A 72,089-nucleotide genomic window follows, 5' to 3' on the forward strand; every position below is an offset into this window, starting at 1 on the left:
TCCTGATCCACTTCCACTGAAGCCACTTCCTTCTGTGGGTTCCGGTGAAGTCAAATAATGGCTGGCAGTTGTTTCAGTGTGTCTTGTTGTTCTAAACCCTGATGGAAAGGTGTAACATAGAAAATGCATTAGAATTTGCCATTTTTTAAAGTCACATTAAAGGTTTCAATCAAGCTTTTTATGACATAATATCTGACATATCAATAAGCGCTTGGAAGCTTAATACATTTTCAAATTTAAAAACAAATACTTTTGCGCTTTTGAAGGAAGCACAATAAAACTAAGTGTTTTTTGAGTTTTTTAAATTAACCACTGGATACCTGTTGCAGTTGCTGGAGTAGTTGTTGTAAAGTCAGTTTCGCCTGAGCCACTTCCACTGAAACCACTTCCTTCTGTGGGTTCTGGTGAAGTCAAATAATGGCTTGCAGTTGTTTCAGTGAGTCTTGTTGTTCTAAACCCTGATGGAAAGGTATAGCATAAAAAAATGCCTCAGAATTAGCCAATTTTGAAAGACACATTAAAGGTTTCAATCAAGGTTTTTATATACATAATAGGAATCTCGGATATATCAAGAATCACTTTCAAGTTTAACACATTTTCAAATTTAAAAATAAACACTTTTGCGCCGTTTAAGGAAGCACATTAAACTAAGTATTTTTTGAGTTTTTGTAATTAAGCACTGGATACCTGTTGTAGTTGTTGGAGTTGTTGTAAAGTCAGTTTCTCCCGATCCACTTCCACTGAAGCCACTTCCTTCTGTGGGTTCTGGTGAAGTCAAATAATGGCTTGCAGTTGTTTCAGTGAGTCTTGTTGTTCTAAACCCTGATGGAAAGGTATAGCATAAAAAATGCCTCAGAATTAGCCAATTTTGAAAGACACATTAAAGGTTTCAATCAAGGTTTTTATATACATAATAGGAATCTCGGATATATCAAAAATCACTTTCAAGTTTAACACATTTTCAAATTTAAAAATAAACACTTTTGTGCCTTTTAAGGAAGCACGTTAAACTAAGTATTTTTTGAGTTTTTGTAATTAAGCACTGGATACCTGTTGTAGTTGTTGGAGTTGTTGTAAAGTCAGTTTCTCCTGATCCACTTCCACTGAAGCCACTTCCTTCTGTGGGTTCCGGTGAAGTCAAATAATGGGTTGCAGTTGTTTCAGTGTGTCTTTTTGTTCTAAACCCTGATGGAAAGGTGTAGCATAGAAAATGCATTAGAATTTGCCATTTTTTGAAAGTCACATTAAAGGTTTCAATCAAGCTTTTTATGACATAATATCTGACATATCAAGAATCGCTTGGCAGCTTAATACATTTTCAAATTTAAAAACAAATCCTTTTGCGCTTTTGAAGGAAGCACGTTAAACAAAGTATTTTTTGAGTTTTTGTAATTAAGCACTGTATACCTATTGTAGTTGTTGGAGTTGTTGTAAAGTCAGTTTCTCCTGAGCCACTTCCACTGAAGCCACTTCCTTCTGTGGGTTCTGGTGAAGTCAAATAATGGGTTGCAGTTGTTTCAGTGTGTCTTGTTGTTTTAAACCCTGTTGGAAAGGTATAGCATAGAAAATGCCTCAGAATTAGCAAATTTTGAAAGACACATTAAAGGTTTCAATCAAGGTTTTTATATACATAATAGGAATCTCGGATATATCAAGAATCACTTTCAAGTTTAACACATTTTCAAATTTAAAAACAAACACTTTTGCGCCTTTTAAGGAAGCACGTTAAACTAAGTATTTTTTTAGTTTTTGTAATTAAGCACTGGATACCTGTTGTAGTTGTTGGAGTTGTTGTAAAGTCAGTTCCTCCTGATCCACTTCCACTGAAGCAACTTCCTTCTGTGGGTTCCGGTGAAGTCAAATAATGGGTTGCAGTTGTTTCAGTGTGTCTTGTTGTTCTAAACCCTGATGGAAAGGTGTAGCATAGAAAAGGCATTAGAATTTGCCATTTTTGAAAGTCACATTAAAGGTTTCAATCAAGCTTTTTATGACATAATATCTGACATATCAAGAATCGCTTGGCAGCTTAATACATTTTCAAATTTAAAAACAAATCCTTTTGCGCTTTTGAAGGAAGCACATTAAACTAAGTATATTTTGAGTTTTTGTAATTAAGCACTGTATACCTATTGTAGTTGTTGGAGTTGTTGTAAAGTCAGTTTCTCCTGAGCCACTTCCACTGAAGCCACTTCCTTCTGTGGGTTCCGGTGAAGTCAAATAATGGGTTGCAGTTGTTTCAGTGTGTCTTGTTGTTTTAAACCCTGTTGGAAAGGTATAGCATAGAAAATGCCTCAGAATTAGCCAATTTTGAAAGACTCATTAAAGGTTTCAATCAAGGTTTTTATATACATAATAGGTATCTCGGATATATCAAGAATCGCTTTCAAGTTTAACACATTTTCAAATTTAAAAACAAACACTTTTGCGCCTTTTAAGGAAGCACGTTAAACTAAGTATTTTTTTAGGTTTTGTAATTAAGCACTGGATACCTGTTGTAGTTGTTGGAGTTGTTGTAAAGTCAGTTTCTCCTGATCCACTTCCACTGAAGCCACTTCCTTCTGTGGGTTCCGGTGAAGTCAAATAATGGCTGGCAGTTGTTTCAGTGTGTCTTGTTGTTCTAAACCCTGATGGAAAGGTGTAACATAGAAAATGCATTAGAATTTGCCATTTTTTAAAGTCACATCAAAGGTTTCAATCAAGCTTTTCATGACATAATATCTGACATATCAATAATCGCTTGGAAGCTTAACACATTTTCAAATTTAAAAACAAATACTTTTGCGCTTTTGAAGGAAGCACAGTAAAACAAAGTGTTTTTTTAGTTTTTTAAATTAACCACTGGATACCTGTTGCAGTTGCTGGAGTAGTTGTTGTAAAGTCAGTTTCGCCTGAGCCACTTCCACTGAAGCCACTTCCTTCTGTGGGTTCTGGTGAAGTCAAATAATGGCTTGCAGTTGTTTCAGTGAGTCTTGTTGTTCTAAACCCTGATGGAAAGGTATAGCATAAAAAATGCCTCAGAATTAGCCAATTTTGAAAGACACATTAAAGGTTTCAATCAAGGTTTTTATATACATAATAGGAATCTCGGATATATCAAAAATCACTTTCAAGTTTAACACATTTTCAAATTTAAAAATAAACACTTTTGTGCCTTTTAAGGAAGCACGTTAAACTAAGTATTTTTTGAGTTTTTGTAATTAAGCACTGGATACCTGTTGTAGTTGTTGGAGTTGTTGTAAAGTCAGTTTCTCCTGATCCACTTCCACTGAAGCCACTTCCTTCTGTGGGTTCCGGTGAAGTCAAATAATGGGTTGCAGTTGTTTCAGTGTGTCTTGTTGTTCTAAACCCTGATGGAAAGGTGTAGCATAGAAAATGCATTAGAATTTGCCATTTTTTGAAAGTCACATTAAAGGTTTCAATCAAGCTTTTTATGACATAATATCTGACATATCAAGAATCGCTTGGCAGCTTAATACATTTTCAAATTTAAAAACAAATCCTTTTGCGCTTTTGAAGGAAGCACGTTAAACAAAGTATTTTTTGAGTTTTTGTAATTAAGCACTGTATACCTATTGTAGTTGTTGGAGTTGTTGTAAAGTCAGTTTCTCCTGAGCCACTTCCACTGAAGCCACTTCCTTCTGTGGGTTCTGGTGAAGTCAAATAATGGGTTGCAGTTGTTTCAGTGTGTCTTGTTGTTTTAAACCCTGTTGGAAAGGTATAGCATAGAAAATGCCTCAGAATTAGCAAATTTTGAAAGACACATTAAAGGTTTCAATCAAGGTTTTTATATACATAATAGGAATCTCGGATATATCAAGAATCACTTTCAAGTTTAACACATTTTCAAATTTAAAAACAAACACTTTTGCGCCTTTTAAGGAAGCACGTTAAACTAAGTATTTTTTTAGTTTTTGTAATTAAGCACTGGATACCTGTTGTAGTTGTTGGAGTTGTTGTAAAGTCAGTTCCTCCTGATCCACTTCCACTGAAGCAACTTCCTTCTGTGGGTTCCGGTGAAGTCAAATAATGGGTTGCAGTTGTTTCAGTGTGTCTTGTTGTTCTAAACCCTGATGGAAAGGTGTAGCATAGAAAAGGCATTAGAATTTGCCATTTTTGAAAGTCACATTAAAGGTTTCAATCAAGCTTTTTATGACATAATATCTGACATATCAAGAATCGCTTGGCAGCTTAATACATTTTCAAATTTAAAAACAAATCCTTTTGCGCTTTTGAAGGAAGCACATTAAACTAAGTATATTTTGAGTTTTTGTAATTAAGCACTGTATACCTATTGTAGTTGTTGGAGTTGTTGTAAAGTCAGTTTCTCCTGAGCCACTTCCACTGAAGCCACTTCCTTCTGTGGGTTCCGGTGAAGTCAAATAATGGGTTGCAGTTGTTTCAGTGTGTCTTGTTGTTTTAAACCCTGTTGGAAAGGTATAGCATAGAAAATGCCTCAGAATTAGCCAATTTTGAAAGACTCATTAAAGGTTTCAATCAAGGTTTTTATATACATAATAGGTATCTCGGATATATCAAGAATCGCTTTCAAGTTTAACACATTTTCAAATTTAAAAACAAACACTTTTGCGCCTTTTAAGGAAGCACGTTAAACTAAGTATTTTTTTAGGTTTTGTAATTAAGCACTGGATACCTGTTGTAGTTGTTGGAGTTGTTGTAAAGTCAGTTTCTCCTGATCCACTTCCACTGAAGCCACTTCCTTCTGTGGGTTCCGGTGAAGTCAAATAATGGCTGGCAGTTGTTTCAGTGTGTTTTGTTGTTCTAAACCCTGATGGAAAGGTGTAACATAGAAAATGCATTAGAATTTGCCATTTTTTAAAGTCACATCAAAGGTTTCAATCAAGCTTTTTATGACATAATATCTGACATATCAATAATCGCTTGGAAGCTTAACACATTTTCAAATTTAAAAACAAATACTTTTGCGCTTTTGAAGGAAGCACAGTAAAACAAAGTGTTTTTTTAGTTTTTTAAATTAACCACTGGATACCTGTTGCAGTTGCTGGAGTAGTTGTTGTAAAGTCAGTTTCGCCTGAGCCACTTCCACTGAAACCACTTCCTTCTGTGGGTTCTGGTGAAGTCAAATAATGGCTTGCAGTTGTTTCAGTGAGTCTTGTTGTTCTAAACCCTGATGGAAAGGTATTGCATAAAAAATGCCTCAGAATTAGCCAATTTTGAAAGACACATTAAAGGTTTCAATCAAGGTTTTTATATACATAATAGGAATCTCGGATATATCAAGAATCACTTTCAAGTTTAACACTTTTTCAAATTTAAAAATAAACACTTTTGCGCCGTTTAAGGAAGCACGTTAAACTAAGTATTTTTTGAGTTTTTGTAATTAAGCACTGGATACCTGTTGTAGTTGTTGGAGTGGTTGTAAAGTCAGTTTCTCCCGATCCACTTCCACTGAAGCCACTTCCTTCTGTGGGTTCTGGTGAAGTCAAATAATGGCTTGCAGTTGTTTCAGTGAGTCTTGTTGTTCTAAACCCTGATGGAAAGGTATAGCATAAAAAATGCCTCAGAATTAGCCAATTTTGAAAGACACATTAAAGGTTTCAATCAAGGTTTTTATATACATAATAGGAATCTCGGATATATCAAAAATCACTTTCAAGTTTAACACATTTTCAAATTTAAAAATAAACACTTTTGTGCCTTTTAAGGAAGCACGTTAAACTAAGTATTTTTTTAGTGTTTGTAATTAAGCACTGGATACCTGTTGTAGTTGTTGTAGTTGTTGTAAAGTCAGTTTCTCCTGATCCACTTCCACTGAAGCCACTTCCTTCTGTGGGTTCCGGTGAAGTCAAATAATGGGTTGCAGTTGTTTCAGTGTGTCTTGTTGTTCTAAACCCTGATGGAAAGGTGTAGCATAGAAAATGCATTAGAATTTGCCATTTTTGAAAGTCACATTAAAGGTTTCAATCAAGCTTTTTATGACATAATATCTGACATATCAAGAATCGCTTGGCAGCTTAATACATTTTCAAATTTAAAAACAAATCCTTTTGCGCTTTTGAAGGAAGCACGTTAAACTAAGTATTTTTTGAGTTTTTGTAATTAAGCACTCTATACCTATTGTAGTTGTTGGAGTTGTTGTAAAGTCCGTTTCTCCTGAGCCACTTCCACTGAAGCCACTTCCTTCTGTGGGTTCCGGTGAAGTCAAATAATGGGTTGCAGTTGTTTCAGTGTGTCTTGTTGTTTTAAACCCTGTTGGAAAGGTATAGCATAGAAAATGCCTCAGAATTAGCAAATTTTGAAAGACACATTAAAGGTTTCAATCAAGGTTTTTATATACATAATAGGAATCTCAGATATATCAAGAATCACTTTCAAGTTTAACACATTTTCAAATTTAAAAACAAACACTTTTGCGCCTTTTAAGGAAGCACGTTAAACTAAGTATTTTTTTAGTTTTTGTAATTAAGCACTGGATACCTGTTGTAGTTGTTGGAGTTGTTGTAAAGTCAGTTCCTCCTGATCCACTTCCACTGAAGCCACTTCCTTCTGTGGGTTCCGGTGAAGTCAAATAATGGGTTGCAGTTGTTTCAGTGTGTCTTGTTGTTCTAAACCCTGATGGAAAGGTGTAGCATAGAAAAGGCATTAGAATTTGCCATTTTTGAAAGTCACATTAAAGGTTATAATCAAGCTTTTTATGACATAATATCTGACATATCAAGAATCGCTTGGCAGCTTAATACATTTTCAAATTTAAAAACAAATCCTTTTGCGCTTTTGAAGGAAGCACGTTAAACTAAGTATATTTTGAGTTTTTGTAATTAAGCACTGTATACCTATTGTAGTTGTTGGAGTTGTTGTAAAGTCAGTTTCTCCTGAGCCACTTCCACTGAAGCCACTTCCTTCTGTGGGTTCCGGTGAAGTCAAATAATGGCTTGCAGTTGTTTCAGTGTGTCTTGTTGTTCTAAACCCTGATGGAAAGGTGTGGCATAGAAAATGCATTAGAATTTTCCATTTTTGAAAGAACCATTAAAGGTTTCAATCAAGCTTTTTATGACATAATATCTGACATATCAAGAATCGCTTGGCAGCTTAATACATTTTCAAATTTAAAAAAAATACTTTTGCGCTTTTGAAGAAAGCACAGTAAAACGAAGTGTTTTTGTAGTTTTTTAAATTAACCACTGGATACCTGTTGCAGTTGCTGGAGTAGTTGTTGTAAAGTCAGTTTCGCCTGAGCCACTTCCACTGAAACCACTTCCTTCTGTGGGTTCTGGTGAAGTCAAATAATGGCTTGCAGTTATTTCAGTGAGTCTTGTTGTTCTAAACCCTGATGGAAAGGTATAGCATAAAAAATGCCTCAGAATTAGCCAATTTTGAAAGACACATTAAAGGTTTCAATCAAGGTTTTTATATACATAATAGGAATCTCGGATATATCAAGAATCACTTTCAAGTTTAACACATTTTCAAATTTAAAAATAAACACTTTTGCGCCTTTTAAGGAAGCACGTTAAACTAAGTATTTTTTGAGTTTGTGTAATTAAGCACTGGATACCTGTTGTAGTTGTTGGAGTTGTTGTAAAGTCAGTTTCTCCTGATCCACTTCCACTGAAGCCACTTCCTTCTGTGGGTTCCGGTGAAGTCAAATAATGGGTTGCAGTTGTTTCAGTGTGTCTTGTTGTTCTAAACCCTGATGGAAAGGTGTAGCATAGAAAATGCATTAGAATTTTCCATTTTTGAAAGAACCATTAAAGGTTTCAATCAAGCTTTTTATGACATAATATCTGACATATCAAGAATCGCTTGGCAGCTTAATACATTTTCAAATTTAAAAACAAATACTTTTGCGCTTTTGAAGGAAGCACAGTAAAACTTAGTGTTTTTTGAGTTTTTTAAATTAACCACTGGATACCTGTTGCAGTTGCTGGAGTAGTTGTTGTAAAGTCAGTTTCGCCTGAGCCACTTCCACTGAAACCACTTCCTTCTGTGGGTTCTGGTGAAGTCAAATAATGGCTTGCAGTTGTTTCAGTGAGTCTTGTTGTTCTAAACCCTGATGGAAAGGTATTGCATAAAAAATGCCTCAGAATTAGCCAATTTTGAAAGACACATTAAAGGTTTCGATCAAGGTTTTTATATACATAATAGGAATCTCGGATATATCAAGAATCACTTTCAAGTTTAACACATTTTCAAATTTAAAAATAAACACTTTTGCGCCTTTTAAGGAAGCACGTTAAACTAATTATTTTTTGAGTTTTTGTAATTAAGCACTAGATACCTGTTGTAGTTGTTGGAGTTGTTGTAAAGTCAGTTTCTCCTGATCCACTTCCACTGAAGCCACTTCCTTCTGTGGGTTCCGGTGAAGTCAAATAATGGGTTGCAGTTGTTTCAGTGTGTCTTGTTGTTCTAAACCCTGATGGAAAGGTGTAGCATAGAAAAGGCATTAGAATTTGCCATTTTTGAAAGTCACATTAAAGGTTTCAATCAAGCTTTTTATGACATAATATCTGACATATCAAGAATCGCTTGGCAGCTTAATACATTTTCAAATTTAAAAACAAATCATTTTGCGCTTTTGAAGGAAGCACGTTAAACTAAGTATATTTTGAGTTTTTGTAATTAAGCACTGTATACCTATTGTAGTTGTTGGAGTTGTTGTAAAGTCAGTTTCTCCTGAGCCACTTCCACTGAAGCCACTTCCTTCTGTGGGTTCCGGTGAAGTCAAATAATGGGTTGCAGTTGTTTCAGTGTGTCTTGTTGTTTTAAACCCTGTTGGAAAGGTATAGCATAGAAAATGCCTCAGAATTAGCCAATTTTGAAAGACTCATTAAAGGTTTCAATCAAGGTTTTTATATACATAATAGGTATCTCGGATATATCAAGAATCGCTTTCAAGTTTAACACATTTTCAAATTTAAAAACAAACACTTTTGCGCCTTTTAAAGAAGCACGTTAAACTAAGTATTTTTTTAGTTTTTGTAATTAAGCACTGGATACCTGTTGTAGTTGTTGGAGTTGTTGTAAAGTCAGTTTCTCCTGATCCACTTCCACTGAAGCCACTTCCTTCTGTGGGTTCCGGTGAAGTCAAATAATGGCTGGCAGTTGTTTCAGTGTGTCTTGTTGTTCTAAACCCTGATGGAAAGGTGTAGCATAGAAAATGCATTAGAATTTGCCATTTTTTAAAGTCACATTAAAGGTTTCAATCAAGCTTTTTATGACATAATATCTGACATATCAAGAATCGCTTGGCAGCTTAATACATTTTCAAATTTAAAAACAAATACTTTTGCGCTTTTGAAGGAAGCACAGTAAAACTAAGTGTTTTTTGAGTTTTTTAAATTAACCACTGGTTACCTGTTGCAGTTGCTGGAGTAGTTGTTGTAAAGTCAGTTTCGCCTGAGCCACTTCCACTGAAACCACTTCCTTCTGTGGGTTCTGGTGAAGTCAAATAATGGCTTGCAGTTGTTTCAGTGAGTCTTGTTGTTCTAAACCCTGATGGAAAGGTATAGCATAAAAAATGCCTCAGAATTAGCCAATTTTGAAAGACACATTAAAGGTTTCAATCAAGGTTTTTATATATATAATAGGAATCTCGGATATATCAAGAATCACTTTCAAGTTTAACACATTTTCAAATTTAAAAATAAACACTTTTGCGCCTTTTAAGGAAGCACGTAAAACTAAGTATTTTTTGAGTTTTTGTAATTAAGCACTGGATACCTGTTGTAGTTGTTGGAGTTGTTGTAAAGTCAGTTTCTCCTGATCCACTTCCACTGAAGCCACTTCCTTCTGTGGGTTCCGGTGAAGTCAAATAATGGGTTGCAGTTGTTTCATTGTGTCTTGTTGTTCTAAACCCTGATGGAAAGGTGTAGCATAGAAAATGCATTAGAATTTGCCATTTTTTAAAGTCACATTAAAGGTTTCAATCAAGCTTTTTATGACATAATATCTGACATATCAAGAATCGCTTGGCAGCTTAATACATTTTCAAATTTAAAAACAAATCCTTTTGCGCTTTTGAAGGAAGCACGATAAACTAAGTATTTTTTGAGTTTTTGTAATTAAGCACTGTATACCTATTGTAGTTGTTGGAGTTGTTGTAAAGTCAGTTTCTCCTGAGCCACTTCCACTGAAGCCACTTCCTTCTGTGGGTTCCGGTGAAGTCAAATAATGGGTTGCAGTTGTTTCAGTGTGTCTTGTTGTTTTAAACCCTGTTGGAAAGGTATAGCATAGAAAATGCCTCAGAATTAGCCAATTTTGAAAGACACATTAAAGGTTTCAATCAAGGTTTTTATATACATAATAGGAATCTCGGATATATCAAGAATCACTTTCAAGTTTAACACATTTTCAAATTTAAAAACAAGCACTTTTGCGCCTTTAAGGAAGCACGTTAAACTAAGTATTTTTTTAGTTTTTGTAATTAAGCACTGGATACCTGTTGTAGTTGTTGGAGTTGTTGTAAATTCAGTTTCTCCTGATCCACTTCCACTGAAGCGACTTCCTTCTGTGGGTTCCGGTGAAGTCAAATAATGGGTTGCAGTTGTTTCAGTGTGTCTTGTTGTTCTAAACCCTGATGGAAAGGTGTAGCATAGAAAATGCATTAGAATATGCCATTTTTGAAAGTCACATTAAAGGTTTCAATCAAGCTTTTTATGACATAATATCTGACATATCAAGAATCGCTTGGCAGCTTAATACATTTTCAAATTTAAAAACAAATCCTTTGGCGCTTTTGAAGGAAGCATGTTAAACTAAGTATTTTTTGAGTTTTTGTAATTAAGCACTGTATACCTATTGTAGTTGTTGGAGTTGTTGTAAAGTCAGTTTCTCCTGAGCCACTTCCACTGAAGCCACTTCCTTCTGTGGGTTCCGGTGAAGTCAAATAATGGGTTGCAGTTGTTTCAGTGTGTCTTGTTGTTTTAAACCCTGTTGGAAAGGTATAGCATAGAAAATGCCTCAGAATTAGCAAATTTTGAAAGACACATTAAAGGTTTCAATCAAGGTTTTTATATACATAATAGGAATCTCGGATATATCAAGAATCACTTTCAAGTTTAACACATTTTCAAATTTAAAAATAAACACTTTTGCGCCTTTTAAGGAAGCACATTAAACTAAGTATTTTTTGAGTTTTTGTAATTAAGCACTGGATACCTGTTGTAGTTGTTGGAGTTGTTGTAAAGTCAGTTTCTCCTGATCCACTTCCACTGAAGCCACTTCCTTCTGTGGGTTCCGGTGAAGTCAAATAATGGGTTGCAGTTGTTTCAGTGTGTCTTGTTGTTCTAAACCCTGATGGAAAGGTGTAGCATAGAAAATGCATTAGAATTTGCCATTTTTGAAAGAACCATTAAAGGTATCAATCAAGCTTTTTATGATATAATTTCTAACATATCAAGAATCGCTTGGCAGCTTAATATATTTTCAAATTTAAAAACAAATACTTTTGCGCTTTTGAAGGAAGCACAGTAAAACTAAGTGTTTTTTGAGTTTTTTAAATTAACCACTGGATACCTTTTGCGGTTGCTGGAGTAGTTGTTGTAAAGTGAGTTTCGCCTGAGCCACTTCCACTGAAACCACTTCCTTCTGTGGGTTCTGGTGAAGTTAAATAATGGCTTGCAGTTGTTTCAGTGAGTCTTGTTGTTCTAAACCCTGATGGAAAGGTATTGCATAAAAAATGCCTCAGAATTAGCCAATTTTGAAAGACACATTAAAGGTTTCGATCAAGGTTTTTATATACATAATAGGAATCTCGGATATATCAAGAATCACTTTCAAGTTTAACACATTTTCAAATTTAAAAATAAACACTTTTGCGCCTTTAAAGGAAGCACGTTAAACTAAGTATTTTTTGAGTTTTTGTAATTACGTACTAGATACCTGTTGTAGTTGTTGGAGTTGTTGTAAAGTCAGTTTCTCCTGATCCACTTCCACTGAAGCCACTTCCTTCTGTGGGTTTCGGTGAAGTCAAATAATGGGTTGCAGTTGTTTCAGTGTGTCTTGTTGTTCTAAACCCTGATGGAAAGGTGTAGCATAGAAAATGCATTAGAATTTGCCATTTTTGAAAGAACCATTAAAGGTTTCAATCAAGCTTTTTATGACATTATATCTGACATATCAAGAATTGCTTGGCAGCTTAATACATTTTCAAATTTAAAAACAAATACTTTTGCGCTTTTGAAGGAAGCACAGTAAAACTAAGTGTTTTTTTAGTTTTTTAAATTAACCACTGGATACCTGTTGCGGTTGCTGGAGTAGTTGTTGTAAAGTCAGTTTCGCCTGAGCCACTTCCACTGAAGCCACTTCCTTCTGTGGGTTCCGGTGAAGTCAAATAATGGGTTGCAGTTGTTTCATTGTGTCTTGTTGTTCTAAACCCTGATGGAAAGGTGTAGCATAGAAAATGCATTAGAATTTGCCATTTTTGAAAGTCACATTAAAGGTTTCAATCAAGCTTTTTATGACATAATATCTGACATATCAAGAATCGCTTGGCAGCTTAATACATTTTCAAATTTAAAAACAAAGGGGCCGATTTAAGATAACTGGCGCATCCCCAGGGATGCGGCAGTTATTTTGCGCCGCTGCTCCGCCACCCATGGTGCGCCGCATTTACAATGTGGCGCACCATGGGGCAAAAACGGCACAGATGCCTGACGCATCTGTGCCGTAAAGGTGGCGCATTGCTGGAGTTGCGTCGCAGCTCCAGCAAGGCTCCGGGGTGCCCCATCTTTACAATGCTGCGTCAAGACCTACGCCTGCTTCAAGCAGGCGCAGGGTTTTGACACAGCATTGGCCTGAAAGTGACTTAGTGAAATCTTATAGATTTCACTCAGCCACTTTTGCGCTGCGCACCTGCCCCGGAACGCCCACCCTGCGCCGGAACCTCCACAAGTGGCTCAGTGCTTTACAATGTGACGCATCTGCCTAAATGCATCACGTTGTAAATGGGTCGTAGGGATGCGCCACGTTTACGCCCCAGTTGCGTGACGCAAACGTGGCGCATTCCCGACATAAATCTGCCCCAAAAAACCCTGATGGAAAGGTATAGCATAAAAAATGCCTCAGAATTAGCCAATTTTGAAAGACACATTAAAGGTTTCAATCAAGGTTTTTATATACATAATAGGAATCTCGGATATATCAAGAATCACTTTCAAGTTTAACACATTTTCAAATTTAAAAATAAACACTTTTGCGCCTTTTAAGGAAGCACGTTAAACTAAGTATTTTTTGAGTTTGTGTAACTAAGCTCTGGATACCTGTTGTAGTTGTTGGAGTTGTTGTAAAGTCAGTTTCTCCTGATCCACTTCCACTGAAGCCACTTCCTTCTGTGGGTTCCGGTGAAGTCAAATAATGGGTTGCAGTTGTTTCATTGTGTCTTGTTGTTCTAAACCCTGATGGAAAGGTGTAGCATAGAAAATGCATTAGAATTTGCCATTTTTTAAAGTCACATTAAAGGTCTCAATCAAGCTTTTTATGACATAATATCTGACATATAAAGAATCGCTTGGCAGCTTAATACATTTTCAAATTGAAAAACAAATCCTTTTGCACTTTTGAAGGAAGCACGTTAAACTAAGTATTTTTTGAGTTTTTGTAATTAAGCACTGTATACCTATTGTAGTTGTTGGAGTTGTTGTAAAGTCAGTTTCTCCTGAGCCACTTCCACTGAAGCCACTTCCTTCTGTGGGTTCCGGTGAAGTCAAATAATGGGTTGCAGTTGTTTCAGTGTGTCTTGTTGTTTTAAACCCTGATGGAAAGGTATAGCATAAAAAATGCCTCAGAATTAGCCAATTTTGAAAGACACATTAAAGGTTTCAATCAAGGTTTTTATATACATAATAGGAATCTCGGATATATCAAGAATCACTTTCAAGTTTAACACATTTTCAAATTTAAAAATAAACACTTTTGCGCCTTTTAAGGAAGCACGTTCAACTAAGTATTTTTTGAGTTTGTGTAACTAAGCACTGGATACCTGTTGTAGTTGTTGGAGTTGTTGCAAAGTCAGTTTCTCCTGATCCACTTCCACTGAAGCCACTTCCTTCTGTGGGTTCCGGTGAAGTCAAATAATGGGTTGCAGTTGTTTCATTGTGTCTTGTTGTTCTAAACCCTGATGGAAAGGTGTAGCATAGAAAATGCATTAGAATTTGCCATTTTTGAAAGTCACATTAAAGGTTTCAATCAAGCTTTTTATGACATAATATCTGACATATCAAGAATCGCTTGGCAGCTTAATACATTTTCAAATTTAAAAACAAAGGGGCCGATTTAAGATAACTGGCGCATCCCCAGGGATGCGCCAGTTATTTTGCGCCGCTGCTCCGCCACCCATGGTGCGCCGCATTTACAATGCGGCGCACCATGGGGCAAAAACGGCACAGATGCCTGACGCATCTGTGCCGTAAAGGTGGCGCATTGCTGGAGTTGCGTCGCAGACGCGACGCAGCTCCAGCAAGGCTCCGGGGTGCCCCATCTTTACTATGCTGCGTCAAGACCTACACCTGCTTCAAGCAGGCGCAGGGTTTTGACACAGCATTGGCCTGAAAGTGACTTAGTGAAATCTTATAGATTTCACTCAGCCACTTTTGCGCTGCGCACCTGCCCCGGAACGCCCACCCTGCGCCGGAACCTCCACAAGTGGCGCAGGGCTTTACAATGTGACGCATCTGCCTAAATGCATCACGTTGAAAATGGGTCATAGGGATGCGACACGTTTACGCCCCAGTTGCGTGACGCAAACGTGGCGCATTCCCGACATAAATCTGCCCCAAAAAACCCTGATGGAAAGGTATAGCATAAAAAATGCCTCAGAATTAGCCAATTTTGAAAGACACATTAAAGGTTTCAATCAAGGTTTTTATATACATAATAGGAATCTCGGATATATCAAGAATCACTTTCAAGTTTAACACATTTTCAAATTTAAAAATAAACACTTTTGCGCCTTTTAAGGAAGCACGTTAAACTAAGTATTTTTTGAGTTTGTGTAACTAAGCACTGGATACCTGTTGTAGTTGTTGGAGTTGTTGTAAAGTCAGTTTCTCCTGATCCACTTCCACTGAAGCCACTTCCTTCTGTGGGTTCCGGTGAAGTCAAATAATGGGTTGCAGTTGTTTCATTGTGTCTTGTTGTTCTAAACCCTGATGGAAAGGTGTAGCATAGAAAATGCATTAGAATTTGCCATTTTTTAAAGTCACATTAAAGGTCTCAATCAAGCTTTTTATGACATAATATCTGACATATCAAGAATCGCTTGGCAGCTTAATACATTTTCAAATTGAAAAACAAATCCTTTTGCACTTTTGAAGGAAGCACGTTAAACTAAGTATTTTTTGAGTTTTTGTAATTAAGCACTGTATACCTATTGTAGTTGTTGGAGTTGTTGTAAAGTCAGTTTCTCCTGAGCCACTTCCACTGAAGCCATTTTCTTCTGTGGGTTCCGGTGAAGTCAAATAATGGGTTGCAGTTGTTTCTGTGTGTCTTGTTGTTTTAAACCCTGTTGGAAAGGTATAGCATAGAAAATGCCTCAGAATTAGCCAATTTCGAAAGACACATTAAAGGTTTCAATCAAGGTTTTTATATACATAATAGGAATCTCGGATATATCAAGAATCACTTTCAAGTTTAACACACTTTCAAATTTAAAAACAAACACTTTTGCGCCTTTTAAGGAAGCACGTTAAACTAAGTATTTTTTTTAGTTTTTGTAATTAAGCACTGGATACCTGTTGTAGTTGTTGGAGTTGTTGTAAAGTCAGTTTCTCCTGATCCACTTCCACTGAAGCCACTTCCTTCTGTGGATTCCGGTGAAGTCAAATAATGGGTTGCAGTTGTTTCAGTGTGTCTTGTTGTTCTAAACCCTGATGGAAAGGTGTAGCATAAAAAATGCATTAGAATTTGCCATTTTTGAAAGTCACATTAAAGGTTTCAATCAAGCTTTTTATGACATAATATCTGACATATCAAGAATCTCTTGGCAGCTTAATACATTTTCAAATTTAAAAGCAAATCCTTTTGCGCTTTTGAAGGAAGCACGTTAAACTAAGTATTTTTTGAGTTTTTGTAATTAAGCACTGTATACCTATTGTAGTTGTTGGAGTTGTTGTAAAGTCAGTTTCTCCCGAGCCACTTCCACTGAAGCCACTTCCTTCTGTGGGTTCCGGTGAAGTCAAATAATGGGTTGCAGTTGTTTCATTGTGTCTTGTTGTTCTAAACCCTGATGGAAAGGTGTAGCATAGAAAATGCATTAGAATTTGCCATTTTTTAAAGTCACATTAAAGGTTTCAATCAAGCTTTTTATGACATAATATCTGACATATCAAGAATCGCTTGGCAGCTTAATACATTTTCAAATTTAAAAACAAATCCTTTTGCGCTTTTGAAGGAAGCACGTTAAACTAAGTATTTTTTGAGTTTTTGTAATTAAGCACTGTATACCTATTGTAGTTGTTGGAGTTGTTGTAAAGTCAGTTTCTCCTGAGCCACTTCCACTGAAGCCACTTCCTTCTGTGGGTTCCGGTGAAGTCAAATAATGGGTTGCAGTTGTTTCAGTGTGTCTTGTTGTTTTAAACGCTGATGGAAAGGTATAGCATAGAAAATGCCTCAGAATTAGCAAATTTTGAAAGACACATTAAAGGTTTCAATCAAGGTTTTTATATACATAATAGGAATCTCGCATATATCAAGAATCACTTTCAAGTTTAGCACATTTTCAAATTTAAAAACAAACACTTTTGCGCCTTTTAAGGAAGCACGTTAAACTAAGTATTTTTTTAGTTTTTTTAATTAAGCACTGGATACCTGTTGTAGTTGTTGTAGTTGTTGTAAAGTCAGTTTCTCCTGATCCACTTCCACTGAAGCCACTTCCTTCTGTGGGTTCCGGTGAAGTCAAATAATGGGTTGCAGTTGTTTCAGTGTGTCTTGTTGTTCTAAACCCTGATGGAAAGGTGTAGCATAGAAAATGCATTAGAATTTGCCATTTTTGAAAGAACCATTAAAGGTTTCAATCAAGCTTTTTATGACATAATATCTGACATATCAAGAATCGCTTGGCAGCTTAATACATTTTCAAATTTCAAAACAAATACTTTTGCGCTTTTGAAGGAAGCACAGTAAAACTAAGTGTTTTTTGAGTTTTTTAAATTAACCACTGGATACCTGTTGCGGTTGCTGGAGTAGTTGTTGTAAAGTCAGTTTCGCCTGAGCCACTTCCACTGAAACCACTTCCTTCTGTGGCTTCTGGTGAAGTCAAATAATGGCTTGTAGTTGTTTCAGTGTGTCTTGTTGTTCTAAACCCTGATGGAAAGGTGTAGCATAGAAAATGCATTAGAATTTGCCATTTTTGAAAGTCACATTAAAGGTTTCAATCAAGCTTTTTATGACATAATATCTGACATATCAAGAATCGCTTGGCAGCTTAATACATTTTCAAATTTAAAAACAAATCCTTTTGCGCTTTTGAAGGAAGCACGTTAAACTAAGTATATTTTGAGTTTTTGTAATTAAGCACTGTATACCTATTGTAGTTGTTGGAGTTGTTGTAAAGTCAGTTTCTCCTGAGCCACTTCCACTGAAGCCACTTCCTTCTGTGGGTTCCGGTGAAGTCACATAATGGGTTGCAGTTGTTTCAGTGTGTCTTGTTGTTTTAAACCCTGTTGGAAAGGTATAGCATAGAAAATGCCTCGGAATTAGCCAATTTTTAAAGACTCATTAAAGGTTTCAATCAAGGTTTTTATATACATAATAGGTATCTCAGATATATCAAGAATCACTTTCAAGTTTAACACATTTTCAAATTTAAAAACAAACACTTTTGCGCCTTTTAAGGAAGCACGTTAAACTAAGTATTTTTTTAGTTTTTGTAATTAAGAACTGGATACCTGTTGTAGTTGTTGGAGTTGTTGTAAAGTCAGTTTTTCCTGATCCACTTCCACTAAAGCCACTTCCTTCTGTGGGTTCCGGTGAAGTCAAATAATGGCTGGCAGTTGTTTCAGTGTGTATTGTTGTTCTAAACCCTGATGGAAAGGTGTAGAATAGAAAATGCATTAGAATTTGCCATTTTTTAAAGTCACATTAAAGGTTTCAATCAAGCTTTTTATGACATAATATCTGACATATCAAGAATCGCTTGGCAGCCTAATACATTTTCAAATTTAAAAACAAATACTTTTGCGCTTTTGAAGGAAGCACAGTAAAACTAAGTGTTTTTTGAGTTTTTTAAATTAACCACTGGATACCTGTTGCGGTTGCTGGAGTAGTTGTTGTAAAGTCAGTTTCGCCTGAGCCACTTCCACTGAAACCACTTCCTTCTGTGGGTTCCGGCGAAGTCAAATAATGGGTTGCAGTTGTTTCATTGTGTCTTGTTGTTCTAAACCCTGATGGAAAGGTGTAGCATAGAAAATGCATTAGAATTTGCCATTTTTTAAAGTCACATTAAAGATTTCAATCAAGCTTTTTATGACATAATATCTGACATATCAAGAATCGCTTGGCAGCTTAATACATTTTCAAATTGAAAAACAAATCCTTTTGCGCTTTTGAAGGAAGCACGTTAAACTAATTATTTTTTGAGTTTTTGTAATTAAGCACTGTATACCTATTGTAGTTGTTGGAATTGTTGTAAAGTCATTTTCTCCTGAGCCACTTCCACTGAAGCCACTTCCTTCTGTGGGTTCCGGTGAAGTCAAATAATGGGTTGCAGTTTTTTCAGTGTGTCTTGTTGTTTTAAACCCTGTTGGAAAGGTATAGCATAGAAAATGCCTCAGAATTAGCCAATTTTGAAAGACACATTAAAGGTTTCAATCAAGGTTTTTATATACATAATAGGAATCTCGGATATATCAAGAATCACTTTCAAGTTTAACACATTTTCAAATTTAAAAACAAACACTTTTGCGCCTTTTAAGGAAGCACGTTAAACTAAATATTTTTTTAGTTTTTGTAATTAAGCACTGTATACCTATTGTAGTTGTTGGAGTTGTTGTAAAGTCAGTTTCTCCTGAGCCACTTCCACTGAAGCCACTTCCTTCTGTGGGTTCCGGTAAAGTCAAATAATGGGTTGCAGTTGTTTCATAGTGTCTTGTTGTTCTAAACCCTGATGGAAAGGTGTAGCATAGAAAATGCATTAGAATTTGCCATTTTTTAAAGTCACATTAAAGGTTTCAATCAAGCTTTTTATGACATAATATCTGACATATCAAGAATCGCTTGGCAGCTTAATACATTTTCAAATTTAAAAACAAATCCTTTTGCGCTTTTGAAGGAAGCACGTTAAACTAAGTATTTTTTGAGTTTTTGTAATTAAGCACTGTATACCTATTGTAGTTGTTGGAGTTGTTGTAAAGTCAGTTTCTCCTGAGCCACTTCCACTGAAGCCACTTCCTTCTGTGGGTTCCGGTGAAGTCAAATAATGGGTTGCAGTTGTTTCAGTGTGTCTTGTTGTTTTAAACCCTGTTGGAAAGGTATAGCATAGAAAATGCCTCAGAATTAGCCAATTTTGAAAGACACATTAAAGGTTTCAATCAAGGTTTTTATATACATAATAGGAATCTCGGATATACCAAGAATCACTTTCAAGTTTAACACATTTTCAAATTTAAAGACAAACCCTTTTGCGCCTTTTAAGGAAGCACGTTAAACTAAGTATTTTTTTAGTTTTTGTAATTAAGCACTGGATACCTGTTGTAGTTGTTGTAAAGTCAGTTTCTCCTGATCCACTTCCACTGAAGCCACTTCCTTCTGTGGGTTCCGGTGAAGTCAAATAATGGGTTGCAGTTGTTTCAGTGTGTCTTGTTGTTCTAAACCCTGATAGAAAGGTGTAGCATAGAAAATGCATTAGAATTTGCCATTTTTGAAAGTCACATTAAAGGTTTCAATCAAGCTTTTTATGACATAATATCTGACATATCAAGAATCGCTTGGCAGCTTAATACATTTTCAAATTTAAAAACAAATCCTTTTGCGCTTTTGAAGGAAGCACGTTAAACTAAGTATTTTTTTAGTTTTTGTAAGTAAGCACTGTATACCTATTGTAGTTGTTGGAGTTGTTGTAAAGTCAGTTTCTCCTGAGCCACTTCCACTGAAGCCACTTCCTTCTGTGGGTTCCAGTGAAGTCAAATAATGGGTTGCAGTTGTTTCATCGTGTCTTGTTGTTCTAAACCCTGATGGAAAGGTGTAGCATAGAAAATGCATTAGAATTTGCCAATTTTTTAAAGTCACATTAAAGGTTTCAATCAAGCTTTTTAGGACATAATATCTGACATATCAAGAATTGCTTGGCAGCTTAATACATTTTCAAATTTAAAAACAAATCCTTTTGCGCTTTTGAAGGAAGCACGTTAAACTAAGTATTTTTTGAGTTTTTGTAATTAAGCACTGTATACCTATTGTAGTTGTTGGAGTTGTTGTAAAGTCAGTTTCTCCTGAGCCACTTCCACTGAAGCCACTTCCTTCTGTGGGTTCCGGTGAAGTCAAATAATGGGTTGCAGTTGTTTCAGTGTGTCTTGTTGTTTTAAACCCTGTTGGAAAGGTATAGCATAGAAAATGCCTCAGAATTAGCCAATTTTGAAAGACACATTAAAGGTTTCAATCAAGGTTTTTATATACATAATAGGAATCTCGGATATACCAAGAATCACTTTCAAGTTTAACACATTTTCAAATTTAAAGACAAACCCTTTTGCGCCTTTTAAGGAAGCACGTTAAACTAAGTATTTTTTTAGTTTTTGTAATTAAGCACTGGATACCTGTTGTAGTTGTTGTAAAGTCAGTTTCTCCTGATCCACTTCCACTGAAGCCACTTCCTTCTGTGGGTTCCGGTGAAGTCAAATAATGGGTTGCAGTTGTTTCAGTGTGTCTTGTTGTTCTAAACCCTGATAGAAAGGTGTAGCATAGAAAATGCATTAGAATTTGCCATTTTTTAAAGTCACATTAAAGGTTTCAATCAAGCTTTTTATGACATAATATCTGACATATCAAGAATCGCTTGGCAGCTTAATACATTTTCAAATTGAAAAACAAATCCTTTTGCGCTTTTGAAGGAAGCACGTTAAACTAAGTATTTTTTGAGTTTTTGTAATTAAGCACTGTATACCTATTGTAGTTGTTGGAGTTGTTGTAAAGTCAGTTTCTCCTGAGCCATTTCCACTGAAGCCACTTCCTTCTGTGGGTTCCGGTGAAGTCAAATAATGGGTTGCAGTTGTTTCAGTGTGTCTTGTTGTTCTAAACCCTGATGGAAAGGTGTAGCATAGAAAATGCATTAGAATTTGCCATTTTCTAAAGTCACATTAAAGGTTTAAATCAAGCTTTTTATGACATAATATCTGACATATCAAGAATCGCTTGGCAGCTTAATACATTTTCAAATTTAAAAACAAATCCTTTTGCGCTTTTGAAGGAAGCACGCTAAACTAAGTATTTTTTGAGTTTTTGTAATTAAGCACTGTATACCTATTGTAGTTGTTGGAGTTGTTGTAAAGTCAGTTTCTCCTGAGCCACTTCCACTGAAGCCACTTCCTTCTGTGGGTTCCGGTGAAGTCAAATAATGGGTTGCAGTTGTTTCAGTGTGTCTTGTTGTTTTAAACCCTGTTGCAAAGGTATAGCATAGAAAATGCCTCAGAATTAGCAAATTTTGAAAGACACATTAAATGTTTCAATCAAGTTTTTTATATACATAATAGGAATCTCGGATATATCAAGAATCACTTTCAAGTTTAACACATTTTCAAATTTAAAAATAAACACTTTTGCGCCTTTTAAGGAAGCACGTTAAACTAAGTATTTTTTGAGTTTTTGTAATTAAGCACTGGATACCTGTTGTAGTTGTTGGAGTTGTTGTAAAGTCAGTTTCTCCTGATCCACTTCCACTGAAGCCACTTCCTTCTATGGGTTCCGGTGAAGTCAAATAATGGGTTGCAGTTGTTTCAGTGTGTCTTGTTGTTCTAAACCCTGATGGAAAGGTGTAGCATAGAAAATGCATTAGAATTTGCCATTTTTGAAAGTCACATTAAAGGTTTCAATCAAGCTTTTTATGACATAATATCTGACATATCAAGAATCGCTTGGCAGCTTAATACATTTTCAAATTTAAAAACAAATCCTTTTGCGCTTTTGAAGGAAGCACGTTAAACTAAGTATATTTTGAGTTTTTGTAATTAGGCACTGTATACCTATTGTAGTTGTTGGAGTTGTTGTAAAGTCAGTTTCTCCTGATCCACTTCCACTGAAGCCACTTCCTTCTGTGGGTTCCGGTGAAGTCAAATAATGGGTTGCAGTTGTTTCAGTGTGTCTTGTTGTTCTAAACCCTGATGGAAAGGTGTAGCATAGAAAATGCATTAGAATTTGCCATTTTTCAAAGTCACATTAAAGGTTTCAATCAAGCTTTTTATGACATAATATCTGACATATCAAGAATCGCTTGGCAGCCTAATACATTTTCAAATGTAAAAACAAAGGGGCAGATTTATGATAACTGGCGCATCCCCAGGGATGCGCCAGTTATTTTGCGCCGCTGCTCCGCCACCCATGGTGCGCCGCATTTACAATGCGGCGCACCATGGGGCAAAAACGGCACAGATGCGTGACGCATCTTTGCCGTAAAGGTGGCGCATTGCTGGAGTTGCGACGCAGCTCCAGCAAGGCTCTGGGGTGCCCCATCTTTACAATGCTGCGTCAAGACCTACGCCTGCTTCAATCAGGCGCAGGGTTTTGACACAGCATTGGCCTGAAAGTGACTTAGTGAAATCTTATTGATTTCACTCAGCCACTTTTGCGCGGCGCACCTGCCCCGGAACGCCCACCCTGCGCCGGAACGCCCACAAGTGGCGCAGGGCTTTACAATGTGACGCATCTGCCTAAATGCATTACGTTGTAAATGGGTCGTAGGGATGCGCCACGTTTACGCCCCAGTTGCGTGACGCAAACGTGGCGCATTCCCGACATAAATCTGCCCCAAAAAACCCTGATGGAAAGGTATAGCATAAAAAATGCCTCAGAATTAGCAAATTTTGAAAGACACATTAAAGGTTTCAATCAAGGTTTTTATATACATAATAGGAATCTCGGATATATCAAGAATCACTTTCAAGTTTAACACATTTTCAAATTAAAAAACAAACACTTTTGTGCATTTGAGGGAAGCACAGTATGACTAAGTGTTTTTGAGTTTTTTAAATTAAGCACTGGATACCTGTTGCGGTTGCTGGAGTAGTTGTTGTAAAGTCAGTTTCGCCTGAGCCACTTCCAGTGAAACCACTTCCTTCTGTGGGTTCTGGTGAAGTCAAATAATGGCTTGCAGTTGTTTCAGTGAGTCTTGTTGTTCTAAACCCTGATGGAAAGGTATAGCATAAAAAATGCCTCAGAATTAGCCAATTTTGAAAGACACATTAAAGGTTTCAATCAAGGTTTTTATATACATAATAGGAATCTCGAATATATCAAGAATCACTTTCAAGTTTAACACATTTTCAAATTTAAAAATAAACACTTTTGCGCCTTTTAAGGAAGCACCTTAAACTAAGTATTTTTTGAGTTTTTGTAATAAGCACTGGATACCTGTTGTAGTTGTTGGAGTTGTTGTAAAGTCAGTTTCTCCTGATCCACTTCCACTGAAGCCACTTCCTTCTGTGGGTTCCGGTGAAGTCAAATAATGGGTTGCAGTTGTTTCATTGTGTCTTGTTGTTCTAAACCCTGATGGAAAGGTGTAGCATAGAACATGCATTAGAATTTGCCATTTTTGAAAGTCACATTAAAGGTTTCAATCAAGCTTTTTATGACATAATATCTGACATATCAAGAATCGCTTGGCAGCTTAATACATTTTCAAATTGAAAAACAAATCCTTTTGCGCTTTTGAAGGAAGCACGTTAAACTAAGTATTTTTTGAGTTTTTGTAATTAAGCACTGTATACCTATTGTAGTTGTTGGAGTTGTTGTAAAGTCAGTTTCTCCTGAGCCTCTTCCACTGAAGCCACTTCCTTCTGTGGGTTCCGGTGAAGTCAAATAATGGGTTGCAGTTGTTTCAGTGTGTCTTGTTGTTTTAAACCCTGTTGGAAAGGTATAGCATAGAAAATGCCTCAGAATTAGCCAATTTTGAAAGACACAATAAAGGTTTCAATCAAGGTTTTTATATACATAATAGGAATCTCGGATATATCAAGAATCACTTTCAAGTTTAACACATTTTCAAATTTAAAAACAAACACTTTTGCGCCTTTTAAGGAAGCACGTTAAACTAAGTATTTTTTTAGTTTTTGTAATTAAGCACTGGATACCTGTTGTAGTTGTTGGAGTTGTTGTAAAGTCAGTTTCTCCTGATCCACTTCCACTGAAGCCACTTCCTTCAGTGGGTTCCGGTGAAGTCAAATAATTGGTTGCAGTAGTTTCAGTGTGTCTTGTTGTTCTAAACCCTGATGGAAAGGTGTAGCATAGAACATGCATTAGAATTTGCCATTTTTGAAAGTCACATTAAAGGTTTCAATCAAGCTTTTTATGACATAATATCTGACATATCAAGAATCGCTTGGCAGCTTAATACATTTTCAAGTTTAAAAACAAATCCTTTTGCGCTTTTGAAGGAAGCACGTTAAACTAAGTATTTTTTGAGTTTTTGTAATTAAGCACTGTATACCTATTGTAGTTGTTGGAGTTGTTGTAAAGTCAGTTTCTCCTGAGCCACTACCACTGAAGCCACTTCCTTCTGTGGGTTCTGGTGAAGTCAAATAATGGGTTGCAGTTGTTTCTGTGTGTCTTGTTGTTTTAAACCCTGTTGGTAAGGTATAGCATAGAAAATGCCTCAGAATTAGCAAATTTTGAAAGACACATTAAAGGTTTCAATCAAGGTTTTTATATACATAATAGGTATATCGGATATATCAAGAATCACTTTCAAGTTTAACACATTTTCAAATTTAAAAACAAACACTTTTGCGCCTTTTAAGGAAGCACGTTAAACTAAGTATTTTTTTAGTTTTTGTAATTAAGCACTGGATACCTGTTGTAGTTGTTGGAGTTGTTGTAAAGTCAGTTTCTCCTGATCCACTTCCACTGAAGCCACTTCCTTCTGTGGGTTCCGGTGAAGTCAAATAATGGCTGGCAGTTGTTTCAGTGTGTCTTGTTGTTCTAAACCCTGATGGAAAGGTGTAACATAGAAAATGCATTAGAATTTGCCATTTTTTAAAGTCACATTAAAGGTTTCAATCAAGCTTTTTATGACATAATATCTGACATATCAAGAATCGCTTGGCAGCTTAATACATTTTCAAATTTAAAAAAAATATTTTTGCGCTTTTGAAGAAAGCACAGTAAAACGAAGTGTTTTTTGAGTTTTTTAAATTAACCACTGGATACCTGTTGCAGTTGCTGGAGTAGTTGTTGTAAAGTCAGTTTCGCCTGAGCCACTTCCACTGAAACCACTTCCTTCTGTGGGTTCTGGTGAAGTCAAATAATGGCTTGCAGTTGTTTCAGTGAGTCTTGTTGTTCTAAACCCTGATGGAAAGGTATAGCATAAAAAATGCCTCAGAATTAGCCAATTTTGAAAGACACATTAAAGGTTTCAATCAAGGTTTTTATATACATAATAGGAATCTCGGATATATCAAGAATCACTTTCAAGTTTAACACATTTTCAAATTTAAAAACAAACACTTTTGCGCCTTTTAAGGAAGCACATTAAACTAAGTTTTTTTTTAGTTTTTGTAATTAAGCACTGGATACCTGTTGTAGTTGTTGGAGTTGTTGTAAAGTCAGTTTCTCCTGATCCACTTCCACTGAAGCCACTTCCTTCTGTGGGTTCCGGTGAAGTCAAATAATGGCTGGCAGTTGTTTCAGTGTGTCTTGTTGTTCTAAACCCTGATGGAAAGGTGTAACATAGAAAATGCATTAGAATTTGCCATTTTTTAAAGTCAAATTAAAGGTTTCAATCAAGCTTTTTATGACATAATATCTGACATATCAAGAATCGCTTGGCAGCTTACTACATTTTCAAATTTAAAAACAAATCCTTTTGCGCTTTTGAAGGAAGCACGTTAAACTAAGTATATTTTGAGTTTTTGTAATTAAGCACTGTATACCTATTGTAGTTGTTGGAGTTGTTGTAAAGTCAATTTCTCCTGAGCCACTTCCACTGAAGCCACTTCCTTCTGTGGGTTCCGGTGAAGTCAAATAATGGGTTGCAGTTGTTTCAGTGTGTCTTGTTGTTTTAAACCCTGTTGGAAAGGTATAGCATAGAAAATGCCTCAGAATTAGCCAATTTTGAAAGACTCATTAAAGGTTTCAATCAAGGTTTTTAAATACATAATAGGTATCTCGGATATATCAAGAATCACTTTCAAGTTTAACACATTTTCAAATTTAAAAACAAACACTTTTGCGCCTTTTAAGGAAGCACGTTAAACTAAGTATTTTTTTTGTTTTTGTAATTAAGCACTGGATACCTGTTGTAGTTGTTGGAGTTGTTGTAAAGTCAGTTTCTCCTGATCCACTTGCACTGAAGCCACTTCCTTCTGTGGGTTCCGGTGAAGTCAAATAATGGCTGGCAGTTGTTTCAGTGTGTCTTGTTGTTCTAAACCCTGATGGAAAGGTGTAGCATAGAAAATGCATTAGAATTTGCCATTTTTGAAAGACCCATTAAAGGTTTCAATCAAGCTTTTTATGACATAATATCTGACATATCAAGAATCGCTTGGCAGCTTAATACATTTTCAAATTTAAAAACAAAGGGGCAGATTTATGATAACTGGCGCATCTCCAGGGATGCGCCAGTTATTTTGCGCCGCTGCTCCGCCACTCATGGTGCGCGGCATTTACAATGCGGCGCACCATGGGGCAAAACGGCACAGATGCGTGACGCATCTGTGCCGTAAAGGTGGCGCATTGCTGGAGTTGCGTCGCAAGCACGACGCAGCTCCAGCAAGGCTCTAGGGTGCCCCATCTTTACAATGCTGCGTCAAGACCTACGCCTGCTTCAATCAGGCGCAGGGTTTTGACACAGCATTGGCCTGAAAGTGACATAGTGAAGTCTTTTAGATTTCACTCAGCCACTTTTGCGCTGCGCACCTGCCCCGGAACACCCACCCTGTGCCGGAACGCCCACAAGTGGCGCAGGGCTTTACAATGTGACGCATCTGCCTAAATGCATCACGTTGTAAATGGGTCGTAGGGATGCGCCACGTTTACGCCCCAGTTGCGTGACGCAAACGTGGCGCATTCCCGGCATAAATCTGCCCCAAAAAACCTTAATGGAAAGGTATAGCATAAAAAATGCCTCAGAATTAGCCAATTTTGAAAGACACATTAAAGGTTTCAATCAAGGTTTTTATATACATAATAGGAATCTCGGATATATCAAGAATCACTTTCAAGTTTAACACATTTTCAAATTAAAAAACAAACACTTTTGTGCATTTGAGGGAAGCACAGTATGACTAAGTGTTTTTGAGTTTTTTAAATTAAGCACTGGATACCTGTTGCGGTTGCTGGAGTAGTTCTTGTAAAGTCAGTTTCGCCTGAGCCACTTACAGTGAAACCACTTCCTTCTGTGGGTTCTGGTGAAGTCAAATAATGGCTTGCAGTTGTTTCAATGAGTCTTGTTGTTCTAAACCCTGATGGAAAGGTATAGCATAAAAAATGCCTCAGAATTAGCCAATTTTGAAAGACACATTAAAGGTTTCAATCAAGGCTTTTATATACATAATAGGAATCTCGGATATATCAAGAATCACTTTCAAGTTTAACACATTTTCAAATTTAAAAATAAACACTTTTGCGCCTTTTAAGGAAGCACCTTAAACTAAGTATTTTTTGAGTTTTTGTAATAAGCACTGAATACCTGTTGTAGTTGTTGGAGTTGTTGTAAAGTCAGTTTCTCCTGATCCACTTCCACTGAAGCCACTTCCTTCTGTGGGTTCCGGTGAAGTCAAATAATGGGTTGCAGTTGTTTCATTGTGTCTTGTTGTTCTAAACCCTGATGGAAAGGTGTAGCATAGAACATGCATTAGAATTTGCCATTTTTGAAAGTCACATTAAAGGTTTCAATCAAGCTTTTTATGACATAATATCTGACATATCAAGAATCGCTTGGCAGCTTAATACATTTTCAAATTGAAAAACAAATCCTTTTGCGCTTTTGAAGGAAGCACGTTAAACTAAGTATTTTTTGAGTTTTTGTAATTAAGCACTGTATACCTATTGTAGTTGTTGGAGTTGTTGTAAAGTCAGTTTCTCCTGAGCCTCTTCCACTGAAGCCACTTCCTTCTGTGGGTTCCGGTGAAGTCAAATAATGGGTTGCAGTTGTTTCAGTGTGTCTTGTTGTTTTAAACCCTGTTGGAAAGGTATAGCATAGAAAATGCCTCAGAATTAGCCAATTTTGAAAGACACAATAAAGGTTTCAATCAAGGTTTTTATATACATAATAGGAATCTCGGATATATCAAGAATCACTTTCAAGTTTAACACATTTTCAAATTTAAAAACAAACACTTTTGCGCCTTTTAAGGAAGCACGTTAAACTAAGTATTTTTTTAGTTTTTGTAATTAAGCACTGGATACCTGTTGTAGTTGTTGGAGTTGTTGTAAAGTCAGTTTCTCCTGATCCACTTCCACTGAAGCCACTTCCTTCAGTGGGTTCCGGTGAAGTCAAATAATTGGTTGCAGTAGTTTCAGTGTGTCTTGTTGTTCTAAACCCTGATGGAAAGGTGTAGCATAGAACATGCATTAGAATTTGCCATTTTTGAAAGTCACATTAAAGGTTTCAATCAAGCTTTTTATGACATAATATCTGACATATCAAGAATCGCTTGGCAGCTTAATACATTTTCAAGTTTAAAAACAAATCCTTTTGCGCTTTTGAAGGAAGCACGTTAAACTAAGTATTTTTTGAGTTTTTGTAATTAAGCACTGTATACCTATTGTAGTTGTTGGAGTTGTTGTAAAGTCAGTTTCTCCTGAGCCACTACCACTGAAGCCACTTCCTTCTGTGGGTTCTGGTGAAGTCAAATAATGGGTTGCAGTTGTTTCTGTGTGTCTTGTTGTTTTAAACCCTGTTGGTAAGGTATAGCATAGAAAATGCCTCAGAATTAGCAAATTTTGAAAGACACATTAAAGGTTTCAATCAAGGTTTTTATATACATAATAGGTATATCGGATATATCAAGAATCACTTTCAAGTTTAACACATTTTCAAATTTAAAAACAAACACTTTTGCGCCTTTTAAGGAAGCACGTTAAACTAAGTATTTTTTTAGTTTTTGTAATTAAGCACTGGATACCTGTTGTAGTTGTTGGAGTTGTTGTAAAGTCAGTTTCTCCTGATCCACTTCCACTGAAGCCACTTCCTTCTGTGGGTTCCGGTGAAGTCAAATAATGGCTGGCAGTTGTTTCAGTGTGTCTTGTTGTTCTAAACCCTGATGGAAAGGTGTAACATAGAAAATGCATTAGAATTTGCCATTTTTTAAAGTCACATTAAAGGTTTCAATCAAGCTTTTTATGACATAATATCTGACATATCAAGAATCGCTTGGCAGCTTAATACATTTTCAAATTTAAAAAAAATATTTTTGCGCTTTTGAAGAAAGCACAGTAAAACTAAGTGTTTTTTGAGTTTTTTAAATTAACCACTGGATACCTGTTGCAGTTGCTGGAGTAGTTGTTGTAAAGTCAGTTTCGCCTGAGCCACTTCCACTGAAACCACTTCCTTCTGTGGGTTCTGGTGAAGTCAAATAATGGCTTGCAGTTGTTTCAGTGAGTCTTGTTGTTCTAAACCCTGATGGAAAGGTATAGCATAAAAAATGCCTCAGAATTAGCCAATTTTGAAAGACACATTAAAGGTTTCAATCAAGGTTTTTATATACATAATAGGAATCTCGGATATATCAAGAATCACTTTCAAGTTTAACACATTTTCAAATTTAAAAACAAACACTTTTGCGCCTTTTAAGGAAGCACATTAAACTAAGTTTTTTTTTAGTTTTTGTAATTAAGCACTGGATACCTGTTGTAGTTGTTGGAGTTGTTGTAAAGTCAGTTTCTCCTGATCCACTTCCACTGAAGCCACTTCCTTCTGTGGGTTCCGGTGAAGTCAAATAATGGCTGGCAGTTGTTTCAGTGTGTCTTGTTGTTCTAAACCCTGATGGAAAGGTGTAACATAGAAAATGCATTAGAATTTGCCATTTTTTAAAGTCAAATTAAAGGTTTCAATCAAGCTTTTTATGACATAATATCTGACATATCAAGAATCGCTTGGCAGCTTACTACATTTTCAAATTTAAAAACAAATCCTTTTGCGCTTTTGAAGGAAGCACGTTAAACTAAGTATATTTTGAGTTTTTGTAATTAAGCACTGTATACCTATTGTAGTTGTTGGAGTTGTTGTAAAGTCAATTTCTCCTGAGCCACTTCCACTGAAGCCACTTCCTTCTGTGGGTTCCGGTGAAGTCAAATAATGGGTTGCAGTTGTTTCAGTGTGTCTTGTTGTTTTAAACCCTGTTGGAAAGGTATAGCATAGAAAATGCCTCAGAATTAGCCAATTTTGAAAGACTCATTAAAGGTTTCAATCAAGGTTTTTAAATACATAATAGGTATCTCGGATATATCAAGAATCACTTTCAAGTTTAACACATTTTCAAATTTAAAAACAAACACTTTTGAGCCTTTTAAGGAAGCACGTTAAACTAAGTATTTTTTTTGTTTTTGTAATTAAGCACTGGATACCTGTTGTAGTTGTTGGAGTTGTTGTAAAGTCAGTTTCTCCTGATCCACTTGCACTGAAGCCACTTCCTTCTGTGGGTTCCGGTGAAGTCAAATAATGGCTGGCAGTTGTTTCAGTGTGTCTTGTTGTTCTAAACCCTGATGGAAAGGTGTAGCATAGAAAATGCATTAGAATTTGCCATTTTTGAAAGACCCATTAAAGGTTTCAATCAAGCTTTTTATGACATAATATCTGACATATCAAGAATCGCTTGGCAGCTTAATACATTTTCAAATTTAAAAACAAAGGGGCAGATTTATGATAACTGGCGCATCTCCAGGGATGCGCCAGTTATTTTGCGCCGCTGCTCCGCCACTCATGGTGCGCGGCATTTACAATGCGGCGCACCATGGGGCAAAACAGCACAGATGCGTGACGCATCTGTGCCGTAAAGGTGGCGCATTGCTGGAGTTGCGTCGCAAGCACGACGCAGCTCCAGCAAGGCTCTAGGGTGCCCCATCTTTACAATGCTGCGTCAAGACCTACGCCTGCTTCAATCAGGCGCAGGGTTTTGACACAGCATTGGCCTGAAAGTGACATAGTGAAGTCTTTTAGATTTCACTCAGCCACTTTTGCGCTGCGCACCTGCCCCGGAACACCCACCCTGTGCCGGAACGCCCACAAGTGGCGCAGGGCTTTACAATGTGACGCATCTGCCTAAATGCATCACGTTGTAAATGGGTCGTAGGGATGCGCCACGTTTACGCCCCAGTTGCGTGACGCAAACGTGGCGCATTCCCGGCATAAATCTGCCCCAAAAAACCTTGATGGAAAGGTATAGCATAAAAAATGCCTTAGAATTAGCCAATTTTGAAAGACACATTAAAGGTTTCAATCAAGGTTTTTATATACATAATAGGAATCTCGGATATATCAAGAATCACTTTCAAGTTTAACACATTTTCAAATTAAAAAACAAACACTTTTGTGCATTTGAGGGAAGCACAGTATGACTAAGTGTTTTTGAGTTTTTTAAATTAAGCACTGGATACCTGTTGCGGTTGCTGGAGTAGTTCTTGTAAAGTCAGTTTCGCCTGAGCCACTTACAGTGAAACCACTTCCTTCTGTGGGTTCTGGTGAAGTCAAATAATGGCTTGCAGTTGTTTCAATGAGTCTTGTTGTTCTAAACCCTGATGGAAAGGTATAGCATAAAAAATGCCTCAGAATTAGCCAATTTTGAAAGACACATTAAAGGTTTCAATCAAGGCTTTTATATACATAATAGGAATCTCGGATATATCAAGAATCACTTTCAAGTTTAACACATTTTCAAATTTAAAAACAAACACTTTTGCGCCTTTTAAGGAAGCACCTTAAACTAAGTATTTTTTTAGTTTTTGTAATTAAGCACTGGATACCTGTTGTAGTTGTTGGAGTTGTTGTAAAGTCAGTTTCTCCTGATCCACTTCCACTGAAGCCACTTCCTTCTGTGGGTTCCGGTGAAGTCAAATAATGGCTGGCAGTTGTTTCAGTGTGTCTTGTTGTTCTAAACCCTGATGGAAAGGTGTAACATAGAAAATGCATTAGAATTTGCCATTTTTTAAAGTCAAATTAAAGGTTTCAATCAAGCTTTTTATGACATAATATCTGACATATCAAGAATCGCTTGGCAGCTTATTACATTTTCAAATTTAAAAACAAATCCTTTTGCGCTTTTGAAAGAAGCACAGTATGACTAAGTGTTTTTGAGTTTTTTAAATTAAGCACTGGATACCTGTTGCGGTTGCTGGAGTAGTTCTTGTAAAGTCAGTTTCGCCTGAGCCACTTCCAGTGAAACCACTTCCTTCTGTGGGTTCTGGTGAAGTCAAATAATGGCTTGCAGTTGTTTCAGTGAGTCTTGTTGTTCTAAACCCTGATGGAAAGGTATAGCATAAAAAATGCCTCAGAATTAGCCAATTTTGAAAGACACCTTAAAGGTTTCAATCAAGGTTTTTATATACATAATAGGAATCTTGGATATATCAAGAATCACTTTCAAGTTTAACACATTTTCAAATTTAAAAACAAACACTTTTGCGCCTTTTAAGGAAGCACATTAAACTAAGTATTTTTTTAGTTTTTGTAATTAAGCACTGGATACCTGTTGTAGTTGTTGGAGTTGTTGTAAAGTCAGTTTCTCCTGATCCACTTCCACTGAAGCCACTTCCTTCTGTGGGTTCCGGTGAAGTCAAATAATGGCTGGTAGTTGTTTCAGTGTGTCTTGTTGTTCTAAACCCTGATGGAAAGGTGTAACATAGAAAATGCATTAGAATTTGCCATTTTTTAAAGTCAAATTAAAGGTTTCAATCAAGCTTTTTATGACATAATATCTGACATATCAAGAATCGCTTGGCAGCTTACTACATTTTCAAATTTAAAAACAAATCCTTTTGCACTTTTGAAGGAAGCACGTTAAACTAAGTATATTTTGAGTTTTTGTAATTAAGCACTGTATACCTATTGTAGTTGTTGGAGTTGTTGTAAAGTCAGTTTCTCCTGAGCCACTTCCACTGAAGCCACTTCCTTCTGTGGGTTCCGGTGAAGTCAAATAATGGGTTGCAGTTGTTTCAGTGTGTCTTGTTGTTTTAAACCCTGTTGGAAAGGTATAGCATAGAAAATGCTTCAGAATTAGCCAATTTTGAAAGACTCATTAAAGGTTTCAATCAAGGTTTTTAAATACATAATAGGTATCTCGGATATATCAAGAATCACTTTCAAGTTTAACACATTTTCAAATTTAAAAACAAACACTTTTGCGCCTTTTAAGGAAGCACGTTAAACTAAGTATTTTTTTAGTTTTTGTAATTAAGCACTGGATACCTGTTGTAGTTGTTGTAGTTGTTGGAGTTGTTGTAAAGTCAGTTTCTCCTGATCCACTTGCACTGCAGCCACTTCCTTCTGTGGGTTCCGGTGAAGTCAAATAATGGCTGGCAGTTGTTTCAGTGTGTCTTGTTGTTCTAAACCCTGATGGAAAGGTGTAGCATAGAAAATGCATTAGAATTTGCCATTTTTGAAAGACCCATTAAAGGTTTCAATCAAGCTTTATATGACATAATATCTGACATATCAAGAATCGCTTGGCAGCTTAATACATTTTCAAATTTAAAAACAAAGGGGCAGATTTATGATAACTGGCGCATCTCCAGGGATGCGCCAGTTATTTTGCGCCGCTGCTCCGCCACTCATGGTGCGCGGCATTTACAATGCGGCGCACCATGGGGCAAAACGGCACAGATGCGTGACGCATCTGTGCCGTAAAGGTGGCGCATTGCTGGAGTTGCGTCGCAAGCACGACGCAGCTCCAGCAAGGCTCTAGGGTGCCCCATCTTTACAATGCTGCGTTAAGACCTACGCCTGCTTCAATCAGGCGCAGGGTTTTGACACAGCATTGGCCTGAAAGTGACATAGTGAAATCTATTAGATTTCACTCAGCCACTTTTGCGCTGCGCACCTGCCCCGGAACACCCACCCTGCGCCGGAACGCCCACAAGTGGCGCAGGGCTTTACAATGTGACGCATCTGCCTAAATGCATCACGTTGTAAATGGGTCGTAGGGATGCGCCACGTTTACGCCCCAGTTGCGTGACGCAAACGTGGCGCATTCCCGGCATAAATCTGCCCCAAAAAACCTTGATGGAAAGGTATAGCATAAAAAATGCCTCAGAATTAGCCAATTTTGAAAGACACATTAAAGGTTTCAATCAAGGTTTTTATATACATAATAGGAATCTCGGATATATCAAGAATCACTTTCAAGTTTAACACATTTTCAAATTAAAAAACAAACACTTTTGTGCATTTGAGGGAAGCACAGTATGACTAAGTGTTTTTGAGTTTTTTAAATTAAGCACTGGATACCTGTTGCGGTTGCTGGAGTAGTTCTTGTAAAGTCAGTTTCGCCTGAGCCACTTCCAGTGAAACCACTTCCTTCTGTGGGTTCTGGTGAAGTCAAATAATGGCTTGCAGTTGTTTCAGTGAGTCTTGTTGTTCTAAACCCTGATGGAAAGGTATAGCATAAAAAATGCCTCAGAATTAGCCAATTTTGAAAGACACATTAAAGGTTTCAATCAAGGTTTTTATATACATAATAGGAATCTCGAATATATCAAGAATCACTTTCAAGTTTAACACATTTTCAAACTTAAAAATAAACACTTTTGCGCCTTTTAAGGAAGCACGTTAAACTAAGTATTTTTTGAGTTTTTGTAATTAAGCACTGGATACCTGTTGTAGTTGTTGGAGTTGTTGTAAAGTCAGTTTCTCCTGATCCACTTCCACTGAAGCCACTTCCTTCTGTGGGTTCCGGTGAAGTCAAATAATGGGTTGCAGTTGTTTCATTGTGTCTCGTTGTTCTAAACCCTGATGGAAAGGTGTAGCATAGAAAATGCATTAGAATTTGCCATTTTTTAAAGTCACATTAAAGGTTTCAATCAAGCTTTTTATGACATAATATCTGACATATCAAGAATCGCTTGGCAGCTTAATACATTTTCAAATTGAAAAACAAATCCTTTTGCGCTTTTGAAGGAAGCACGTTAAACTAAGTATTTTTTGAGTTTTTGTAATTAAGCACTGTATACCTATTGTAGTTGTTGGAGTTGTTGTAAAGTCAGTTTCTCCTGAGCCACTTCCACTGAAGCCACTTCCTTCTGTGGGTTCCGGTGAAGTCAAATAATGAGTTGCAGTTGTTTCAGTGTGTCTTGTTGTTTTAAACCCTGTTGGAAAGGTATAGCATAGAAAATGCCTCAGAATTAGCCAATTTTGAAAGACACATTAAAGGTTTCAATCAAGGTTTTTATATACATAATAGGAATCTCGGATATATCAAGAATCACTTTCAAGTTTAACACATTTTCAAATTTAAAAACAAACACTTTTGCGCCTTTTAAGGAAGCACGTTAAACTAAGTATTTTTTTAGTTTTTGTAATTAAGCACTGAATACCTGTTGTAGTTGTTGGAGTTGTTGTAAAGTCAGTTTCTCCTGATCCACTTCCACTGAAGCCACTTCCTTCAGTGGGTTCCGGTGAAGTCAAATAATTGGTTGCAGTAGTTTCAGTGTGTCTTGTTGTTCTAAACCCTGATGGAAAGGTGTAGCATAGAAAATGCATTAGAATTTGCCATTTTTGAAAGTCACATTAAAGGTGTCAATCAAGCTTTTTATGACATAATATCTGACATATCAAGAATCGCTTGGCAGCCTAATACATTTTCAAGTTTAAAAACAAATCCTTTTGCGCTTTTGAAGGAAGCACGTAAAACTAAGTATTTTTTGAGTTTTTGTAATTAAGCACTGTATACCTATTGTAGTTGTTGGAGTTGTTGTAAAGTCAGTTTCTCCTGAGCCACTACCACTGAAGCCACTTCCTTCTGTGGGTTCTGGTAAAGTCAAATAATGGGTTGCAGTTGTTTCAGTGTGTCTTGTTGTTTTAAACCCTGTTGGAAAGGTATAGCATAGAAAATGCCTCAGAATTAGCAAATTTTGAAAGACACATTAAAGGTTTCAATTAAGGTTTTTATATACATAATAGGAATCTCGGATATATCAAGAATCACTTTCAAGTTTAACACATTTTCAAATTTAAAAACAAACACTTTTGCGCCTTTTAAGGAAGCACGTTAAACTAAGTATTTTTTTAGTTTTTGTAATTAAGCACTGGATACCTGTTGTAGTTGTTGGAGTTGTTGTAAAGTCAGTTTCTCCTGATCCACTTCCACTGAAGCCACTTCCTTCTGTGGGTTCCGGTGAAGTCACATAATGGCTGGCAGTTGTTTCAGTGTGTCTTGTTGTTCTAAACCCTGATGGAAAGGTGTAACATAGAAAATGCATTAGAATTTGCCATTTTTTAAAGTCACATTAAAGGTTTCAATCAAGCTTTTTATGACATAATATCTGACATATCAAGAATCGCTTGGCAGCTTAATACATTTTCAAATTTAAAAAAATTATTTTTGCGCTTTTGAAGAAAGCACAGTAAAACTAAGTGTTTTTTGAATTTTTAAAATTAACCACTGGATACCTGTTGCAGTTGCTGGAGTAGTTGTTGTAAAGTCAGTTTCGCCTGAGCCACTTCCACTGAAACCACTTCCTTCTGTGGGTTCTGGTGAAGTCAAATAATGGCTTGCAGTTGTTTCAGTGAGTCTTGTTGTTCTAAACCCTGATGGAAAGGTATAGCATAAAAAATGCCTCAGAATTAGCCAATTTTGAAAGACACATTAAAGGTTTCAATCAAGGTTTTTATATACATAATAGGAATCTCGGATATATCAAGAATCACTTTCAAGTTTAACACATTTTCAAATTTAAAAACAAACACTTTTGCGCCTTTTAAGGAAGCACATTTAACTAAGTATTTTTTTAGTTTTTGTAATTAAGCACTGGATACCTGTTGTAGTTGTTGGAGTTGTTGTGAAGTCAGTTTCTCCTGATCCACTTCTACTGAAGCCACTTCCTTCTGTGGGTTCCGGTGAAGTCAAATAATGGCTGGCAGTTGTTTCAGTGTGTCTTGTTGTTCTAAACCCTGATGGAAAGGTGTAACATAGAAAATGCATTAGAATTTGCCATTTTTTAAAGTCACATTAAAGGTTTCAATCAAGCTTTTTATGACATAATATCTGACATATCAAGAATCGCTTGGCAGCTTACTACATTTTCAAATTTAAAAACAAATCCTTTTGCGCTTTTGAAGGAAGCACGTTAAACTAAGTATATTTTGAGTTTTTGTAATTAAGCACTGTATACCTATTGTAGTTGTTGGAGTTGTTGTAAAGTCAGTTTCTCCTGAGCCACTTCCACTGAAGCCACTTCCTTCTGTGGGTTCCGGTGAAGTCAAATAATGGGTTGCAGTTGTTTCAGTGTGTCTTGTTGTTTTAAACCCTGTTGGAAAGGTATAGCATAGAAAATGCCTCAGAATTAGCCAATTTTGAAAGACTCATTTAAGGTTTCAATCAAGGTTTTTAAATACATAATAGGTATCTCGGATATATCAAGAATCACTTTCAAGTTTAACACATTTTCAAATTTAAAAACAAACACTTTTGCGCCTTTTAAGGAAGCACGTTAAACTAAGTATTTTTTTAGTTTTTGTAATTAAGCACTGGATACCTGTTGTAGTTGTTGGAGTTGTTGTAAAGTCAGTTTCTCCTGATCCACTTGCACTGAAGCCACTTCCTTCTGTGGGTTCCGGTGAAGTCAAATAATGGCTGGCAGTTGTTTCAGTGTGTCTTGTTGTTCTAAACCCTGATGGAAAGGTGTAGCATAGAAAATGCATTAGAATTTGCCATTTTTGAAAGACCCATTAAAGGTTTCAATCAAGCTTTTTATGACATAATATCTGACATATCAAGAATCGCTTGGCAGCTTAATACATTTTCAAATTTAAAAACAAAGGGGCAGATTTATGATAACTGGCGCATCTCCAGGGATGCGCCAGTTATTTTGCGCCCCTGCTCTGCCACTCATGGTGCGCGGCATTTACAATGCGGCGCACCATGGGGCAAAAACGGCACAGATGCGTGACGCATCTGTGCCGTAAAGGTGGCGCATTGCTGGAGTTGCGTCGCAAGCGCGACGCAGCTCCAGCAAGGCTCTAGGGTGCCCCATCTTTACAATGCTGCGTCAAGACCTACGCCTGCTTCAATCAGGCGCAGGGTTTTGACACAGCATTGGCCTGAAAGTGACATAGTGAAATCTTATAGATTTTACTCAGCCACTTTTGCGCTGTGCACCTGCCCCGGAACGCCCACCCTGCGCCGGAACGCCCACAAGTGGCGCAGGGCTTTACAATGTGACGCATCTGCCTAAATGCATCACGTTGTAAATGGGTCGTAGGGATGCGCCACGTTTACGCCCCAGTTGCGTGACGCAAACGTGGCGCATTCCCTACATAAATCTGCCCCAAAAAACCTTGATGGAAAGGTATAGCATAAAAAATGCCTCAGAATTAGCCAATTTTGAAAGACACATTAAAGGTTTCAATCAAGGTTTTTATATACATAATAGGAATCTCGGATATATCAAGAATCACTTTCAAGTTTAGCACATTTTCAAATTAAAAAACTAACACTTTTGTGCATTTGAGGGAAGCACAGTATGACTAGAGACCACATGCATCAAGCATTTTTGTAGTCGCAAACGGTGCGATTCCTTAAAATCGGCCGTTTGCGAATGCAAAAGTGCTTTTTGGGATGCATGAAGCAATTTTAGAATTCGTAATATTTTTGCGAGTTCTAAAATTGCAGGTGCTTTTAAGAAGTCGCAGATGTGCGACTTCTTAAAAGCAATGCATCATTACTTTGACAAGTTGAAATTCGCAATTAGGGTGCCAAATTTACCGAGTGGTTGAACCACTCGGTAAATTTGGAAAAAGTGTTTAAAATGGTGAAAAAGTATTTTTTTCAACATTCATGTTTAACACACACATGTCCTTAGGACATGTGTGTGTGAAACATGATGCGAAAAATACATTTCAGGGGTGCATGGGGGGGTCCTTTGGACCCCCCCTGCACCCATGAAATTTTCTAAGTGCCACTCGCAATTCCCATTGACTCCTAAGGGCCTTTTGGCCCATAGGAATCAATGGGAATTGCGAAAATTAACTTAAGAATTCGGTATTCATTTGGGATTCGGTAAAAATTGCGATTTTTACCGAATCACAAATGAATACCAAAAATAATGATGCATAGCATTTTGCACTTCTTAATTTGCGATTCCTTATTTTTCGCAAATTAGGAAGTGCAAAATGTCACATTGATGCATGTGGGCCTAAGTGTTTTTGAGTTTTTTAAATTAAGCACTGGATACCTGTTGCGGTTGCTGGAGTAGTTGTTGTAAAGTCAGTTTCGCCTGAGCCACTTCCAGTGAAACCACTTCCTTCTGTGGGTTCTGGTGAAGTCAAATAATGGCTTGCAGTTGTTTCAGTGAGTCTTGTTGTTCTAAACCCTGATGGAAAGGTATAGCATAAAAAACTGCCTCAGAATTAGCCAATTTTGAAAGACACATTAAAGGTTTCAATCAAGGTTTTTATATACATAATAGGAATCTCGAATATATCAAGAATCACTTTCAAGTTTAACACATTTTCAAATTTAAAAATAAACACTTTTGCGCCTTTTAAGGAAGCACGTTAAACTAAGTATTTTTTGAGTTTTTGTAATTAAGCACTGGATACCTGTTGTAGTTGTTGGAGTTGTTGTAAAGTCAGTTTCTCCTGATCCACTTCCACTGAAGCCACTTCCTTCTGTGGGTTCCGGTGAAGTCAAATAATGGGTTGCAGTTGTTTCATTGTGTCTTGTTGTTCTAAACCCTGATGGAAAGGTGTAGCATAGAAAATGCATTAGAATTTGCCATTTTTTAAAGTCACATTAAAGGTTTCAATTGAGCTTTTCATGACATAATATCTGACATATCAAGAATCGCTTGGCAGCTTAATACATTTTCAAATTGAAAAACAAATCCTTTTGCGCTTTTGAAGGAAGCACAGTAAAACTAAGTGTTTTTTTAAGTTTTTTAAATTAACCACTGGATACCTGTTGCGGTTGCTGGAGTAGTTGTTGTAAAGTCAGTTTCGCCTGAGCCACTTCCACTGAAAACACTTCCTTCTGTGGGTTCTGGTGAAGTCAAATAATGGGTTGCAGTTGTTTCAGTGAGTCTTGTTGTTCTAAACCCTGATGGAAAGGTATAGCATAAAAAATGCCTTTGAATTTGCCATTTTTGAAAGTTACATTAAAGGTTTCAATCAAGCTTTTTATGACATAATGTCTGATACATCAAGAATCGCTTGGCAGCTTCACACCTTTTCAAATTTAAAAACAAACACTTTTGCGCATTTGGGGAAGCACAGTATGACTTGGGGGCCTATTACGATGGAGGATTTTCCGCATCCTCCGGGCCGGCGGAAGCCACCGCCGGCCCGGAGGATGCAGAAAATCCTCTGAGGACCCACCAAAGACCCACGGCCACATTAGTATGGCTGGTGGGTCCTGGTTTCCGTCCGCAGCTTTTCCGCCGCGGTTGGCTTACAACCGCGGTGGAAAAGGTCTAATATGGTGGCGGTGTCTCTCAGACACCGCCAGCCATATTAGGATGGGCTGTGAAAAATGCTTTTCCGCGGTGGTTTTTTCCGTCGTGGAAAAGCATGTGTAACTTTACTGCGGGGGCCCGTTGCGGGCCCCCTGGGTGAAGGGGGGTGGAGGGTGCACAGGGGGGGTAGCTATGGTACCCCCCTGCATTTGTATGCAGAAATCGGCAGGCACCGCACGGTGCCTGACGCTTTCTGAATACAAATGCAATGTATGCATTTTTACCATTGCGGCGGATACAGCTTGAAGCCGCACCCGCCGCAATGGTAAAAATAGAGGATGTGACCGCCAGGGTGGCGGTCACATCCTAATTGCACAGGAGGGTACTCCGCAGGCCATGCGGAGGTTCCCTCCTACTCTATGGTGGCGGACGGACTCAGGTCCATCCGCCATCATAATCGGAGTCTTGTTGTTTTAAACCCTGTTGGAAAGGTATAGCATAAAAAATGCCTCAGAATTAGCCAATTTTGAAAGACACATTAAAGGTTTCAATCAAGGTTTTTATATACATAATAGGAATCTCGATATATCAAGAATCACTTTCAAGTTTAATACATTTTCAAATTTAAAAACAAACACTTTTGCGCCTTTTAAGGAAGCACGTTAAACTAAGTATTTTTTGAGTTTTTGTAATTAAGCACTGGATACCTGTTGTAGTTGTTGGAGTTGTTGTAAAGTCAGTGTCTCCTGATCCACTTCCACTGAAGCCACTTCCTTCTGTGGGTTCCGGTGAAGTCAAATAATGGGTTGCAGTTGTTTCAGTGTGTCTTGTTGTTCTAAACCCTAAAGGAAAGGTGTAGCATAGAAAATGCATTAGAATTTGCCATTTTTTAAAGTCACATTAAAGGTTTCAATCAAGCTTTATTTGACATAATATCTGACATCGAGAATCGCTTGGCAGCTTAATACATTTTCAAATTTAAAAACAAACACTTTTGTGCATTTGAGGGCAGCAGAGTATGACTAAGTGTTTTTGAGTTTTTTAAATTAAGCACTTGGGGCCTCATTTATGAAGGCCTTGCGCCGCCGGTGCGCCACTTTTTCCCATGTTAAAAGTGACGCACCGGCGGCGCAAGGCCTTCATAAATAAGGCCTTTGATACCTGTTGCGGTTGCTGGAGTAGTTGTAAAGTCAGTTTTGCCTGAGCCACTTCCACTGAAACCACTACCTTCCGAGGGTTCTGGTGAAGTCAAATAATGGGTTGCAGTTGTTTCAGTGAGCCTTGTTGTTTTAAACCCTGATGGAAAGGTATAGCATAGAAAATGCTTTAGAATTTGTCTTTTTTGAAACACACATTAAAGGTTTCAATCATGCTGTGTATATACAAATAGGAATATCTGATATATCAAGAATCGCTTGGTAGCCTAATACATGTTAAAATTTAAAAACAAACAATTTTGCGTTTTCTAAGGAAGCCGAGGAAAACTACGTATTTAAGGAAGTACAATAGATTATTATTATATTCAAATGTGTAGTTTTGAAGAAATACGGTAAATACAGAAATTTGTGACCTGTTCGATTATTTATTAACTTCTGCTACTCAATATTATTTACGGTAATTAATAGCAAGGTACCAACACTGTTGAAAATCACATACAGATTAATATCAACTTATGTTTAGTCATTTAGCAAGAAGGGAAAAGCTATTTTACATAAATGAAAAAATTACCTACAATTTTGTGACCGGTATGTTTGGAAATGCTACGGCTTGATAATATTCCATTCACAGCAATTCAATTTACATTTTTTGGGGTTGTGATTCTTGGGTTTAATCAAATCATTGCAGTTGCATTCACTGATCATTATGTGTCAAAATCTCATAGCAACTCAGTAGCAGTGGCCATCTGTTTCAACCATTATTCTCCTTTCCGTTATTGACAATTCTATTGGACCAAGCAATGTTAGGAAAGTAGTTGATTGAGTTAAATTTCACTCTTTTTTTAATAACCTTGGCAGTCTGACATTTTCAATATTCACAAGTGATTTTATCAGGTATGTCTCCCAAAGACCTTTGTAGATACTACTATGTGGAGTTTAAGTGTGTAGTGTCTAAGGCATTTTGTATTTTTGTAAAAATTGAAAATCTTTTGGGGCTTGTAAATACTTTCAACATCCACATCAGCATCTGGGAATTGTCAAAGAAGATGGCACTTAGTAGGTGAGAGCCTTTTATTCTAAAATGTTAAAGACATTGTATTTCTTGAGAGAAATGTCTTATCCAGTACTGAGCATGACTTGTAAGATTTGGAACCTTCATTTAACTGTTGTGCCTTATTCGTTCTGATTGTTACGTGTGAGTGGAATCTTCTATCATTTATACTTAACAGTACTTCCATTAAATATAAAGCTCTTGTCAAAGACCAAGACAGAAAGACACAGAAACGTGAGAAAGAAGATTAAAGACAAGGTATTAAATTAAATGCAAAATTGAGAAAGATGATATTAAAAAACAATTAAAAGCTAGAGAAAAAGAAGTAGGAAATATGAAGTGGTGGAGAAAGGAGCATCTAGTGAAATGAAACAATGCAACATCTGATATTTTGCAGTACTTGCACTGAAAAATATTGTAACTAGGGCCAGTGAAATTCCTGGATCTTATCAAACTAGTTTATGTTGAGTGTATTTAATTAAGCACTGGATACCTGTTGTGGCTGTTGGAGCAGTTGTTGTGAAGTCAGTTTCTCCTGAACCACTTCCACTGAAGCCACTTCCTTCTGTGGGTTCTGGTGAAGTCAAATAATGGGTTGCAGTTGTTTCAGTGAGTCTTGTTGTTCTAAACCCTGATGGAAAGGTATAGCATAAAAAATTCCTTTGAATATGCCATTTTTGAAAATTTCATTAAAGGTTTCAATCAAGCTTTTTATGACATAATGTCTGATACATCAAGAATCGCTTGGCAGCTTAAAACCTTTTCAAATTTAAAAACAAACACTTTTGCGCATTTGAGGGAAGCACAGTATGGCTAAGTGTTTTTGAGTTTTTTAAATTAACCACTGGATACCTGTTGCGGTTGCTGGAGTAGTTGTTGTGAAGTCAGTTTCGCCTGAGCCACTTCCACTGAAGCCACTTCCTTCTGTGGGTTCTGGTGAAGTCAAATAATGGGTTGCAGTTGTTTCAGTGAGTCTTGTTGTTTTAAACCCTGTTGGAAAGGTGTAGCATTGAAAATGCCTCAGAATTAGCCAATTTTGAAAGACACATTAAAGGTTTCAATCACGGTTTTTATATACATAATAGGAATCTCGGATATATCAAGAATCACTTTCAAGTTTAACACATTTTCAAATTTAAAAACAAAATTTTTTGCGCCTTTTAAGGAAGCACGTTAAAATAAGTATTTTTTGAGTTTTTGTAATTAAGCACTGGATACCTGTTGTAGTTGTTGGAGTTGTTGTAAAGTCAGTTTCGCCTGAGCCACTTCCACTGAAACCACTTCCTTCTGTGGGTTCCAGTGAAATCAAATAATGGATTGCAGTTGTTTCAGTGAGTCTTGTTGTTCTAAACCCTGATGGAAAGGTAGAGCATAAAAATGCCTTTGAATTTGCCATTTTTGAAAGTTACATTACAGGTTTCAATTAATTTATAACATAATATCTGATACATCAAGAATCGGTTGGCAGATTCACACCTTTTTACATTTAAAAACAAACACTTTTGTGCATTTGAGGGAAGCACAGTATAACTAAGTGTTATTGAGTTTTTGAAATTACCACTTGATACCTGTTGCGGTTGCTGGAGAAGTTGTTGTAAAGTGAGTTTCGCCTGCGCCACTTCCACTGAAGCCACTTCCTTCTGTGGGCTCTGGTGAAGTCCAATAATGGGTTGCAGTTGTTTCAGTGAGTCTTGTTGTTTTAAACCCTGTTGTAAAAGTATAGCATAGAAAATGCCTCAGAATTAGCCAATTTTGAAAGACACATTAAAGGTTTCAATCAAGGTTTTTATATACATAATAGGAATCTCGGATATATCAAGAATCACTTTCAAGTTTAACACCTTTTCAAATTTAAAAACAAACACTTTTGCGCCTTTTAAGGAAGCACGTTAAACAAAGTATTTTTTGAGTTTTTGTAATTAAGCGCTGGATACCTGTTGTAGTTGTTGGAGTTGTTGTAAAGTCAGTTTCTCCTGAGCCACTTCCACTGAAGCCACTACCTTCTGTGGGTTCCGGTGAAGTCAAATAATGGGTTGCAGTTTTTTCAGTGTGTCTTGTTGTTCTAAACCCTGATGTAAAGGTGTAGCATAGAAAATGCCTTAGAGTTTGCCATTTTTGAAAGTCACATTAAAGGTTTCAATCAAGCTTTTTATGACATAATATCTGACATATCAAGAATCGCTTGGCAGCTTAATACATTTTCAAATTTAAAAACTAATACTTTTGCGCTTTTGAAGGAAGCACAGTATAACTAAGTGTTTTTTGAGTTTTTTTAAATTAACCACTGGATACCTGTTGCGGTTGCTGGAGTAGTTGTTGTAAAGTCAGTTTCGCCTGAGCCACTTCCACTGTAACCACTTCCTTCTGTGGATTCCGGCGAAGTCAAATAATGGATTGCAGTTGTTTCAGTGAGTCTTGTTGTTATAAACCCTGATGGAAAGGTATAGCATAAAAAATGCCTTTGAATTTGCCATTTTTGAAAGTTACATTAAAGGTTTCAATCAAGCTGTGTATATACAAATAGGAATATCTGATATATCAAGAATCGCTTGGTAGCCTAATACATGTTAAAATTAAAAAACAAACAATTTTGCGCCTTCTAAGGAAGCCAAGGAAAACTATGTATTTAAGAAAGTACAATAGATTATTATTATATTCAAGTGTGTAGTTTTGAAGAAATACGGTAAATACAAAAAGTTGTGACCTGTTCCATTATTTATTAAGTTCCGGTACTCATTATTATTTACAGTAAATAATAGCAAGGTACCAACACTGTTGAAAATCACATACAAATTTAAAATCAACTTATGTTTAGTCATTTAGCAAGAAGGGCAAAGCTATTTCACATAAATGAAAAAATTACCTACAATTTTGTGACCGGTATTTTTGGAAATGCTACGGCTTGATAGTATTCCATTCATAGCAATTCAATTTACATTTTTTGGGGTTGTGATTCTTGGGTTAAATCAAATCATTGCAGTTGCATTCACAGATCATTATGTGTCAAAATATCATAGCAAATGAGTAGCAGTGGCCATCTGTTTCAACCATTATTCTCCTCTCCGTTATTGACAATTCTATTGGACCAAGCAATGTTAGAAAAGTAGTTGATTGAGTTAAATTTCACTCTTTTTTTAATAACCTTGGCAGTCTGACATTTTCAATATTCACAAGTGATTTTATCAGGTATGTCTCCCAAAGACCTTTGTAGATACTACCAGGTGGAGTTTAAGTGTGTAGTGTCTAAGGCATTTTGTATTTTTGTAAAGATTGAAAATCTTTTGGGGCTTATAAATACTTTCAATATCCAAATCAGCATCTGGGAATTGTAAAAGAAGATGGAACTACTTCCTCTGAAAAATATTGTAACTAGTGCCGTTGAAAATCCTGGATCTTATCAAACTGGTTTATGTTGAGTTTTTTTAATTAAGCCCTGGATACCTGTCGTGGTTGTTGGAGCAGTTGTTGCGAAGTCAATTTCGCCTGAGCCACTTCCGCTAAAGCCACTTCCTTCTGTGGGTTCTGGCAAAGTCAAATAATGGGGTGCAGTTGTTTCCTTGAGTCTAGTTGTTCTAAACCCTGATGTAGAAGTATAGCATAAAAATGCCTTAGAATTAGCCAATTTAGAAAGACATATTAAAGGTTTCTATCAAGATTTTTATATACATAATAGCAATGTCTGATATAAAAAGAATCGATTGGAAGCTTAACAAATTTTACATTTAAAAACGAACACTTTTGCGCCTTCTAAGGAAGCAAAGTAATACTAAGACATTTTTAAGTTTTTTAAATTAACCACTGGATACCTGTTGCTTTTGTTGGAGTCGTTGTTGTAAAGTCAGTTTCACCTGAACCACTTCCACTTAAGCCACTTCCTTCTGTGGGTTCTGGCGAAGTCAAATAATGGGTTGCAGTTGTTTCAGTGAGTCTTGTTGTTTTAAACCCTGATGAATAAGTATAGCATAGAAAATGCCTTTGAATTAGCCTTGTTTGAAAGACACATTAAAGGTTTCAATCAAGCTTTTTATATACATAATAGGAATGTCCAATATATCAAGAATCACTTGGAAGCTTAACAAATTTTCACATTTGAAAACAAACACATTTGCACCTTCTAAGGAAGCATTTTCTATGCTATACTTTTCCATCAGGGGTTAGAACAACAAAACTCACTGAAACAACTAAATTCCATGACTTGACTTTACCAGAACCCACATAATTAAGTGGCATCAGTGAAAGTGGCTCAGGTGAAACTGACTTTACAACATCTACTCCAACTACCATAACAGGTATCCAGTGTTAAATTAAAAAACACTCAAAAAACACTTAGTTTTACTGTGCTTTCTGAGAAGGTGCAAAAGTGTTTGTTTTAAAATGTGAAAATGTGTTAAGCTTCCAAGCGATTCTTGATATATCAGACTTTCCTAATATATATATATATATGACGAAAGCGTACCGCCGAAACGCGTCTTGATCTTTGTTACTTCTGTGTGAAATAAATCCGTCTTGGATTTTACCCCCCGCGGGTGCAGTCATCTTTTCCTGTAAATTCAATATATATATATATATATAAATATATATTACCTACTGGCGGTCGCCAGTAGGTATATATAGTTAGGATTTTTTCTCTATGGGTTTTTTGAAAATTCTATGTCTAATAACTTTGGCGTTTGTGGACGGAATCGGCTGAAATTTTCAGGAAAATGGCACATTTTGTTTCTGAGCAGCCCTTGAAAATTTGGGGGGGGTTCGTCCAGTGGGGGCCGAGAAAAAAGGGGGGTCCCAAAACGTGTTTTTAACATTGAGTTTTCCATAGGGCGGTTGGCCTCACTTTTAGCCCGAACGGCTGAATGGATTTGCACGAAACTTGGCAAAATTGTAGGGACTGGTAGCCCGATGTGCCTTTTGTAGGTCTCAATATATGTGCTCCAGTGGATTTTGAGAAATTAACGTTTAAAAAAAGATATATATCTGTAACAGCGGACCGGTTAGCGCTCTGGTTCGCGGACTTTTCGCGCAACGGAGCTTTGTGAAGCGAAGCTGATTGGTTCTCCGGCGTCTGTCAACATTCCAAACAGTCCGTAGCGGCCGCCATCTTGTCTCTCGGTAGGATCGAGAGACAAGAGGAGGTCAAAACAAAGGGGGAAATAACTATAAGGGGGCATAGTAGATCCTCGCTGACCCCCTAGGTTTGATGTGGAGGTTTTAAAAGGGCCCCGCGGGGCAAAAAAAAACCAAAATAATAATAATCGAACGGCTGAATGGATTTGCACGAAACTTGGCAAAATATTAGGGACTGGTAGCCCGATGTGCCTTTGCTAGGTCTCAATATATGTGCTCCAGTGGATTTTGAGAAATTAACGTTGAAAAAAAGATATATATCTGTAACAGCGCTCCGCTTCGCGTACTTTTCGCGTTACGGAGCTTTGCGAAGCTGATTGGTTCTCCGGCGTCTGTCAACATTCCAAACAGTCCGTAGCGGCCGCCATCTTGTCCCTCGGTAGGATTGAGAGACAAGAGGAGGCCAAAGCGAAGGGGGAAATGACCATAAGGGGGCATAGTAGATCCTTCCTGACCTCTTAGGTTTGATGTACCATTTTGCCAAGTTTGGTGTAATTCCGTTCAGCCATTCAGGCTGTAGACGTATGTAAATGTCCTATGGAAAATTGCATGGGGAAAACACATTTGAAAGTGTTGAAATTTAGAACCAATTAAAATGTTACTTTGGTTTTGTATTTGTGTGTGATGAAAGTTAATTGGTTATGTATATATGTCAAATGAGAGGAAACCACAGCCATTTTGTGATACTACTGTCTGAGGTACATTTGTGAGGAATTTTTGGTGGTGAATTTCTGGTGTTTGATTTACACAGTACTAACACTTCTGCTACTTTTAAAAAGGTGAGTTGTTAATTTGTAAGGGGAACTATGTTGTACACTTGAAGATAATTTGAAAAATGTTTTCTGTTATTTATTTGCAGTCCTTCTGTTATACTAAATACTTGATGAAGTTAGTTTTATATTATGTATTACTAAAAACGATAAATGAAAGTGATTATTTTTTTCTGCAATTTACAGCAAGCAATTTCAAAATAAAATGGCTCACAATGAAGAGACCGTGGCAATTTCTTTTGAATTGTCCACTACATTGATTGAAATTGAGAGCACCAATAATGAAATATTGTCACAAGGAGGACATGACTTGTATGATTCCATTAGATTGATTGAAATGGACAGCACCAAGAATGAAATATTGTCACAAGGAGATGACTTGAATGATTCCACTACATTGATTGAAATTGAGAGCACCAATAATGAAATATTGTCACAAGGAGGAGATGGCTTGTATGATTCCATTAGATTGATTGAAATGGACAGCACCAATAATGAAATATTGTCACAAGGAGGAGATGACTTGAATGATTCCACTACATTGATTGAAATTGAGAGCACCAATAATGAAATATTGTCACGAGGAGATGACTTGAATGATTCCACTACATTGATTGAAATGGACAGCACCAATAATGAAATATTGTCAGAAGGAGGAGATGACTTGAATGATTTTTTTGATCAATCTCTTGATGGCGAATTTATCGAGTGTTTGGAGACCATAGAGTTACAAGAATCATCATTGCAGACTTTTAATGAGGAGATTCCAGATGAGATGATTGAAGAGGAAATTACTGATGAGGACATGTTACTAGTTGTTTCAAATTTAGAAAATTCTGAAGAATAAATTTATATTTAGAAATCAAAAATTGTTTGAGACATTATTTATTTTTATTTTTAATTTATGAGGTTGTAGCGAAGTGATTGTAGTATAAAATGAGACTTATAGTATAGAGTGCAACATTTTTATGTTACATGGTAAGTTTACTCATATTTACTTCCCTTCTGCCACTATATTATCTCCAATGTGTATTTGACATGTCTTCTTCATCTCCGGCCTCCTTTCTCTCACTGTGTGTCTCCGATGCATCTTATCGCTGGTATTTTGTGTAATTACAGAAGAGAGTAAAATAAAATAGTTCGGAACGTGAAAAGGGGGCAAAGTAGAGTACTCCTCACCCCCTAGGCCTTTTTAGGCGGTCCTAAAAGGATCAGTTTCTGCTTTCCTGAGAGATTATGGTATGAGTTCCATATACCACAATAACTTGCATTACAACATGCAAGATATCTATCTCCTATTACCAACTTTTGGAGATATTCGCGCTAAGCGCGAATATCTCCAAAAAGTAACACCTGCCCTGAGCAGTTCTTAGCCATGTTATCCAATGGGAGGTGGATAACATGGCTAAGAGTATTAGCTCGGTAATGCATGAATATCGCTGAGTTTTTAGCGATATTCATGCATTGCGGCCGTTTATTATCGCATTTGCGATAAACCTTGATAATAGTAAGGTTTATCTTCGATAATTTCTGACGATGCTTAGTGGTAAAAAATTGGTTGGTAAGCATCGTTAGCGATAAATATCGCTTAACTTTGGTAATATGCCCCAACGGCTGTTAACGTTCGATTCGAAGGAAATGAGGAAGTGTTGAAAAACATTGTCTGCGCCATCTTGCCTTTTTTGAAATGCCACACTTTTGTCGTGCACGGCAGCCATTTTAGATGTCTTGACCAGACCCACTCTCTGCACGCTGTCGATTCGTAGCATGGCTCCTCACCCTCGTAAGCATCTCCCCCAGGCACTGGTCACCACCGCTCTCTGTCTTATGCATGGGCAATAAACCTTCCCCCATCTGCGCTGCTCTTCCCTGAGAATCACACTCTGTGCCCGCCCGACACCTCCCTTTCGCCCTATTCACTACCGCACCCTCTGACACTCCTCTTCCTCTGTGTCCGAATGTCCAGGCCGGTCCTAGGCTATCAGCTAGCCCTGCAGATGTAGTTTATGGCCCCAGCTGTAAAGAATCACCCCTCTTCAAAGGAGTTATAGTAGATCAAGGCCCACACCCGATGTGATCCGTCACAGCACACGCGTTCCTACTATCTGAAAACCATCCTGTATTGTGATTGGGGAGGGGACCGAGCCTGAAGCGGAAGATTCCAGGAATGACTCTTTGTACATCAAAGTTTTTACAATTATGTGTCACATTAAAAATATATAGCACTCCAACAAAGTAGTAGGAATATAAAACTTTAATAACATATAAATATATACAACAAAACAAAAACAGTAAAAACATTTAAACAACGAAGAGACCGTGGCAATTTCTTTTTAATTATCCAATAGATTTATTGAAATTGACAGCACCAATAATGAAATATTCTTGTCAGTAGCGGTCTGTTGTGCGAATAGTTCCAAGGCAGCAGAACGCGCTGAAATCTAGATGGCACGAAAGTGATGTCTAGTAAGTTGCCGCCCAGCAAAAAACGGCGTGGGGCGCCGCGGGGGTGAGTGAGTCCAGTAGGCACCACAGCTATTCTTACCGGCATTGCAGAATTACTGCTGGGGACAATGCCTGTGCTGTAGCAGGGTCACAGCAGAAACAAAAAGGATTCTGTTGAAGATGTTGTTGGTTTTCAATTTGAAAACAGTTCTGGTGTCAACTGCTATGCTAATGTAGTGGTTAATGTTTTGTTTTCTCTAGAAAATGTAAAAGAGGGGGAGGCAGTCCAAAGTTCCGTTAAAAGGGCAAAGGAAAGGATCGGTGGTTTGAACTATCAGTCAAAAAGGGGAGGGGGTGCAATAATTTTTCCTACCGGGTCACACTGTGCTTTCACCGGAAGTAAGGTCTGCAGGATTGTAGTAATTCAAAGTGAGGCTGGCGCCAGCATGGGAGCGCCGACGTCCCGCGGATACAGTTTCGTCACTCCACGGGCGATCATGGCAGTCATTCCCCATCGGGGGTCGGAGACTCCCGCGGCTCCTCTAGAATCTTCAAGGTCGTGGAGGACTACGGTGGTGGAGTCAACCAGTGACCGGGCCATTTCTTTATGTTGGGCCCGCTCTTGCCAGGTCGACCGCCATTTTGAGAGTTCGGCAGCTACCGGCGATCGCGGGGTCACATGAGCGGACGGGCTCCACCCTGCCGGGCGAGACGTTGCAGCATGGCCACAGTGGAAGAACCGTTATCTAGGTCGTTCCGAAACTGTGCAGCACTGTAGTTGTTAGGATGCCACCGCCTGGAGCGCTGAGGGTGCAGCTGGGAAGCCTCCACCTGGGGAGGCGGGAGAGGCCTGTTCGCACCGTCTCTCCCTCCCAGTGCACCCCACGGCGTCTCGCTTGAGATTTGTTATGGCCGGACCAGGCGATGAGGACGAGGGGGGGGTCGGAGGCATGTGCAAGACATCCCCCTCCAGTGTTGTCGCAGCCATTATAAAAGAAAGAAGTGTCCCGTCCGTCTTCGGGCCGGGCTTCCGGTGGATGTCGGCCGGACGCCCCTGGCTCTGGCCCCATGAACGGGTTTCTTGGTTTATCGGCTGCAGCCGGATCCCGTCGGCCTCGGCCCCCCGACCGTTGGTGGTCGGACCGGAAGAGCATGTGGCGGGACTACCTGCAACTCTCAAGGGCCACCGCGGCCGGACTGGGAGAGAGAGGGGAGGGTCGAGGAGACATTCCCCCCCCCTGCAACTGTTCAGCGTTGTAAAGGCAATCCCTTGGCCGGGTCCCGCTGGTCTCGGCCTCTCCTCCGGCTACACCCTACGTTAGGATCTCCTGGCCGAGGCGTGGCAGCAGGACCTGACTTATATGGGCTGCTCCCGGCTGGGCGTAGCCGGAACCCTGCCCCACCTTGGAAGTTTCCAGAGTGGGGGTGGATGTTCTACTGACTTGCATTTTCCCTAGTCTATCGATTTTTTTGGCGTGGCAGGCGGTGGGACAGCGAGGGGTGATTTGGTTTCTCTTACTGTTTTTCTGGTCTCTCACCACTGGCATAGTTTTAACGTTTTCTTGTTTCTAGGACATTAATAGGTTTTATCATTACGTTATGTTATCGTTTCTTTGTTCGTTGTTTAATAAAAGTTCATGTTCATCAGTGGCCTACTGATTTTCGTTTTCCTATTTTTTTCTTTCCAGGTTGTTTCATGGTAAAGTTTCTGTTAACAGGATACAGTGATCACTTCGTTATTATTGCATATGTCCTTTTCACTAGGGGTGCTCTCTGGTCGGGCCAGATGACGTATCTCTAGTAAATGGTCCGGGTGAAAAAGGTGCATCAATCAGTGGGGAGTAGATAGGCATGACAGATTACAACGGGGGAGAACGGTCCGCATTACGTACCCTTTCACTACTTGCAAAGATTTTCCTACGTTTATTTGCAAACAGGGAATACCTCCAAAAAGAACTAATTCCCAAACAGTCAATGTTCGGACAATCAATCAATCAATGAGGAATGAAATAGGTACGACGTGTTAAAGGCTTGCGTTACCTACCCTTCACTATCTGCAAAGGGAGATAGAATATTCCTATTCTTCCTCGTTTGCAGGTAGAGAAGATCGTTAAGAGAATTAACTTCGAACAATTCAATGCTCGATTGAAACAATCAACAAGGGGTACTGTGAACACAAATGAACGCCGCTTATATACATACGCATTGCTATTTTCAACAGGTTGTTCCTAATGTTTCTATTTTAGCGAGGTCAAAAGAGATCCCATTAGTGGCCTACTGATTTTGCTCGATTCCTTTTGTTTTTTTACACGATTTTTCGCTATCTGCAAAGACTAAACAGAGTATTGCGACTCTGTGCTTGTTTGTAAATAGAGAATGAACCAAAGAGAACAATCAATCAAATGGAGAGAGAAGCAGGCACGACGGATTACAAAGGGGGAAAGGGCTGCGTTAACTACCCTTCACTATCTGCAAAGAGAGAGTACTCCTAATAGAAATGAGGGGTGGGGGGCAGCAATCAAAGCAGATCAGTGTGCATAAACACGAAAAAAAAAATTCTTACCACGTACTTGACATTCGACAGCTTATGATATTTGCTATTAAAAAACCATTGAAATTCACTGAAAAAACCATAGGTTATAGACCATATATAGTTAGGAATTAGCATTTACAAAACCTTGAAAATTCACTGAAAAAACCATAGGTTATAGACCATATATAGTTAGGAATTAGCATTTAAAAAACCTTATTTTACTCACACAAAACCATTGAAATTCCATATATAGTTAGTTGCACTAACTATATATTGCGCACCCGCAATCCACTGCTGATGATGTCACATATTACATCATTCATGACATGGTCAGTGACATCACTGATGACATCACTGATGACATCTCAAATGACATCACTGATGACATCTCACTTGACATCAATGATCACATCACTGATGATATCATTCATGTGACAATACAATGCATCTCCTCACATTTTAATATAACCTCTGTTTCACCCAGTGTTAAAAACAGAGTATAATTTTTGAAACCATTGACACACCAATACTAGTTACTACATACGTACTCACTGATTCCTACGTCTACACACACATTCACTCATTCACCCATACAATCATTCATACATACAATCACTCATGTTTACAACACAATCATATGCACTCATACACCTATACAGACACTCACACTCTGCCACTCATCCATGGAGTTACTCACACACCTAGTCAGTCCTGTAAAGAATCAATCACACTTCCATTTTCTACTCTATACAGTTAAACATAGAGCACCTTACGTTTTCAACCATATACTAACACATACTTACTCTCTTATACAATCATTGATACAAGTACACATTGATCTGTACAGAGTCACACACCTCCCATCCAGCCACACACACACTCAGTCTCCCATGCAAATACTTGGGCAATCAATCAATAACCCATATAGTTACTCATATAGCTACTGATCAACACATGCAGCAGTTTACAGAACAACAGACATAATGATGCACAAATTAAGACAGTTTAGTCACTAACCCATGCACTCAGTGAGACACATTTAATCACTCACTCATACATTCAGTCATGCACCTACTAAATCCTTCGTCCAGACACTTATACATCCACTCATTCTTCAATATGTAAGACATATTTTAACTTTACAGAAACATAGTCACTGGATGTTGTCATCAGTGATGTCATCAGTGATGTCATTTGAGATGTCATCAGTGATGTCATCAGTGATGTCACTGACCATGTCATGAATGATGTAATATGTGACATCATCAGCAGTGGATTGCGGGTGCGCAATATATAGTTAGTGCAACTAACTATATATGGAATTTCAATGGTTTTGTGTGAGTAAAATAAGGTTTTTTAAATGCTAATTCCTAACTATATATGGTCTATAACCTATGGTTTTTTCAGTGAATTTTCAAGGTTTTGTAAATGCTAATTCCTAACTATATATGGTCTATAACCTATGGTTTTTTCAGTGAATATATATATATATATATAATGCTTGATTGAAGTCTTTAATCTGTCTTTCAAAAATGGCTAATTTTAGGGCATTTTCTATGCTATACTTTTCCATCAGTGTTCAGAACAGCAAGCCTCACTGAAACAACAGCACCCCATTATTTGACTTCACCAGAACCCACAGAAAGAAGTGGTTTCAGTGGAAGTGGCTCTGGCAAAACTGACTTTACAACAACAACTCCTACAACCACAACAGGTAACCAGTTCTTAATTTAAAAACTCTACAAATACTTCGTTTTTCTGTGCTTACCTAAAAGGTGCTAAAAGTTTTTTTTTTTAAATTGAAAATGTGTTAAGCTTGCACGTGATTCTTGATATATCAAACATTCATATTATGCATAAATAAAGCTTGATTGAAACCTTTATTGTGTCTTTCAAAAATGGCTAATTCTAAGGCATCGACTATGCTATACCTTTACATCAGGGTTTAAAACAACAAGACTCACTAAAACAACTGCAACCCATTATTTGACTTTACCAGAACCCACAGAATGAAGTAGCTTCACTGGAAGTGGCTAAGGCGAAACTGACTTTACAACAACTACTCCAACAACCGCAACAGATATCCAGTGGTTAATTTAAAAAACTCAAAAAATACTTAGTTTTCCTCTCCTTCCTTAGAAGGTGCAAAAGTGTTTTGTTTTCAAATGTGAAAATGTGTTAAGCTTCCAAGTGATTCTTGATAGGACTCCGTTCATTGCATTTCAATTTAAATTTTTGGGGTTGTGTTTCTTGTGTTTAATCAAACCATTGTAGCAGCATACGCTGATCATTATCAGTGAAAATGTCATAGCCACTTATATTAGCAATGGTCATGGGTTTTATTCATTATTCTCCTCACCATTACAGGTAATTCTGTTGGACCCAGTAATGTCAGTAAAGTAGCTGATTGAGGTAATTAATATTTTTTTTTTAATAACCTTGGGCGCCTGAAAATTCCAATTTTCACAAGAGAGTTTATCAGGTATTTCTCCCAAAAGACCTTTGTAGATACTACCATGTAGAGTTTGTGTATTTTGTCTAGGGCATCTGGTATTTATGTAAAAAATAAATATCCTTTTGGGGCTGTAAATACATGTAATATCTACATCAGCATCTGGAAATTGTCAAGGAAGTTGGCACTTAGTTGTCCAGACTGATTCCAGACACCCCCTAAGGATATGTTAATCTGTCAGAGTGATACCTGCATGTGCCGAGCCCATACCCTGATGTTCAGCTAGTATTAAATATAACCTGCGATCCATGTTTGGTATTACTCTATCCCCCACTCCTGGAATTTGAGCACACAGAATATTTTGTGCATCTAACTTGTAGGAGTACTTGAGTGCAAAACCTTTTGGCAAGGCTGTGCTGTTTTAGCATTGAAGCAATAACATCTACCATTATCTGTCTATCTACTCTTGTGCGAAAAATGATTAATTGCAGCTACAGCAGCAGTTCTCACTGTCACTTTGGTGGTTTCATAAGCCAATCAATTCCCTTCAATGTGTACGCCAACACGTTGATGGCTTAGCGTATGAATCACATGAGCCTGCAGCAAGCCTTTTTTCAGCTCTACCACTTGTTCCCACAGCAATTTATGTTTTATTGTGCAACCTTTTGAATCTTTAAATCCATTCTGGCCCCAGTAGTGAAGATATTCAATGTATCACTGGACACAGTAAAAGGAATCACACACAATAAGTGTGGGGAATTCTTGATCCGTTTATTTTTGTGCCAGTACCAGGGCTTTTAGTTCTGCCAGCTGAGCCATGCAATCTCCTAGAGACTGTGTCTGTGTATTGCTCGGACGGAACTTACCATTCCGCATACATCCCTTTACATTCCCACAGGCCGAGCTGTATTGCTGTTTACTTCCTACGGCTGGCTGAGCAGAACGGTCAGTGTAATTTATATATTCGTACTGATCTTGAGGCATTATTTCATTTGGGAGATGATATTCTTCTTTGTACCACAGAAATGCTTGTGTTTTTAATGTAGGGACAAATGTCTAGTCTACATCTGTTATAGTGAGAGAAATTAGACCATTGTATCTATTTATGGCTTGTACTGGAGTCACAACAATTATTTGTTTCCCCTGGGCCAGTGCTCTTTCTCTCACTACAGCAGTCTGTCCTGCTGTTAAAAAAATGTCAGTGGATGCAAAGCGCATCTCAGTGTTTGTGTACAAATGAGATTTGTACTGCTTCATCTTTATTGAAGGTGAGGTAAGTGTACCCTGATTAACCCGCGATAACCTGGATCACCAAATTTGTAATGTTTACACATGTGTGTAAGTGTTTGGAAGCTATCATGTCAGCTTCTAGGGAACAATGTATCTCTGTCTGTTCCTGTGTCCAACGTTGAACTGAAAATTCAGGTCTAATTAAGTTGTAGAAAGGTTTCACTCTTTCTGCATAATCCAAAATGTATGTTCTGCAAAAATGTTGGAATCCTAAAATGGATTGCAAATTTTTCATAGCCTTTCGAGGTTGGAGGAGCACACACTTTTCTAAAAAAATTGCTGCAAGGCTTTTCCCTTGACTTGAGAGCTCATATCCCAAAAATAGGACACTGAGATGGTCAATTGTTGATTTCGTAAAGTTACATTTGTAGCCCTCTGATGCAAACCCAAAATTATGTTGTTCACCCTGGTCAAATGATCTAATAATTAATCATCCGTCAGATAAATATCATCTATATAGGACAATGCCTCCTCATCAAAAAAATGTCGAACTCTGAGACCCTTGCTGAGAACAACACCAGGTTATTCTTATACCCTTGGGGCAATCTACACCATTTATTCTGAGAGCCTAGAGCTCAGAATGCTGTCAAATATCTGCTCGCAGGTGCTATATCCATTAGAGATATCTAGCATTGTGTTCAATTTTTTCTGCACAATGGTATTCATTAATGAACCTTTGGATATCCGGTTCCGGTTGTTGCTGTTTCTGTTGTGAGCGCTGCGAGCACCTTGCGAGGCCCTAGCTTGCCTCATCCAGCACTTGTCCAGCACTTTGACCTGCCGCCACCACTGTCCCTGTCACTCCCATCGCGGGCAGCCGGGCCCGGTCCGCGGAAGTCTGGAGAAGTCCGCTGAAGCCCGGAAAAGCCTGAACTTATTGCGCCCACTGGCCGGATCTGACCAGACCAGACCTCCGCTCTTGACCTTTGCTCTTGGCTTCTGGCAGGTCGGCAGGTCGGCTGGCTGACTAGCTGCTCCCCGCTCTCCCGCTGCAGCTGCAAAATAGGGCGGAGCCGGCAGGTAGGGAGCCAGCTAGGTGCTTTCCACTCTGCCACCACTGCTTCTCATCATCCACATCATACCTTCTTACTGACCACAGTGCCTCATCCTCACTCAGCCCTGCCCTGCTATTGGTATAACCTCCCTCCCGCATCCACTCTTATCGTCCTGTGGAATGGAACAGAACGGAATTAAACATTTGCCTTTGGAGCTGCTATGAACATCTACTGTGTGTTTGGGAGCAGCGGAACAGTGGGGCAACGTAGGAGCGGTCTTGCGAGAGACTACTGGGCAGTGGCTACGGCGAGGGTGTGGACCAAGTTGCAGAGCAGGTGAGAGTAGCGAGTAGTGAGCAGCGAGCGGGGGTATGTGACACAGAGCTAGGTGTACTTGGTAGCCTCATCAGCTCTGTCAGCGTGGGGTTGTGGGGGCTTGCCGTGAGTCATCTAATTATCACCAACATCAGGCACCTGATCAAGACCGAGGCCGAGCCCCTCCCCTGCAAACCCCTTGGAGTCATCCTGTCACAAGCTTTTACGAGTTTTTGATTAAAGAGACTTGAGTTGGGCCCAGCTCCCTCCCCCCGCTCCGCCTTGCACCATCTTCATCGCCCATAGAAGGCTTGTGCCAAGTGAGTTACCGGTGACCAATTTAATCCAACAGCAACAAGACAGTACCTAGTTAAACCACAACAACGAAGTAAAACCGACATCAGGCAGGCACCAAGGTTATTGGGGGACAACACCAGTAAACAATTCCAGTAAATAAAATGAGCATATCAACCGGGGAAACATGAGGTCCAGTAGAGTAAGAAAGACCCCAACTATCCCTTAGTCAAAGCAAAAAGCAACAAAATCAATAAAAAGGAAAAAAGTGTTCGACAATGGGAGCAAGGTCGATGACCCCCTTGGCTCTGATTCAGACTCCCAAAAAGTCAAATGTGGAAAAATTGAGGACAATAGCGACATATCATTGCTTGAAGAGCACTGTAGCTCCTCAATAACTCCTAACGGCTGACAGTTTAGTACACTACAGCCCTCGCAGAACCACCTGCAATGCCTCTTCAAACCTAGACCAAGACATCATTTAAAGAAACGCCTAAAGACACCAAGTGAAACCCAGTGGCCAACCTAAGGCCGAGTCCGGGAACAAAAAACCTAATCATAATAGAGGATTCCTCCCAACGGAAGAATCCACATTACTTCCAGCCCAAGATCTACACCAAATTTGCATGTCTGAAAGATCCAGGCACCGTAATATTCTCAAAAACTAGCGGTATTAAAGGATTGCAAATTCCTCTGTAACCAAGCAACTTCAATTTACTCTCCCAGTCCGACACAAAATTAAACTTAAAACAAACAGTAGTACAAATCCACATGACGGACCCACAAAAACTACTACAAAAACAGCAACTAGAATCAAATGGAATAAACAACAGGAACTTAATCAACATCAGGTCCACTAAAGACCAACAACCAAAAGACAAACTAGAAGAGACAACAGACTTAGACCTAGACCTAGAAAATGTAGCGGAACCTGGTACCACTAATCAAAAAGCAGAAATAGGGGATTGCGCTAAATACATTGACAACGTACAAACACAATATTCAACACTTTTATACTCACAGGCAGGTACAGGGCCCATCAGGTCTCCCTCCACCAAATCTGATTACGGCAAGTAGACAACCTGAGATAGCCACATTAACATCACGCCAGCAAGAAGCGCCAGACAAAGGCACAACTATTAAACCTAAACAGCACACCTTAAAAGACTGAAGAATTCTACCTTCGGTTAACACCCTGTTAGACGGGGACCTGGAGGGTCGGCCGAGCACAAGGGGAGAGGCCTCCAGTGAGGACCGTCTCCAGCGATCGCACAGACAGGTAACTTCCCCCCCACAGATGGACACCACACGAAGATCAGATTAATACCTTTTATAGGCAGTTCTTGAAATGAGGCAGTATGATACAAGGAGATCAGGACACGGTGGTGCTCTCAGCTCTAGTCTCTAGTAGGAAAAAGGGGGTAGCGGGACAGTCTTGGTACCCGTAGGTACGGCGGTGGAACGGTGATAGCTCACAATCCTCGAGCTCGGTGTTCGGACGGGTCGGACCGCGGCAGCGCCAGCAGGTCCCGAAGAGGTCGTAGGTGGCAACGGGCCGCGGCAGCGCCAGCAGGTCCCAACGAGGATGAATGTTACAACGGGCCGCGGCAGCGCCAGCAGGTCCCACGAAGATGGAAGTTACAACGGGCCGCGGCAGCGCCAGCAGGTCCCACGAAGATGGAAGTTACAACGGGCCGCGGCAGCGCCAGCAGGTCCCACGAAGATGAAGGTTGCAGAAGGCCGCGGCAGCGCCAGCAGGCAGGACAATAGTTCACAAGGCAGGGCTGCGGCAGCGCCAGCAGTCCGTCAAGGATGAGTTTGTCGCGGTGTCTCTCGACTCCAGGATACAACTGCCTTCCTGTTCTGGGGCTGCCTCAGTTATAGGTCTGGCACTCTTTGATGTCCGGACCCTCGCTCTTGGAGGCCGGGAGGTCCGGGATGAGGGAGTCCAGACACCCAGCAGGGGGGTGGAGCCAGCGCCCGGGGAGGCTGGGGGTGATCGGCACCTGGCGGGAGAGAGCCATCGACACTTCTTACTCCCATTGACCGGCCAAGTGGTCCGTTCACCTCCTGGGTGGATGGTGGTGCCGGGATGTCGGGGCCTGGCCAGGCCCGGGGTTGGGGTCGAGCTGAGGCCACGCGGCCTCATGGTGCAGGGTCTAAGATGGCGGCTGGCCCGGGCAAGGGTGCTGACGGTGGCCCAGGCCAGGGACACAGGGATTCCCAGGAGCCGACGTCCCATGGGGGACGGGTTGGGGGTTGCTTCTGCGGGTAGTACCTGGAAGGCCGGTACCAGGGCCCTGTCATGCGGGGAGGGAGCGAGCCCTTCATGGGGCCTGTCCAACATGCGTCCCCCCCAGCTGAAGGCGGGGAGAGTCACCCATCCTCTTGGGGACTTTCCTCGTCGAGGCGGAAAAAGCGGGACAGGCCGTCCGCGTTGGCGTGGTCTTGACCAGGGCGATGCTCTACAGTGAAGTCCATCCCCTGCAGGGAGATGGACCATCGCAATAGTTTGGGGTTCTCCCCCCGCATTTGCATGAGCCATTGCAGGGGCCGATGATCTGTTTGTACCCGGAAGTGGGTTCCGAAGAGGTAAGGCCGGAGCTTCTTGAGGGCCCATACTACTGCAAAGGCCTCTCGCTCAATGGTGCTCCAGCGCTGTTCTCGGGGCAGTAGGCGTCTGCTGATGAAGGCCACTGGTTGGTCGACTCCTTCGGGGTTCAGTTGGGAGAGGACTGCCCCAATACCATGGTCGAAGGCATCGGTCTGAACGATGAACTCGCGGCTGTAGTCGGGGGCCTGGAGCACAGGAGCGGTGCACATGGCGGCCTTCAGCTTCTCGAAGGCCGCTTGACAGTCGGGAGTCCAGTTGACTCTTTTTGGGTGGTTCTTAGACGTGAGTTCCGTGAGGGGCCCCACAATGCTGCCATAGTCCTTCACGAACCGCCGGTAGTATCCGGTGAGCCCCAGGAAGGCTCGGACCTCGGTTTGTGTTTCGGGGGGTGGCCAGGACTGAATGGCAGCTACCTTGAGTTGGAGGGGGGCCACCAGACCACTCCCCACTTGGTGTCCGAGGTAGGTCACGGACCCCTGGCCGATTTGGCACTTGCTGGCCTTTATGGTGAGGCCGGCCTGTTGGAGGGCCTGCAGGACCTCTCGGAGGTGGTGGAGGTGGTCTGTCCAGTGGCGGCTGTATACCGCGATGTCGTCCAGGTAGGCGGCGCTGAATTCTTCGAGGCCCGCCAATACCTGGTTCACCAGTCTTTGAAAAGTGGCTGGAGCATTCTTCATGCCGAATGGCATCACTCTGAAATGGTAGTGCCCATCCGGGGTGGAGAAAGCGGAACGTTCTTGGGCCCTGGGGGTGAGGCCGATCTGCCAGTAGCCCGCTGTCAGGTCGAAGATGCTTAGGTAGCGGGCTGCCCCCATGCGGTCGACTAGTTCATCTGCTCAGGGGATAGGGTGAGCGTCGGTTCGGGTGACCGCGTTCAGACCCCGATAGTCGATGCAGAATCGGAGCTCAGGTGTGGTGCCCGGGGCCGCGGCCTTGGGGACCAGGACGACCGGGCTGGCCCAGGGACTGTCCGAAGGTTCGATGACCCCGAGGGCGAGCATCTTGGAGACCTCTTCTTGGATGCATGTACGTACCCGATCCGGTACTCGGTACGCCCGGTGTCGGACAGGAGGACTGTCCCCAGTGTCCACGTCGTGCAGGCACCAGGAGGTGACTCCGGGTGCGAGGGAGAACAGGTTTGCGAACGGCAGCAGGAGGGCCCGACAATCTTGACGCTGCTCTGGGGTCAGGGCCTCGGAGAGTCGGACCCCGTCCACCGAACCATCTCTTTCACGGGTCCTCAGTAGGTCAGGGAGGGGCTCGGAGTCTCCTTCTGCGCCACTGTCGGTAGCCATCAGCAGGCTGAGCTCTGAGCGCACGAAGTGGGGTTTGAGTCTGTTGGTGTGGAGAACCCGGAGGGGGTTCCGGGGGGACTCCAGGTCGATGAGATAGGTGACGGGACTCTTGCGCTCGATCACCTTGAAGGGCCCCGTCCATTTGTCCTGCAAGGCACACGGTTCGATGGGGGACATCACCCATACCTGCTGACCCGGTTCGAACTCGATGGAGGAGGCATGTTGATCGTACCACTTCTTCATGTCCTCTTGGCTGGCCTCAAGATTGGCTTTGGCGATCTCCCTGAATTTCCGGGTCTGATTGCGGAGGGTCAGGAGGTACTTGTAGACGTCTGGAGGGGTTTGTAGGGGGGCCATTTCCCATTCCTCCTTCACTAGGCTGAGAGGCCCGCGAACGGGGTGTCCGTACAGGAGTTCGAAGGGGCTGAAGCCGAGGGACTTCTGGGGGACTTCTCGGTAGGCGAAGAGGAGGCACGGTAGTAGCACGTCCCACTGGCGGCGTAGGGGTTCTTCTAGCCCCAAGATCATCCCCTTGAGAGTGCGGTTGAACCGCTCGACCAGTCCGTTTCCCTGGGGGTGATAGGGCGTTGTGAATCGGTAAGTGACCCCGCACTGCTACCAGAGGGATTTCATATACTTTGAAATAAAGTTCGTACCCCTGTCGCTGACGACTTCCCGGGGGAAGCCCACTCGAGAGAAGATCCCCATTAAGGCTCGACCCACTACTGGGGCTGTTATAGTACGAAGGGGGACCGCCTCAGGATAGCGGGTGGCGTGGTCCACCAGGACCAGGATGAAGCGATGCCCTTGTGCTGTTCGGGGGTCCAGGGGCCCCACAATGTCTATTCCCACCCTCTCGAACGGGGTGGTCACCACGGGGAATGGTTGTAGGGGTGCCTTGAGTTTGCGGCCGCTCTTCCCGCTGGCCTGGCAGGTCGGGCAGGACCGGCAGTGGTTGGAGACGTCATTTCTCATTTTGGGCCAAAAAAAGTGAGTCACCAGGCGGTGGTAGGTCTTGTCTTGCCCCAGGTGCCCAGCCAGGGGGACATCATGGGCCAAGTTCAACAGGAAGTCTCTGAAGTGGAGGGGCACCACCAGCACTCGACCGGCCCCCAGCTCTGCGATTCTCTGCTCGCTGTACAAGAGGTCATTGTCCCAATAAACCCAGTGGGCCCCGGTGGTGTCGCCTTGGCCCTGGGCGAGCGCTTGCTGTCGCAGTCCCTCGAGGGAGGGACAGGTCTTTTGCTCCTGCCGGAATTGTTCTTGGGTGGGCCCCCCTTCTTGACGCCACTGAGCCAGGTCGGGAAGTTCGGGGGGCTGTGCGGACCCCTCTGTGGTGGGTTCCGGGTGGTCGGTATGGATGAAGTCTCCTTCTGGAGCGATCGAGGGCGGAGGTGCTGACCATTCCGGTTCTTCTGGTCTCGGGATGGTGCGGGTGGCCATGGACCGGGTGGTCACGCACGCCCAGTCCGGGAGACCCAACATCCCCAGATGCTCTCTTCTTTCAACTGCTGCCCACGGGGAGCTCTCGAGATCGTTCCCCAGGAGGCAGTCCACGGGGGCATCGTCGCGGACAGTTACTTTCAGCATGCCGGACACTCCTCCCCATTCGAAGGGGACGCAGGCCATCCGACACAGGCTCTCCGAGTTGTCTGCCGATCGGACGGGGCAAAGCACGTTTGGCAGGATTTGTTCTGGGGTCACCAGGTGACAACGGACGGCCGTCACACTGGCCCCGGTGTCACGCAGTGCCTCGGCCTTGCGCCCATTTATGCTCACCCATTGGCTGTACTTCCGAGTGTTGGCGGGCAGGGGAGTCCGCGGGACCATGTCTCTTCCTCCTAGGCAGGCCAGGGTCATGGCGGCGGGTTCCCACTCGAACTGCTCCGACTCGTATGCTTCAGAGTCTTCGGAGACCTGTTCTTCTCCTAGAGCGGCGGCCGCCACCTGTCGGGGCCCGGAAACCTGGTTCTTCGGGCAGGTCGGGTCACTGGCATAGTGGCCGACTCGCTGGCATCGATGACACGTAACGTTGGCTCGGAACCCCGGGCGCATCGGGGGGTTTCCCCGGCCTGCTGGGGGCGGGGTGGTGTTAGCGGGAGCGACTGGGACAGCGTCTCTGCCCCGGCCCTGTCCTCCTCCTCCTCGGGGACGGTGATGACCTTGGTTGGTTCTGTTCTGCTCGTTCGGCCCACTCCGGGCCACTCGGGTGCTCTCCCACCGATCCGCCTCGGTGGCGAGCTGCCGTGGTTCAGTCAATTTACTGTCGAGGAGGTGCTGCCTGAGCTCGACGAAACAGTTGTTGGAGAGGTGCTCCCACACAATGAGATTGAAGAGTTGTTCGTAAGTGGTTACGTTGTTACCCTTGATCCATCCCTCGAAGGCCCGGCTGAAATAGTTCACGTATTCCAACCAAGTTGTGCCTGGGATCCGGGTGCAGTTGCGGAACCTCTGGCGGTACATTTCGGGCGTAAGCCCATATCGACTGAGGAGGGCGGCCTTCATGTGGTCATAGGACGTCATTTGATGGTCCGGAAGCTGCAGCAGGGCATCACGGCCCTCATTGACGAATCTCCCCCATAACCCGGCTCCCCAGTCACTTCGAGCGACCCGGTGGGCAGTCATGGCGATCTCATAGGCCTTGAACCACTGCTGTATGTCGTCGTTTCGGTGGTATTCTCGGACCACATCCTTGGGGATGTGGACCTTCTGCTCGGTAGTACCCGGGGAGCGCGGTGACTCGGGCACCCCTAGGTTTTTGTTCAGTTTGCGTATTTCTATCTCTGCTAGTTTGCACTCGTGTTCGTACGCCAGTCTTTTTTCTTCGAGATCCCTCTGTCTCTGTTTTTCCTCTCGCTCTTCTCTGAGCCGTAAGTGTTCTAAGTTTATTTTTTGTTCCGCCAGCTTCAATTCTCCGTCTAATTTGAGCCGTGCCAAGTCTAACTCGTGTAGTCTATTTTTTTCCCGCTCCTGGATCTCTTCTCGGGAGGGGCCTGTTCTCCGTTCTTCCGTCAGGGTGGTGTTGACTTCCGGGGCTTCGGGGTCCCGGGGGGTGGCGGTATTCGTCTCTGTCCAGGCCTCTAGGGCGTTTTTGAAGTCTTCTTTCGTGCTTAGCCCGGTGGTAGCAATGCCTAAGTCCATGCAAAATTGTTTGAGCTCTCGGTGGTTGTATTCTTCCAGCTTTTCCATCTGGAACTTCTCTGCCGATCCGTTCTCTTTGGTCGTCATTGTGGTTTTAGTCGTAGGGTGAGTTACTGTCTGTACGGTACGCGTTGGTTCGGATCGCGCCGCTGGCCACCAATGTTAGACGGGGACCTGGAGGGTCAGCCGAGCACAAGGGGAGAGGCCTCCAGTGAGGACCGTCTCCAGCGATCGCACAGACAGGTAACTTCCCCCCCACAGATGGACACCACACGAAGATCAGATTAATATTTTATAGGCAGTTCTTGAAATGAGGCAGTATGATACAAGGAGATCAGGACACGGTGGTCCTCTCAGCTCTAGTCTCTAGTAGGAAAAAGGGGGTAGCGGGACAGTCTTGGTACCCGTAGGTACGGCGGTGGAACGGTGATAGCTCACAATCCTCGAGCTCGGTGTTCGGACGGGTCGGACCGCGGCAGCGCCAGCAGGTCCCGAAGAGGTCGTAGGTGGCAACGGGCCGCGGCAGCGCCAGCAGGTCCCAACGAGGATGAATGTTACAATGGGCCGCGGCAGCGCCAGCAGGTCCCACGAAGATGGAAGTTACAACGGGCCGCGGCAGCGCCAGCAGGTCCCACGAAGATGGAAGTTACAACGGGCCGCGGCAGCGCCAGCAGGTCCCACGAAGATGGAAGTTACAACGGGCCGCGGCAGCGCCAGCAGGTCCCACGAAGATGAAGGTTGCAGAAGGCCGCGGCAGCGCCAGCAGGCAGGACAATAGTTCACAAGGCAGGGCTGCGGCAGCGCCAGCAGTCCGTCAAGGATGAGTTTGTCGCGGTGTCTCTCGACTCCAGGATACAACTGCCTTCCTGTTCTGGGGCTGCCTCAGTTATAGGTCTGGCACTCTTTGATGTCCGGACCCTCGCTCTTGGAGGTCGGGAGGTCCGGGATGAGGGAGTCCAGACACCCAGCAGGGGGGTGGAGCCAGCGCCCGGGGAGGCTGGGGGTGATCGGCACCTGGCGGGAGAGAGCCATCGACACTTCTTACTCCCATTGACCGGCCAAGTGGTCCGTTCACCTCCTGGGTGGATGGTGGTGCCGGGATGTCGGGGCCTGGCCAGGCCCGGGGTTGGGGTCGAGCTGAGGCCACGCGGCCTCGTGGTGCAGGGTCTAAGATGGCGGCTGGCCCGGGCAAGGGTGCTGACGGTGGACCAGGCCAGGGACACAGGGATTCCCCGGAGCCGACGTCCCATGGGGGACGGGTTGGGGGTTGCTTCTGCGGGTAGTACCTGGAAGGCCGGTACCAGGGCCCTGTCATGCGGGGAGGGAGCGAGCCCTTCATGGGGCCTGTCCAACACACCCAAAATTCAGAACAACTAAGACCAATCTCTACCGCCCACTCAAGTGCCTACCTGGTGACTTTAAACAAGACAGCACAAAGAGTACATCAAAAACCCAAGGCAATCAGTGTGCAAACTACCAGCGTCTCTCCTCAACACCAGTCAATTACTCAAGAGAAGGAAGCAATAACAATTGAAGAAAACATCCCGCTGGGGCACAGTCAGGTGACCCCCCACAACATCCACCATAACTCCAATTGCGACATGTCCTTTCTAGCTTCTAAAGAATGGGAGGAGCTAGTGGCTTCATATAGGAATGACTCACAAAACAAAACAAACAGCGTAAAGACAGAACCTAGTGACAAAAGCAAATCGACCAAAGACACATTTTGGGAATTAATACTAAGCACAATGCAATACTCAACTGCAGCACTGCAATATCAATCCTGTAAAATGGATTTACAACTGACAGTGCTTCAAACCTTAGGAGATTTCACTTCTGCAATTGATAGGAAGCTGGCCGACCTAAACGGATTGATAAAGAGTGGGCAAGAAGCAGCCCTCAACGACAAATTACTTCAGCAAGAATGTACCTGTGCCCCAATTGTAGACAAACTATCCATGTTACCAATACTACTGGGCGACTTACTATCTATCGCAGCAACAACTGTAACTCAAACAGCGGAAAGCCTGGATTTACCTACAAAGGGGGAAACGAAAACTGAACCCCCAACATAATGAGAAGTTAACTTTAAACAGGACTGATGAAACAGGAGAGAGCGGGGTCTCGCAATATCTTAACGCAGCAACTCCAGAAAAAGTAGTAATAAAATCATCCAAATCAACTAATAAAATGACACCAACGAATATCTGTCGCAGGAACAAAAGGAAGGGGGGGGGAAAAAGAAAATCACTGCTCAGGCCCAACATCTGATCAATTGGTTACCACTGCAACCAGTAGTCATGAATATCAAAGCTACAAACAATCAATGTCCCACAGTTTCATTATCGGAAGAAGGCACAAAAGGCAATTCTATACAACTGCAAAAAACACTGCAAGGGAATTCGCACTCTTTATCAAAAACCAAGCAAATAGAGGCTAGTGCGCAAGTAACAGAAAAAAACAAGCCCAGGAACCAACTAGAAATACCCTCAAAATTCAAAACCCAGGAGCTTACATACATGATAAAAGCCCCAGGCAAGTCTCCACAGGTGCACAACCCACAAACGGAAGACGAGAGACTAATAATATCAAAGCCTACGAGCAGAGAGTTACATCACTCATTAACGAAAAACCCAGAGCTAACTGAAGACACGGAGAAAAAACTTGGGTTTGCCAAAGTCAACTACCAACCATTGATGACAGCATTGATAGTAAAACTAACGTACCTGACATCTTTAGCTTACATCAGTTCACAACTGTTACTAGTAACTACCCTGAGCCCTCGACCCAGGAATCCGCCCAAGAGGAGGAGTCAGACACGATTGTCTTTGCCCCCCAATACAAGTTGCGAGTCCGTGCAGACATCTTAAATAGAGGGAACATGCTACGGCTCCTGCAAGCCATCCCAAAGTTAGCCAATATTCACACTTCCGATCTACTGTTCGTTGAGCTTTTACCAAAAAAACGGCCTGCCAAACTCCGAAGCCTCCAAAACTAGATGGAAAACCCCTGAGATAGATAGTAGAATTATCCAAGAAATCAAAAGATTTGAAAGCTGGGGGATCACCCTAAAACAAGTGCCTAAACCACAATACCCGGTTCCATTTCTAACCACAGATAGTCAATCCAGATCATCCACTTCAGTCCTAAGGGGAGCAAGTGGCCGTTCCCCAACAGTCGGCCAATCCCTTCCAAAGGAACTCTTGTCAACGAACAGAAGGCAGGGGCTACAACGTACAATTCTCTTAGCGCAGCCGAATTGACATAGGATGCCGCGCCCATCACACCTTCGATTGGGCTCCAATGAAGTTAAAATCTGTAACTGGAATATCAAAGGCTTGAACTCCAAACTAAGCGACCACGACTTTTTGAGCTATCTTAAAACTTTCAACATCATTTTACTTCAGGAGACCTTGGAAGATAAACCCTTCGATTTACAGGGCTACACTTCCAGCTTTATCTCGGCTACTAAGGGATCCATCTTCGGACGCCGCTCGGAGGGTTTACTCCTTCTCTCTTCCATAACAAAAATTGGAGAAAACTACTCCATAAAAACTTACATCACCCCTCCAAGTTGTATTCAGGCTTCAATGGTTAAGTTGTTTCTTAACCAGACAGCACAGAAGGTAATACTGATAAATATCTACCTACACCCGAAACACAAACTACAAACATCCAAGAACCTGATCAAAGAAGTTACAAGAGTAATTGGAGAAGAGGACACAGACAACATTATCTTGGCAGGAGAATTTAATATGCACCTTTTAGGGAACAGCCAGGAAGACGATCTCACGCAAGACCTGACTGGTACATGGGGAATCCCGAATTAAGGCCTCTCGAAGGAAACCAAACCAGCGAAGAGTTCAAACTACCTTCTTTCAGAATTAGAGCACCTGAACTTGAGGGCAGTTAACGGCCGTTTTAAGGGGGATAATCCCCTGGCGCCTACATACATACATATAAATTCACTATGTTATCCATGCTTGACAGGATAGCCTCATTCCAAATAGGCAACAACTAGGCCTGGGCGGCAAATTCCATTCCGCTCGTGGAATTTGCAGAATTTGGGTAATTTCGCGTTCCGCGGAGAACGTGAAACTGCCCAGAATTCTGCGTTCCACAACTTCGCAAAATGTTTTGCTTGTTCGCGTTCTCAAAATGTGTGTTCGCGAGATATTTCCCCCCGAGCACACAAACAGCAACTGCAAACAGGAAAAAAGCATAGCGAACAAGCAATTCCGCGTGTTCACGGATTTTCTGCGTGTTAGTGAAGATTTTTTACCGTTTCGCAGAGATTTGCGTAACGCGATTGCGCAGATTCCGCCCACCCCTAGCAACAACACACTCAGTGATCACATGCCAAAAGAAATGAAACTTCAAGCAGCCTCAACACTATTCTTGGAGGCCGACAAACCCATCATGTATAAGGTGCAACTCTACAAATATAGAAACAGTAGCAGCTACAGCTAAAGAAGTGCTTAAGCAAGTACTGGATAACTTAAGTCAAACGTTGGAAAGTTGGGAAAAATTCATCCGTACCCTTGGCGACAAATTTCCTACCAAAACAGCCCAGACCCAAAACGAAAGAACGTAAACGATCCACCAATGACGATAGTAAAGAGCCCAGTCTCTAAGAAACTGAAACTAACAATAAACCAATTATTACGACAACTCCGGAGAACACCGGGAAATCAGAGTTTGCAGCAGTCTCTTTGTGATTCAAAGGCCCTTTTTAAGAGAAGAAGATGGACCAGGAAAACAACCGTGAATAATGAATTTTGGGCTAAACATCTTTACGACGCGAAGCAGAAAAACAGTGCCAAATTTTGGCAATTCGTAAATAAATTACATCGGCCAAATCACCATGGAATCAACTCTCACATCACTGAAGAGGCCTGGATAGACTTCCTCTCTAACCATTTTAATGACACAGAATAAAAATCTATACACCCCAAACCCCTAGGATCTGAGAGTTCCAGCAGGTTCGCAAAGGAGCCAACACTACACTGTCCACCTTCTTCTGAGGATAGTGAAAGAACAGTGCCATACCAACAACAACGGGTAACAACTTTAACCTCTGCCCAAAATGATACACGGAGACTAGTGGAGGAGCACACCACCCAACCAGCCTAACAGATAAAGAAACAAATAGCAAGGGGCCGGCTGGAGGGAGCCCCCGGCCCCAATAGCATTCCACCAATGCTGTTAAAAAACGACCCGGACTACTGGAGCAATGCACTTGAACCTGTCTTAAAGTACGCAGTCAGAAATTCTACAATTCCTGAGTCATGGAGAGGCTCAATTATAAGCCCAATTTATAAACAAGGAGCGAGGTCTGTGCTGAAAAAATACCGCCTGATAACCCTGATTGACATCGAGGCCAAATACTTTGCAGGGCTCCTCCCAAACAACCTAACCATTTGGGCTGAAGAGAACCACATAATACCGCTAACACAAACAGGATTCCGGAAAGGGCAAGGCACAATAACAAACATAATGGCCCTGACCTTGCTCATGAATGCAGGTAAACAGGGAAAATACCCGCTTTTTCTTTGTTTCATAGATTTTGTTGGAGCATTCGACCACGTTTACCGAACAAAACTTTGGCAAAAACTGGTTCTGGGGGATCCCTTCAACTCTCTTACACCAACTAAGGAACATCCACACCAAAACATGGGTCAGGATAAAGCTCGGCGAAGGTCTACATATATAAAAAAAAATCCTTACTACAAAAGAGCGTAAACAAGGGTGCGTTTTAGCCCCCCTGCTATTCAATCTCTTCCTAGCAGACCTTCCGGGGGAGCTGAACAGCTGTGTAGCCCACACATCAAAACTAGGGAATTCCACTCTGTCAAATGTGCTATACGCGGTTGACCTAGTATTGACAAGTATGACCC

This window comes from Lissotriton helveticus, chromosome 11, assembly GCF_964261635.1.
Source record: "Lissotriton helveticus chromosome 11, aLisHel1.1, whole genome shotgun sequence".
Taxonomy (NCBI): Eukaryota; Metazoa; Chordata; class Amphibia; order Caudata; family Salamandridae; genus Lissotriton; species Lissotriton helveticus.